Consider the following 72,089-nt stretch of genomic DNA (forward strand, 5'->3'; position numbering starts at 1 on the left):
TGCTTCAAATGTAGATGATAGATTTATAAGTCTCTTCTCTCCACATAACTAAATGTGAAGTGGAATCTGGAGTGGGGGTGGGGGCAGGGAAATCAGTTACTCAAACCATTCTGAATCTCTCAAGACTTCATTACTAAGCACTCCATATACTTTGCATACATCTCATCAAGCATGAAAAATTATTCAGGTTTGTTCAGGAACATGATATTTCCTCATTTCTACTTACAAGCAGGGTTTTGTTTTTTTTTTTGCACTCTCTAAAACATCATTAACAGAATTTCGTGGACTGCCCACAGGACCCCTAAATCCAACTTAATTTGAAGTTGTACATCCTGTTCCTTAAGCAAGGAATGTTTGGGTATTACCAATATACTGAAAGATAGATGAGATGTGCTCATGGCAATACAGCTTTTAACCTTTCCTCTCCTCTACCATGACGGGGGTGAATTACCGTAAATGATGGGTACCCTGTCTGCAGTGTGGACAATTGATTTGACCTGACTGCCTCCAAAGCTCTAATGGACTTTGTGGCCAAATCCCCTGAGATATAAAATATGTCTAAGTGAATTGGGGCAGGTTAAAGAACAGACCTGCTTTTCATTGCAAGCTCTAGCTCTAATACATCTCCCAGTTGTTCAGGGCAAAAGATTAAAAATGATCAATACCCAAATCATTTTTTTAAAGTGTTGCCCTCAGTAAATCTATTTTTGTTATTTTTCCCCCTGCCAAGCATGGTTTTACAAACCTTGAAAAGATCCTTTTCTTCAAACACTGAATTGCATACACAGCTCTATCCTCAGTTTATTTTGATTTAATTTATCCTCATCTATTCAGTTATTGATTACTCAGACTGTACAAAATTTCTTTGGATTTAGATAGTGAATTTCTCATTTTTTGAGTGTACCCTGAAGTTTCCATTTGCAGTGGAGAAGGAAGGTTATCAAAGAGGAAGGAATAGGATAGGAAATGCTTCAGGAAAACAAAAGAGAAAGTAATAAAGAGAAGGATGCCCAGATAAAGTACAAAAAATTGGATATAAAAAATTACCTTTCAGATTGAAATCATATTTTTTTCCTAATTCACATGAGAGATGAAAAAAATCGTGGCCAGGGTATAAAAACGCTATATCAATTCATAATATAGGAAATGAATGAAGATCAATAATGAAAGCAATATCTTTATTGTTTTTAATGAAAACAAAAAATGAAATCCAATCACTTATCACTCAGATGGCCTTTAGAAGGGAATATCTATGCAGAAAAGAAGAGAAGAAATAAAAAAGAAAACATTTAGTAAGCCAAAGAAAGAATACTTCAGTGAGCTACTGCTTGGATCAAGAGGACAGTTACTATCTAAATAGTAATATTTTAATCAAAATGGCACAAGATACAAAGCTTCCTTTTAAAGGACATTGCCCAACTCTGTATTCTCAGCAACAACAATGTACAAGGTAGCTTTTGTGTTATCTTGAAAGTATATCTCAAAAAGTAACTCCCTAAGAATGAATTTTCTTTAAAAATGTAATTTAAAAAAATGTAGTTAATCAGGGGGCACCTGGATGGTTCAGTTGGTTAAGTGTCCAGCTCTTATAAAGCTCGTCTCTCAGATCAAAAAAAAAAAAAAAAAGTGTCCAACTCTTGATTTCGGCTCAGGCCATGATCTCAGGGTCAGGGGATCAATCCCTGCATCAGGCTCTGTGCTCAGTGGACAGTACGCTTGCAATTATCTCTCTCCTTCCCTCTCCCCCACCACTCTACTCATAAATGTGCACTGAGTGCATGCTCATTCTCTCAAATAAATAAATTAAATAAAAAGATTTTGGCAAGAGACAGTGTGAGCAGGGGGCAGAGGGAGAAGTAGGCTCCCCACCGAGCATGAGCCCAAGGCAGAGCTGATCCCAAGACCCTAGGATCACAACCTGAGCCAAAGGCAGATGCTCAACCCAACTGAGGTACCCAGGTGCCCCTAAATAAAACCTTTTTTTTAAATGTAGTTAATCATATCACTGAGATTCATTCAACAAACACTGACCACCACTCTGGACAAAACAACATGCTAGATGACAAGGGAGAAAATAGGATGAAAAACAACCATTCTTGTTTCTCAATATTATAATCTAGCTGAGAAATTTAGATGTGCACAAGTGATAACATTAGTCAAAGCAAATACAGTGATACTATAAGAGTTAAAACGTGCTTTGAGTTTTAGAGAGAAGTGTTATTTCCTTGTCAGAGTAAAGCTTTGCAGAGGTGATTGTATTAAAGCCTAATTCAAATGCAATATGTACCTAAAACAATTTTAAAGCTTCAAACATTTTCAGAAGCTAGATATATGAAGGAAAATGATTTCCATAAGCGTGCGCTGTGTTATGTGCGTAATTATACTGCCTTCCTATGACCTGAACAATGGGCTTTAAATTAGGCACCAGTGAACTTTTTCTATAAAGGGCCAGATAGTAAATATTTTGTGCTTTGTCGGCCACATGTTCTCTGTTGTAAGCACTCCACTCTATCATAGACAGTATGTAAATGAATGAGCATGGCTACATTCCAATAAAACTTTATTTATGGGCACTGAAATCTGAATTTCATATAATTTTTCACATGAAACTAAACAGTATTCTTTTTAAATTTTTTTGACTATTTAAAAAATGTAAAAACTATTCTTAGCTCATAGACTGGGGGAAAAAAACAGATGGTAGGCTGGTTTTAGCATACAGGCTGTAGGTTGCCAGTCCCTGTTCGCTTTAGATTTTTAATATTTCATCTTAGACACATATTTCTTTGTAATTGTCTACCTGTCACATCTTGCTCAGACTTTATCTTTCCCCATCATCTCTACAGTACATCTGTAGAAGAAAAACCACTTCCCTCCCTATACATGTTTCTAGTTACATTTCTTTGAAACAATTCAACTCTCTTCCGATTTTCTTGGAATGAATCACCAGTATGCACACAGTATATTATACTGTACAGTTTCTCAAAGAGCAGGGCTACAGTATTTGTTTGGGTTTTACACTCCAATGCCCTTCCAGATGATAATCAATATTTTATTGAATTCCTTTAGCAGTAACAACATATGGGTCAAAGATGATACATGTCTGATATGTTGAAGATTTTGTTAGAAGCATAGAATGAGGTGAAACACAATGGATAGACTGATCCTAAAATGGAATTTGAAAGAACTTTTTAACGTGAATGCTCATCCTGCAGGTACATGAAGACCCCTTCTTGTGAACTGCAGGAAAGAATCTTTGTGGAATACATTCTATGAATCATAGTTCTAAATTATCTCATTTGATTCTCACTTAAACTGTGTGAGAGACAATTTATACCATTTCCACTTTTAAAATTTTAAAGAGATTAACATAGTAAAGAGTACCATTAACATAGTAAATGGTAAAAACAAAATGTAAACCTAGACTTCCTGCCTCCAAATTCCAAAACTATTTCATTTGCTGTGTCACTTCTGATCTGAAGTCAACGTGATCTTAGTCTGCATTTTTTATATAGTTAAATATTAAGAAACTGACCAAGCATATTGAACGCTCACATAAACACACACGCATACTTATTATAGTCAACCGGCCAATCACTACTGAACAAACATTTAGCACTTAGTAAATATATTGGATTACATAGCAGATAGATAGGCAACAACATCGCCTCCTGCAATCTGGAAAAGAGGGATATCTCTCTACCCTAATTCTATTTTTTTATACAAAGTACTCCTGACTAAAGAGGGAAGAGAGTTCATGGTTGATACTTTCCTACTAAATATAGCACCTTTAGCACCACAGTGATTCAAAAAAATACCCACATGCCATCATTTTGCCCTCAAGAAACATTAGGTAGAAAAAAATAAAATATTCAAGTAATACTTCAAAAAGAACATTAGATATACACAGATATGAAGAACAAATATGAGGAGTTGTCATTCCTCCTTAGTATGTGCTAGAAACCTCAGAATACACAGGTAAGATAGCTAAAAGGATTTCCAGTTTGGTCATTCTTCACGGAGAATCTATGGGTTTGAATCGGAGAATCCAGAATGGTTTAAAATTAAGTAATAATACTGTATACGTTAATGAAAACTATAATCTCCACTTTCTATCAATGTTAAAGGGACATTGAGATGCCAAATTTTTCCTATAAGCCAATAAACAAAGCCATCAAGAGACATTTCTTGAGATCACAGGATCTCAAGTGTTTGTTCCTTTTGATTTTCAGCATATTATTAAAAAAATGGTTTTTAAGGGAAAATGGATTTTCTTCAAATTTCTAATTGATTAATACCCTTATGATATATGATGACATCAAAAGTCAAAATAATGAGAAAATTTTAGCTCAGGAATAAAGAAGTTTCCAAATATTCCATTGCTCTTCTAATGAGTCTCACTGAATTCCTCCAGAAAAGTTACAGTAAGAGAAACATGGGTATTTAACTTTATAATAACAAGATTAAATTATTTAATTTTATAGAATTCTAAATGTAGGGTGGTATTTTGCTTATCTTTTCTTCACTTCCACTTGGGAACCCAGTGGGAACTGGACACAACAATGTCTCCATGATGGTAATATGCTCTCCAGTGATATAATTCATAAAAAGAGCCATTTTATTCTACATACCTGAACTTATATGATTCAATTGCTTTTATAGAATTTGTCATATATCTGCCTACAAATTAGACATCAAGTAATTGATTGTCTTCAAATAACCTAAAAGTAATCAATTAGCTGTATGTTTGATAGAATTCTAGATTATCTATGCAGATACTTAGCATAATTGTGAGAGAGCTATTTTCCATTTCGGAGTCATCTTTACCTGGAGTCCATGTGCCTTTTTATATTATTTCTCATTTCTACTTTGTATCCCAGGACCTCATGATGCAGTCCCTAGAAGTCCTTTCCAGTAGACAGGGGCAGGGATAGGAGAGTACGTAGAGATGGAGGAGACACTCTTGCTGGCCACAAATTGCATGCACATACTTGAGGGATTTTTTTTATTCTATTCCTTAACTCATCTCAGTAGACCTCTTTAACAAACCTAGATGTTGAACATGTTTTATAAAGCTGTTAATTAAATTGTAACCTCCATCCAGGAAAGGTATGAATCTTAAGTGTACAGCTTCATGAATAACAAACCATGAACACACTGATGTAACATCTTCCGATCAAGGAAAAAAAAAAAAAAAAACCAGCATCGCTAGCACGCTAGCATCCCAGAAAACTGTATTCCAGTAACCCTGTCACTACCTCATCCCTTCTGGCCACCAAACAAGTATTTGTGGGGCAGCCCGGGTGGCTCAGCGGTTTAGTGATGCCTCTGGCCCAGGGCGTGATCCTGGAGACCCGGGATTGAGTCCCACACTGGCCTCCCCGCATGGAGCCTGCTTCTCGCTCTGCCTGTGTGTGTGTGTGTGTGTGTGTGTGTGTGTTGTGAATAAATAAACAAAATCTTTTAAAAGAAAAGACAAATATTTGTTTATATTTCCATTTCCTTTTAATATTATTTAAATCTATGTATGAACACCATGTCTTTCTACTCAGCACTATCACCCCTGCTACCATGTTTTTAGAGCTTAACACGTTTTATGACACAGCCTATTCAGCTATCAGTAGCTTGGCCTCCAGTTAAAAAGACGCGGCTTACTAGTTTTGTGACCTGGACAAGTCACATCACCTCCGAATAACTTTCCGCAACTGTAAAATTTAGACAATTACACTATCCACTTTTATGGTATTAATAGGAATTAAATGAAATAATGCGTGTATGGTTGATAACACTCTTTAGTAAGAAAACCATAAACAATCATTGTCATTATTAAATCGGTTTTTGCTACTCTAACATTATTATAGACAGCCAGTAAGTAGTGGAGTCCCTATCCTGGGTGCTGTGTAACTCAGCTGGTATAAACTATATAAGCCTCTGTGTACATAACCAGATTCCCTCTCTAATTTTTTTTTAATTTTTATTTATTTATGATAGTCACAGAGAGAGAGAGAGAGAGGCAGAGACATAGGCAGAGGGAGAAGCAGGCTCCATGCACAGGGAGCCTGATGTGGGATTCGATCCCGGGTCTCCAGGATCGCGCCCTGGGCCAAAGGCAAGCGCCAAACCACTGCGCCACCCAGGGATCCCCCCTCTCTAATTTTAAATGTAATCAAAACAATCCTTAATCTTAAACAAATATCAGTAACTCTTCATTATTCCTAAAATCTAGTTCACAACACATGTGTACTTGTGTGTATGGCCCTCCTAAAATGAAATACAGTTGACTCTTGGACAACACAGGTTTAAACTGTGCAAGTCCACTTATAGACAGATTTTTTTCAGTAAATACAGTAGAGTATCATAAGTGTGTTCTCTTTTCCTTGTGATTTTCTTAATAACATTTTCTTTTCTCTGGCTTATTTAAGAATACAGCATACAATACATAGAACATACAAAATATGTATTAATCAACTATGTTATCAGTAAAGCTTGCAGTTCCAGTCAACAGTAGGCTATTAGTGAAGTATTTGGGGGAAGTCAGAAGTTATTACATGAGTTTCAACAGCGTGTGGCGAGGGGAGGTCAGAGCCTTCACACACACATTGTTCAAGGGACAGTTCTACTGTCTGCAAGATTTCATCCCAAAATCTAACTATATTTTAAGACACACCTCAAATGCCCACTTCCCACTGTAAATCTTTTCTTAATCTTTCTCTCAATCTTTCTTAATCCTGATTCCAGGAAACCTCACAGTTCTAAGACTTCTTAGAGCCTAGTACTTTCATTGTCTGTCTTGGACAAGAGAAGTACATGAGTGACCATATTACACCTGCTAGAGGATGGTCTCCTTGAACACAGGAACTATTCCCCTTGCAGCCAGCCCAGGATTATATTTTATACATCATCATCATGATATAGCAATAATCATGCTATCAAATAAGTATATGAGTTTACGATTAACTTCTTAATTCCTACAGCAGCTCTTTAGAATATGCCTATTAAGTATGCAATTATTCTCAGTTTACAATTACTTGAGCTGAAAAAACACTGATGTAGCACTTAATACACCCAACCAGTATACTAAGTGCTTTATATATAGTATCAATTCATTTAGTTCCTTTGGATGAGGTAGGTATTACTATTGTCCTATTCTACAGATGAGGAGACTAAGACACAAAGTGTCTTAAAATGTGGCCCAAGGTCACCCAGTGTTCAAGACTGAATGTTTGCATGTCCCCTAAACTCTTATGTTGAAATCCTATCTTCCAATATCAGGATATTAGGAAGTAAGGCCTCTGGGAGCTGATTAACCCATGAGGGTGGAACCCTTATAGAAGAATGGAATTAGTGCCCTTATAAAAGAGACCTCACAGAGCTCCCTCACTCTTCCACTATTGACAATCAGAGAGCCATCTCTGTGACCCAGAGATAGTGGTCTATGGCCCAGGAAACAGCCGTCACCAGACACCAAATCTTCCACACCTGATCTTGGACATTCTAGCCTCCAGAAATAGGAGAGATAAATGTTTGATGTTTATGCCACCCAGTCTATGAAATTTTTGTCATAGCAACCCAAATGGACTAAAATACCCAGGTAGTAAATCGCATCACTGGGGATCAACCCCCAGGCAGCCCAGCTCTCGTAGCAGCACACCTAACCACCAAGCTATCATACACTGCTGCCTACATGTGGGAAGGGGGTCAATAAACACGAAGAAATTGAAGATGAATAAAGCTTATTTGTATAATTCCATGTGTAAAATGGACATTTTAAATATTTGTGTAGGGGCACTGGTGTTTCTCTTTTGCCTTAACCTCATCATCCCCGGCCTCCTCCCCAGCTGGGCACAGTGTACCAGTGAGCTTGAATCATTCACAATGCTCGCAGCAGGACACAAAGGAACCACTTTGGGCTCCTCATACCCTGGAAGCAGATATAGCTAAAAATTGTTAATATATTTTTTAAAGGCTTTACAAATAATTGTTTTCAAAAATCTAAGACACTTAACTTACAGTAATAATTGCTTTCATAATCATAATTTTTGATATAATAATTTTTCAGACCTGTTACTTTTTCAAATTACCAAATACTTCCTCTAGACATTATTTAGTGCCCACGAGGCATAGCACTGTCTCAAAATCAGATACAGAACTAAGACATTATTTACAATGTTTTATCATCTAGTTTTCTCTTTAAAAATTATCTTTTTCCTTGATTCTTTAAGTGAAGCATATTTAATAATGTAAAGTATTTTTTTTAAGATTTTTATTTGTTTATTCCTGAGAGACACAGAGAGGCAGAGACACAGCCAAAGGGAGATACAGGCTCCCTGCAGGGAGCCCCATGCAGGACTCAATCCCAGGACCCCAGGATCATGCCCCCAGGCCACGCCAAAGGCAGACGCTCAACCACTGAGCCACCCAGGTGCCCCAAGTGGGCAATCTTAATTGAAATAAGATCTCAAGCATTTTATATTTCATAAAAAGATAATATAACGTTTTATACAAGCACTATGACTAACACATGGCAAATTATATGAGGCAAAGGCTATATATAGATAATTCAAACATTTTTTCACTTAGTTTACATTTGTACTGTTCTAATTGTTTTCTTACACTTCCTAAAAGAAAAAATAAATCAATATTTTTGTTCCTCAGGTAAAATTTAATAAAACACCTTGGAGAATATTTTAGATATCTGGGAAGAATATTAAATCACTATTTCTATTTGCCTCTTTCCTCTTATTGATGTGAATACATATTCTTTAAATTGCCATGTTTGTTCTATTCCATGGGTTGTATGAGGAGCAATGGGTGACCTCTCTGGGCCTCTGTTCTTGTATTTGGAAACACCGTCGGGTGTTGCTGGCCTCCTGTCCCCTCAAAGGCCAAAGTTGAACACTATATTATCTGGGCAGACGACACCTTATTCTTATTCCTCAACAATTCTAACAACTCACAGCCCCTCTCGGTCCCTTTATGAACACAGATGTCATTTTAATGGGGGGAGAGCTGAAGTGACAAGAAGGTGACCTGTGGGTGAACCCAGGAGCAGGTGAGGCCTGTCAGTTTTTAATTTGAAACTGGTGTCAGGTCTGAGGAATGGCTGGTATAATCACATTTGTAACTGATCTCCTATAAACTCTGCAAACATTGAGGGGGGATGACTGTTGTAGGCAATATGAAATTAACAATTCATGTGGAGGTCTCTGGGCACCTAACTAAATCACATGTATCTTTGGAAACTATATAAACATCATATGTTTTCCAGATGACAAGACTGGCATGGTAAAAAAAAAAAAAAAAAAAAAAAAAAAGTTCTGATTCTGCTCTTAATAAAAGAAAAAAATTTTACATCAATTTATAAAGACATAACCTTTTGAAGAAGTCAATTAATGTTTTAAGGCATAAACTTATTGTATAGTCCAAGTAATAAAGTGTATAAAATTAAACTCATCATTGCCATCACCTAATATTCATTTCTGACAGGCCCTCACGTGTACCTTCACAAAATATTTCCTGCTTTAAATGTTCTCCACATGTTAAGATTTCATTTACAAAAATTGACTCTAAATATTAGGATTGTTATTCAATGAATACACTTAAGAGACAATTCTGAAACTTTGGAAGAAAGTCATTCTAACTTGGGATTTGCTACAGAAGTCAAATTCAGATGTTCCCTAAGGCAATAGGTCTCTACCAACACAAGAAAGTATTTCAAAACTCTCCAGGATAAACTGCCCTTATACGTTGAGAGGGTGAGGTGACATTTGGCATCAAGCCAAATCAACCGACATAGAAACAAGATTGTTGAGGCACAAGAGATTTGTCACTTCACTCCCACAGATTGAGGAGGAGACAAGTAACAATAATGATTGCTGGCATTTAGTCATTATTTGCCAGGAACTGTTTGTTCTAAGTATTTCACACATGTTGACTCATTGAATCTTCAAAACCCTGGGAGAAAGCTCAGTTCATTATCCATACGGTATCGGTGAAGGAAACAGACACTCGGGGAATTTAGGTAACTTCCTAAGCTGTCAACAGGGGGACCAGGATGTGAACCCAAAACCAGCTCAAGGGCCCCTGCTCTTAACCACGCTTTACCACCCTCCGTGTTGTGTAATTTGTCACCTCAGGGCTTCTGTGGCACTGAAGAACACGTACATGTGGTCTATGCTAAAATATCTGAAATAAAGGACCCGTGAGATAGAGTGACAATTTACATATTCCCTGTTAAGGGAATGATGAACTGTTCTTACTGTACCTCCCTGGAATCATTTCAGGTGACATCTCTCCCTAAATGTTGCACATGTGGGATTCCTACACTTCCAAGTGGCCCGTCTCCCATTCCCTTTCCTTCCAAAACTGTCTGCATATCTTATAGAAGAAAGATATAAGGAAAAGAGCCTAGATTGCGGAGTCAGAGAACCTGGCTGTGATCCTTATGTCTGCAACCTTCAATCTGGGTGAATTTGTTCAAATGACTCACACATACTAAACCTTAGTTTCCTTGGCCTCAGGATGGGAAGAATATCACTTGCTGGTATTTTTCTCAGAGGGTTATTGTGACTCTCAAAAGAGACAATGGATGTAAAAGTGCTTTGTAAATACGGAAACACAAGAGGCAGGCCCAAAGAGAGAACTTGCGTGGGCTACTGATGTCACCTGGAGACCATACCAAGAAATGGTATCATCCCAGATTTCTTTCCTACCACTTCTTTCCTTTCGTATCGGGGGTACTCTATGTAACCAAGGATATAAGAATCTTCTCTTTTCCTAAGCCATGTGAGTCAAGGGTTATGGTGTTCGTTCCTTGGTTTCAAGACCACAGAAGCTGATTCAGTAACAAAGATATACACTTGCTAAAGAGTCTCCAAACCCTCAGGTCTCCAGGCTTTAATCTGGACTATTTCCTTTTCTGCATTCATCGTACACACTTTCTTCACCTGTGTAATTCCCAAATAACCTTCTAGAATAAATTTAATTCACTTTTTGTATTGTCTGCTCGCCATAAAGCCCCCATATAAATCTAAGTTCTATTTCCCTATTATCTGTTTTCTACTTCTACTGTTACATACTGTCTGTTGTATTTTAACTATTCCCCTGTCTTTCTCCCTAGCTTGAGAGCAAGGCCCTGGAAGACAGAAAACCTTGTTGAATCTGTCTGGGTACCGCTGGTATCTAACATAGTGCCTGGCATACAACAGCGGTTCAACAAATGTCTGCTGAGTGTAGACTGGGATCCATGGTTTATAGCCACGTACACATGAGAAATGAAGTTTGAAAAACAAAAGAAGGGAAACTCAAGGGAGACAATACATTAAGCCAATACATAGTATGAACAATAGACAAGTCACTTGCGGGACACTGTCCTGTTTCAGCAAGTAGAAGAAAAGATGTATTTTGAAGAGGATGGATAGAAAAGTATTTTGAAAACCAATTAAAATAATTTAGATTCAATACAGTGGGTTATTCACTGACTAATAAATTACTGTGTTCATTCAACAAGCATTTTTGAGTGCCTGCTATGTGCCACTTAGTCATAAAAATGAGTAAGATATGGTTTCCTTCCTTGAAGAGTTTATTGTAATGCAATTTCATATGGAAAGCATCACAGAACAAAACTGCAAGACCAGCTTGGTGGCTAAATGTTGATAAACCATTGGGTTAAGTGTGTATCTGGAAAGTCCTCTAGCCAAGCCAGTCAGTAGAACACATTCACTCTTCCTTCTGTCTCTACAATAATCATCAGGCAAAGGTCTAGGTCCCAAGATATTTGCTCTGTTATATTGCTTCATCACAGAAGCCCCCAGGAGACATCTCCACACAGCAGGGCAGTTCTGATCAACAAATTCCATGCAGACAATTTCATTTTCATGGGGATTTCTTCTTCTTCCTCTTCCTTCTCTTCCTCTTCTGACTCTTCTTTTTCTTCTTTCTCTGTTTAACCCCTATGATCATTTTGATCCTTGTATTTGTTTGTTAGTGTTGCCAAAATAAAGTGCCACAGATTGGGTATTTATTTGCTCACAGTTCTGGGGACTGGAAGTCTGAGATCCAGACATCAGCAGGGTGAATTTCTTCGGACACTTGTCCCCTTGGCTTATAGGTGGTCATCTTCTCCCCATGGCTTCACACTCTCTTTTCCTTTTGTGTGGGTCTGTGTCCTAATTTCCTCTTCATATATATCCATTTGTATTGGATTGGGGCCCATCCTAATTACTTCATTTTAATTTAATTAACTCTTTAAAGACCTATCTTCAAATTTAGTCACATTCTGAGGTAATGGGGGTTAGGGTTTCAACATACACATTTGGGGAGGACACAATTCAGCCTGGAACAATCCTCCTAGCATCAGCTGAGACTTTAGAGTAATGGCTTCTCTGAAGTGGCTGCACTTTGAAAAGACTCAAAGTTTAACAAAATAAAAACAAAACTCATACCCAGAGATCTAATTGGTTTAGGTCGTAGCCTGGGCATGGAGAGCATTAAAAGCTCCCCAAAGGGATTTAAATAAGTAACCAGGGGTGAGAACCAGGGAAAGGACTATTTCAGTTAAGGGGAATGGGAACTTTAGATAAAAAGGAGGGGGGCTCTGTGTGTTCAGATGAGTAGAGAGCCATTTAATTGTTTTAATTATACAATATATTTCAGAGGAATTGGGGGCCTAATTGATCTTACCAGTAGCTGCAAATATTTTCCACACCCAATGCTGACTTGATTGTTCACTAGGAATAAATTAATCAGTAACTGACCAAAGGAAAGCTGCCAGTGGAGAACACTGCCACAGCCAACACTCTTAGTGTTTGCTCTGCCTTGAGGAACCCAAAACTGGAGTGAGGTGAGGAGAGGGGGACAGAAAACCCACTGTCATGGTCCTGATTGCTTTCGAGAAGTACAAATAACAGACCCAAAATAAATTATTTTAGTGAGTTGTTTCCCCCGCCCCCCATTTTCTCATTCCTCAAATACTGTTTTTAATAAATGTTATAAAGTAAAATTAATAAATAATTGTTCGAACTCTCAGGTAATTTATCAAAAACTAGGTTTGTAACTAATCTGTTTATACTCAGGTCTCACTGTATCCTCAATTTAGCAGATACATAAGCATGGCTGGTTTCCCCCACAACATCAGCAGATCCTTGTGCAGCATGGTTCTGGTGCTACATTTGACTTCAGAAAAAGGAAAATACATAATTTAAAGGAAATTTTTTCAAATTTATAAAATTGTTAATATCTGCAAAAACTAAAGTATCTGGATTCTCTGAGTTTGAAATGGTTGCAGTTTAGCTTTGAACTCTTCCTCCACTGCCCAAATCATTGTGAGTCAAAGTGGAGGTGAGACAAGTGAAGGAAAGTTATAGAAAAGACACTCATTTTGACTTAAGCTTAGTATCAAGGAAATAGACTTTTATAAACACAAAGATATTTGGAAGTTTCTAAAAGTTTTTTTGAATAGCTTTTTAAAAACCAGCTCCAAATTTCATCACTGTAAAAATTACAAAGGCTTCAACATCATGCTTCGTTTTAATGTAATTCATTTTTAATATAATTTATTTTTTACCTTCAGAAAAATTTAGAGAAATATTCCTGGCTCTTGAATTCCATGTGCTTCTTCCTTATTTTACATATGAATTATGATTCTCAAACACTATATTCTTCACTGGGAATTTTCATCCTCTGTTCTGCATTTCTACACACATACACAAACACACACATACACACACTCAAAGTTTAATGAAATGGGAATTACTTCTGTACTCTAAGGTGGAAAAGAGGATTGCAACCTGATAAGCCAATGCAAGGAGTCTTCAACGGATAAACTAGTCTCACTCCCAAGGTCCACGTGTGATGCGGTTATAACTTAAAAAAATATTTTCCTCTAGAAATAATTTGTAAATAGTACTTATAATTTCAGGCCTACCAACAAATATCATAATTGAGGCCTGTGCTTTATGTATTATTTATTAGCATACTAGTGTGGACTTCGTTAGCATACAGTGATGTTAAGTGATGCCAGATTATATGAGAAAAAGGAAGAAGGGATCAGCTTCCTCTTTCCCAAGTTCTACAACCATTCACCTGTCCTCTCTCTCAGTCAAAACGCATGTCCTCCCAGTGTAGTTTACTATACCCAGAAAGCATAGATTATTACTTCCCTTCATCCCCACAACAGCATCATGAGAATTTATTCCCATTTTATATCAAAACTGAAACCTGAGAAGGATCAGAAACTGAGAAGCCTTAACTGTAGAGAACAAACAGATGGTCATCAGAGGGCAGGGCCTATGTCTTTGCCTCTCTCTATATGTTTCTCATAAATAAATAAAAAATAAAATCTTTTTAAGAATAAAATAAATATTAAAGACATTATTCAACAAATAAAGTACCCATTTTGTGCCAGCAGTGTGCTAGGTCCTAGAGATGTAACCTAAAAGAAGGCACAACCCAATATCTCAGAAAGCGAACAGGTTCTACCAGAAAAAAATAATAAAGTAAGAGAGTATCTTTTAAGAAGTATGAAAATAGAAGTAAGCATAGGTTTCAAGAGATCAGAGGGAAAAGATATTAACCTAGAAAGTAAACTTTCTTTCATATGTTCCCAACACTCTACACATCTCTATTTTGATTTTTTCAACAATGCCATTATTAAAAGAGCTTAGAGCTACAGCCAATAATCAGAAAAAGAATCAGACAATAAATAGCCTAGAAGAATCCAATCAAGTAGTGATAGAAAATGAGTATGAGCATTAGAATCTCACCCATGCAAGTGATTAAAGTTATAGTAGGTTAGAAAATGTTTGATAAAAGGATAAAATCTAGTGACTATGGGTTTGCAAAAGGAATCTCATCCTGAAGGCTATAGACTTAGAGTTTCCTCTTGAAATAGCAACTACAAAATTGCTCCTTGTGTCTATCTTGTGCTCAATATAAATCAGTAGCCAGATCTTCCTTCACAAACTCAAATCCCAGATCCAGAAACATTCAACCCACCAAAGGTGATAACCATGTTATAGTCATGAAATATTGACCTATCAACCCAAGCACATCTATAACAATAAATCTGTTTCTCTTAGTAGGTAAGTGTCTGGGCAGACTTAGAAATAAATAAAAAATTGTGACACAAAGGACTCCCATATTACAAATTATTTTGTGCTAAATTGAGGAAAATCTGTATATGTTGAAATATTTGTAATATTTAAAAGGTATGATCTATTAGATAATATGACAAACTAATCTAGTGTTTTTAATTTAAGTAAGTTTAAAGTAATAATTTTTAAACTAAAATATGTTCAGGAACTAGGTTAAGTTTGTTAATAGAATCAAATCAATCCTTTTAATTTTATTTTAATTTTATTTTCTTTATTTTCTAATTGACTAGATTGTGAAGAGTTGTTTAAAGTACTTTAAAGGTTTTTATTACTCAGATTATATATTTATATTAATTTTATAAATGATTTTAAAATATTTCAGGGAATTCCACAGATTCCTAAAAGAGATACATTTTTAAGGAGATTTAATCTGCTTAGCTAAGATATTCAAATAGATATAATAAAAATGTACAAGGAGATTATAAAATAGATTATCAGGCTTTGTAAGTTAAACTCTCAAGGAAACCATCTTAATTTTAATAAAAACTTAAACAGTTCTTTCTGTACATAAAAGCTAACCTCTGACATAATAAAACTTATTTTGATAATTTTATTTAAAAGATTTGTTTTATGTCTGTCTCTCCAATAGACCATAAGCTCCTTGGAGGCCAGAACTGAAGCCAGAGATCTACCCATTGCTTGGTCCAACTGATAGTCAATAAATATTCAAGAAAGGACTATGCCTTGGCCTTGTGGTATGCTCAGGCTCCATGCTTTGTCCTCCTGGCTTCCTTACTGAGTCTCCTATACTCTCAGGTCTTGCCAGTCTTCCTGCTCATGCTGCTCTATCCACCTAGACTATCATTTTTACTACTTCTCACCTCACAACTTCACCTCTATTTATATTCCATGCTCCAATGTAAATTCAATATGCCATATAGCCATATAACCAATCAAAGCAAAATAATAAATATGTGTTATAATACTCATAAATGACAAAAACAAGATTGTTTACATCTTATTTCAAGCGAAGGTTTTTTACATGTTATTTCAAGCAAAACATTCTTGTTTGCTTTTACAGAAGAAAAAATAATAATATATTATTAATTAGCCACAGGTTTTCAAGAAGTAAAAGCATTCCTAATACTACATTCCTACTGAAACAAGCACACAACTAGGAAATTTCAATTAAAATTCCACTTACAAGGTTTGCATCATATGCAACCATCCTACCTTCATTTTCTTTCCAATATACTAAATCTAAGAATCTTACAATTATAAAATGCCAAGAGATACATGAAAAGAAAGTTCATCATGAAATACCTTTGTGTCATTTTTTTCAATAAGAATGTCAAGTTTCACTGTTGTCACTTCCTGAGATTGTACATACATGTGCCAAGTATTTAGTTGTTTGGAAATTTGGAAACCTTTGCATCTCCAGTGTTTGCTTGTTTACTTCCACTGTCAAATAACAAGTAGTCACAGGAAGGCTAAAGCAAGCAATACTGAAATGGAGATACACTATTACTAAAATTCCTAGTGACGTGGACATTTCATAATTAAAAATAGTGGCTAGGAATTTCTGCTTATAGCCATGATGGAATAAGTAAGTACAGACTGGCCTTCCTGCCACAAACAACAGTGAAACTGGAGATAATACATGAAGAAACTCTTTCCAGATGCTGGACAACCAACAGCACAGAATTTCAATAGTGGAAAGAAGGAAAATATACACACAAGTTGAAGCCCACATTTGCCTTCTGCCCAAAGAAACATTCTAGAGTGTGGCACAGAGAGGTGGAGACCCACAAAAACGTGATGGTTTTGCTAAACTGAAGAGGCAGAGAGTAGTAGGGCTGCAAAAACGGGGCATTCACAGAGCCTAGTATGCAAGCAAAGGACCTAGATAAAGAAGGAGTTCCAGGAATTGGCAAGGCCCAGGAGAAAAACACCTGTGGGAGCTGTGAACTAAATGGTACGTCTGAAGCCTACACAGTACTGGGAGACAGGATTTCTAACCTGCCAGACTGGCAAGCTCTCATTCCAGGCATTCAAAGGAAACTCCAAAACTCCCAGGTATTAGGAGTAAGGCTACTCTAACCCTAGAGAAAAGACTTCTCTACACTAACTGTAACAAAGGTTAAAAACAAATCTCAAAAGGGCCGTGCTAATCTACCCATGAATTAACTACCTGCCAGAGCAGAACTCGACACTCTCTAAACGTACGCTACACTGTAAAACTCAAACTCTCAGCAACGTTATAGCCGTGCTTTTCCAGCACCACTAAAAAAATGATTGGATGTGTAAAGAAACACAGAATGACAGCCCGTGCCAGGAAAGAAAACATTCCATAGAAACTGATCCATAGATGACAGAGCTGTTGGAATTGGCAGATAAGAAATTTATCTTTATTTTTATTTTTTTTTTGGCAGATAAGAAATTGAAAAGACTGTTACTAATACTTTTCGGGACTTAAAGGGAAATACAGACACACTAAGTGAAATTACGTGATTTCTCAGTAAAGAAATGGAAATTATTTTATAAATATATAAATTAGAAGTCTACACCTGAAGAAACACCAGGTAGGAAAAATGGCAAAACAGAAACCCAGGAAGGATAAACCAGAAAACAAGGAGGTTGTTACTTACAAAAGGTGGTGGGTAGCAGGGAACAGGTGAAGTATAGGAGAGGCACTTCTGTGTTTCCAAAAATATATGTAAGCCTATTAAGGTTCTACTACATATTTGAAACAAGTATTGAACGAAAAAAAAACCCATAAAACTAAATTCAGACATAAACAATTAAATTCAACTGAACTATTTCAGTTGAACAACATAATCACACTGAAGGAAAAGAAACTAATTCCTGTCAATCCATTTACATTAAATTTCACAACAGGCAACACATGATAGAAGAAATTAAAATAGTAGTTGCCTAGGAGGCTGGGGTAAAAGAAAGGGGTGGGAGATGCAGAGTTTGCCTGGGAAGAGACTTGATGAAACTTTCTGGGGAGCTGAAAATATTGCGAATCCTGATATGAGGCGTGGATTACACAGGTGTATCCATTTGTTAAAATTCCTTTAACTGTAACACGACATGTCAATTATACTACATGTGTAAATTATATCTCAATTTTTAAAATCAGAGGGAAAAAAAGAGAAACTGACACAAGCCATAAGAGACTCTTGATGATTGAGAACAAACTGAGGGTTGACAGAGGGAGGTGGGTGGGAGGGAGATGGGCTGGATGGGTGATGGGCACTAAGGAGGACACCTGTTATGATGAGCACTGGGTGTTGTATGTCAGTGATGAGTCATTGGATTCGACCCGAGAAACCAACATTGCATTGTATATTAACTACCTAAAATTTAAATTTAAAAAAAAGAGGGAAAATAATGGCCTCATTTTGTAATTTCACTATACTAATCATCAGCTTTGTCACATCATCATCAACAAGGAAGTTTTTTTTTTGTTTTTTTTTTTTAGTAATCAACGTAGGGACGTATACAAAATACACAATTTACAAACATAGTCTTTTCCTTTCTCGTCAGTGTGAAACTGCTTGTAAAAATTCTCTGGACATTTGCCACTTCTTTACACCTGCTGGCGTAATTTCCACCATGACAGGTCCACTCTAACCATTCCTAGAGTAAACAGTGATCTAAAGGATCAGGAATAGGTCTCTCTGATCTACTTATAAAGACAAACATGGGCCATCTGCCTGCATCATGAGCAGCAGGATTTCCCCTACGAGATACCATTATATGGTACACGAGTATCCAATACAACGCCGCTTACACAGCTGGGCGGCTTTCCCTGACAAGACACCCTTTAAAACAATACTCCACCTTTGCTTGAAATTTCATACACCTTCACAGAGGGAACAGAATGAGGACGAAAGTAATTTCTTCCAAAGAAAACTTCTGCAAGGATACTTCCATTTTAAAAATCCTCAAGATTGCACATCAAAAAATATTTTATTCCTAGCAATTAAAAACTGCTTTTGCCAAGAACAGCATTCTGGACATTGTCCTACAACTACTTAAATAAGAAGGTCTAGGACTTTTTCCTAAAGATTAGGCTTTTAATCTGCATTGTATTTCTACAGTCATCTGATTCCAATACCTTAGTTATATACAAAACAGGCATGTTTCCTCTAAAACATTTTGTGCTTAAAATTTCCTATTGGCATGGTCGATTCTTTAGCATATTTTTAATAACGGCCAATAAAAATTTTTTGGTAGTCAAAAAAAAGCCCAAATGAATAACTGAAAGTCCATTCTACTTGTCAATTACCAATTTATGAGCCTTAGAACAGTAGCAAAAGTTCAACATGTTTATACAACCACAAGTGATATTTCATATCAGAATATCAGGCCTTTTTCAATGTATCTCTCATGCGGGTAAGTGAATATCGAAAAAGAAATCACAGGTAAAAAGTAATAAGCATTCCAGCTCATTGGGGATACTGACATATTTTGCAAGTTTGTACTCTCAGGTCAATGTATTTCAACCTTTTCCATCAAACTAAGTAAACCTAGATTTTGATTTGTGGTTTTATTTTCACTCCAACCTATTATATATTCTTTCAAGGCTCCATAGAGCGCGTATCCTTCATTTACAGAGTTTCCCGTTCCTAATATTTTGGTAACATCAAGTGTTAGAACTTTGGATTGAAGACACTGATTTCTTCAAAGGTGATTTTCCCCCATATAAATAATACTCCAAGGAGGGGGAGAAAAAGGAAACCTGGTTGTAAACAGCACCACTGGCGTATATCCACTAGATGTCAGTCATGCAGTTAGCATCAATTTACATTCTTAATCCTGATCGACACAAACAGAAATTCTATTAAATCTCTCCCTGATTCGGTATGAATATACCACAGAGGGGCCAAGATTTGTATAGGTTGTAGACTAAAGCCTTGTGCCCAGAAGAGCTGCTGTCTTGCTCTAGTGAGGACGTTAGCCATCAGTGCAATGCGGGCTCCTTTCTGAAGCGCCCTTGTTAGTTGAGGACAATCCTATGGGGGACGCCTGAGGTGATCCAAATCAGTTTACAAGAAAGAGTGATGTGCTAATGTTTTCAGAGAATAAGGTTTCACAAGGGCTTAGCTTGTGGAAACAAGGAATCAGAAAGCACAATATTTATATATGTGACATTTAGAATATTTCAAAGAGCACCCTCCCCACTTACCCCACCCCCCACCCCAAAAAAATGCTGATTATAATGAAAATAAAACATCCTCGGGGGAAGTGGACTTAAGAAGACAAAACACCTTGGGTTGTTGCCACCAAAAAAAAAAAAAAAAAAAAAGAAATCACAAATCAGTTCTGTTCTTTCAGACACCTGATGTCCTTGGTAAATAGTATTTGAGTGAGGTTTCTAAGTTCTTAAATATTCTCAAAGAAAAGCAGCATATAAGGTGCTTACTGTTTCTGGGAAGGTAGTAAAATGACGGCTCACCCAATTATCATATCGTCTCCGTCCAGTTCAGCACGTTCCTGGTCACCATGGACTGTGTGTGAAGTCCTCACTGTATAAGCCATCTCTCCATGATACCAAGTGTTCCACACAATTCCTAAGTAAATGTGGGAGGCAAAATAAAAGTAAGGCACATGAAGATCTTTGGGAAAGTCTTGATTTCATCAACAGTGTAATTAGACCGAATTAGGCAGTTTCAAATTTTCCTTCCAGTTCTACAGTTTTGTGACTCTATGATGCAAAAATGTTCTTTTCCTCAAAACAATGGAAAAGTCTTTCTGATGACTACCTATAACGCGTTAGCTGTTCTTGAAGACAGAAAAATGCAACTACATGTTATCAGTTACATTGCTCACCAATAACCCTGATCCCCGGCTTTTATGGTCTGGAAGTTTATCATTCTCCCCACCCTCATCTCCGATGCAAGTCAGGGACTTCTTTCCCAGAGAACTCTGGGTGTCGCCTCCACTCCCATCTCGCCTTCCCCAACTCCAACTCATCTCCACCTCCATTCCTGCACTCCCACACCACGCATGATCCTCTGTGAAAAAGTATTAGTTAGGAGATGACAAATCCCAGGGCAGATAAATTCATGGTCAGGGGCATGCGAGGGGCAGCATGCAAGGCCTTCAGGGCTATGCCGATGAACTCTCCAACGCTTGATTCCGTAACTGAGAATCCAACCAGCATACAATCTGGGCATCACACAGGCTGAGAGGAACAGGAAATGGAGCGTGGAATTCCAAGATGTGTAGATCCAAACACACACCCTCAATCTGGGTATCAGCCCATTTCCAGGCACTGCGTTAATAAAGACCATGTATTCATTCAGCTTTTCAGCAAATCTTTGTCTGCCTACCCTATGGGGAGCAGCAGGCTGTGCACTGGGGATGAAGTTAGGAAACAGGAGGATGCAGTCTGCTCTGAAAGAATGTGAAGCCTAGTAGAGGACAGTGATGAATTAAATCACATAAGGTTTTAATAGTAAACAAAATCACTGGAAGGGTTATTGTCGTCACCATACGGCAATAGTAGAGTTACTACATAAATAGGACTATAAATGAAACATAATGCTGTGCTGAGCAGGAATCCAGATTCCCCCATGTGTCCTCAATGGCAGGATGATCGTAATGTTAACTCAGAATTGCAGTTCTAGGCACATGGCGAGCACCCCTTTCTTCCATTACTATTTTAGGATTGTGGAGGCCTGAATGAACCTAAGGAATATATATATTTTTTAAGGTTTTATTTATTTATGATAGACATAGAGAGAGAGAGAAAGAGGCAGAGACACAGGCAGAGGGAGAGGCAGGCTCCATGTCGGGAGCCTGATGTGGGACTCGATCCTGGGGCTCCAGGATCACGCCCTGGGCCAAAGGCAGGCGCTAAACCGCTGAGCACCCCCCCAAGGATCCCCAAACCTAAGGAATATATTGCTCAGAAAACAGTTCCTGAGCGTTGTTAATTAATTTTATTTTTATTTCTTCAAAAACCTTATCAAAGTACGTTGCCAACTGCATAAGGAGAGAACTTAAATGAAAAGCCATCCCCTCCTTCGTTTATACGTGTGACGCTAGACTCCCCAGGAAAGATTTTAAGTAGAAAACCCTGCAAAACCTCAAAGCCCATCCTGCTGTCACTTTGCACAATTTATAGAGGAGAAACTAGCTAATAGACTGTCAGAAGGGAGAAGTTTATTAAACCAAGCAATTAGCCGTTTACTTTAAAGGGATGTGGTAAGACTAAATGAAGTCAAACACACAAGGTAATTTAAGCTTTTTGAAAGGAAGGACAAAGCATTCGGGGCTCTAGGAATAAAGGTACAGAGTTTAATGAACATTTGTCTCACACTCTCCACTTTGCGACTGGCTTTCACTTATTTTATTAACTCCTCACAGCAACCCTATTAAACAGGCAGGGCAGATACACCTCTCCCTGTGATCCCCGAGTGTGGGTCAGCTAAGGCACAATGAAACACATACTCTGGAGTTCATATAAATGCACAGTGACTGGGAGAGGGAGACCGCTGAGCAGCGAACCAGATCACAGCCGACCCAAACATTAGCAACCACGAAGGAGGTCAACGCAACTGGGAAGGACAGCGCCTGGGCAAGTGCGACTCTCAGAAGGCAGACTGGGGACACGGGAGGCACAAATTAACCACATTTCAGAGACGTTGACATGACTTGTCTAGGATCACATACCTAGATTAGACCCTCGGCCGTTAGATGCCCAGACTAGTAGTCTTTCCAATATACCCTAACTTCTCTTTAAACAGTTTTTAAAGCATGAAAACGAGTGGGGAGCATGGCCTTGGTGGAAGGTCTACTTTGTGCAAGAAACTTTCCAGGTGCGAGGCATACACGACCTCAGTTAATGCTCACAACGGCACTGTAAGATATTATGATGGCCTCAGTTCTACAGGTGAAGAAACTGAGTGTCAGAATTTAACTATTTACCCAGGGTCACCTGGGGGGTGAGATATGAAGTCTGGATTGAATTCTGACCTTTCCTTTCAAGTTTATTAAAAAAAAAATAATAACTATGTTGCTACCCATCCTACCACATGTATTTTTTTGTGCTTGTTTCATAGTACCTCTCTACTTTTTTTTTTCTCTCTCTCTACTTTTTTTGGGGGGGACACTTAATATACATTTCCTGAATGAGAACAAAGTCTGCTAGACCTCAAGATACATGAGGTTGCATCTTGCTAAGTTATCCAAAGGAACACTGAAGAAAGCATTAAAATAATTTGAAAAGCAGCAGGATACGTGGACACGAGATATTACATGAGCAGAATTAAATAGATAATTAAATACCCATATAAATCACTGAGCAACTGAACAGTGTAAACTTTTAACTACTACAAATAAACTAATGCTTTTAAGAGAGGAGGCAAATATTTGAGTATCAACTGGTTCGTAACACTTAATTTGATTAACATCCTAAGGAAATATGACATCGTATTGATAAAATCGAAAATTTTTTACAGTCCGTAAAATCTGTTCACAAAGAAAACATTTTTAGCAATATTTATTGCTTCAGGAAAAAAAAGTGTCTGGATATTAATTTTTCTTAAAACAAATGACATTTTTGGGATCCCTGGGTGGCGCAGCGGTTTGGCGCCTGCCTTTGGCCCAGGGCGCAATCTTGGAGACCCGGGATCGAATCCCACATCAGGCTCCCGGTGCATGGAGCCTGCTTCTCCCTCCGCCTGTGTCTCTGCCTCTCTCTCTCTCTCTCTGTGACTATCATAAATAAATAAAAATTAAAAAAAAATTTTAAAAAAATGACATTTTTAAGGCCCTAAAGAAAAAAAATCCTGTCAATTCTCTTAGAAAATGAAAAATTGCGTTATAAAACCGATATGTTAGGGCGCCGGGGTGGCTCAGCCAGTTGAGGTCTGACTCTGGATTTCAGCTCAGGTCATAATCTCAGGGTGGTGAGATTGAGCCCTGCATCAGGCTCTGCATCGGTGGAGTGTCTGTTTGCCTCTCCCTCTCCCCCTGCTTGTTCTCTCTCTCTAATAAATATATCTTTTTGACAAATATGTTACTCTTTATCCAAATTGCCTTAAACTGGAAGATATACTTCTCAAATACCGATCATACCCTGGTGTGAAAAATAATGAGATTGCTTTCAGACAAAGAAGATTAAAAACTGAGTTTTGCTCAGACCCCAAAAAAGGTTTCACCCTAAAGCAAACAACCAAATGATTGTTCCCCATCCGGAAGATTGTCCATCTATATCCCCTCCCATTTCCTCAATATTCTGACCTTACCCCAGCTGGTGAGCCAGCCCCACAATCCATTTAGACGGCACAAGCAGAAATAAAATGCACACATACTGTAGCTGTAATTCGATTAATCTTCTCCTTGGGTTTCCTCTGCTCCGTGCCAGGGTCATTTGTAAGGCCATCACTCACTCCAAACTGTTGCACCTGTGCCACTATTGAAACACCCCTTCCTCCCTTCCACCCCCTTCTTCATGGCGATCCTCCCAGGCAAGGTGCCCTAATCACCTTTTTCCCAGGCACAAAAGCTTTTCCTCTGCAGGCGAGGAATGCTAGAATTCCCTCAAGCATTGGCAAGGAAATATTTAAATGTAATCAGAGGATCTTCCTTTGTTTTATTATTTTTTCCTCCCCCCCCCCACCCCCCAGGGAAATTAATCTCTCCAAGGTATTGGACGTGTTCTTCGGCTCTTCCGTGAGGCAACCTCATCGTCCGGCGCTCAAGTGGCCACAGCTTGCAAAGGCTAAATATCTTCTTCTCCTGCACTGCTGACACAGATGATACGTGCCCGGTTTCCTCAAGCATCTCTAATTGAATACTTTGCTTCATTTAAATTGTTTTAAACTTGGCTGTGAGACATGTGTGTGTGGCTAGCGTCTCCCCGTGCCCCCCACCCCCGAGCGTGGATGCAGGATCACTGGCAGCTGTGGCTCCCCTAACAGCTGCCTCCTCCAACCTGTAGCTCCCCTTGCCTCTTAGCAGGCTTGAGAAACGTCTCAGCTCCACGTTCCCCTCATTACAAGTCTTGGGTCCTTCCAATCTCACAGAGTTCCCGGTAGAAAAGCTGGGCCCTGTTGCATATCTTTGTAAGGTCAAAAGTCAAACTGGGCTTTCGAGCTCTACTCTCCCTACCACCTTGGAGCTCTGTGGGGCTTGGACCAATTCCTTGACCTGCGTGAACTTCAGTTTCATTATTCACCAAGTGGTGGGATAGTACCAAGTGCAGAGAGCTGCTGGGAGCAGGAGGCGGGATGAGGGCTACAAAACGTCTAGTGCAAGCCTGGCCCAAACCACACGCTTAATGGATATCGACGTCCTCCTTCCCATATTGTTGTTTGACTCCCCATACTCCTGGGTGTCCTCGAATTGTAATTAGGTGTCACGGGCAAAAGTGCAGACAGGCCTCATTCTGCCACTATCAAAGATGCGGACAGACCTGAGGGCTTGGGGGGGGCGGGGGGCGGGTCAAAGCTCTAGGGTGGCTGTTCCCAGGCCCTGGTCTGCATCAGAATCACGAAGACAGTGTGAAAACACAGATGGCCAGACCCTACCCCCAGACTGCCCCACTCCACAGGCCTGCGTGGGCTTCTGAGGATTCACAGCACAAGGTGCCCACTGTTGCCCCCCAGGCTGAGGGGCCGTATTTGGAGAACCACCACCTCATGGGATGCAAAAATGAGCGGTTTGGGGAAAATAACTCACACGATAGGATAAACACATATCTCATGTTGGAGAGAATGACAGCTTGGGGGCTTCGAGGAAGAATTCATTACCGAAGGAGATCCTCGGCTTCACAAAAAGTGCCCACTTTTCTTAGGCAGAGCCCCTCTTTCCAATCCCAGGGAGAGGGACACTCTAGTTTGTTCTGCTTTGGTGGATGAGTTGCTATTTTTTTTTTTAGACTCATTTATTTCAGAGAGCCTGCCCGGCGCACACGCAGGCTGGCCTGAGTGGGAGGGGGCAGAAGGAGAGACCCCTCGAGCAGATGCCCCGACTGAGTGCGGGGCCCCACCAGGGGCTGCGACCCGCCACCCTGAGATCCTGACCCCAGCCGAACTCCAGAGACGGATGCTCAACCAACTGCACCACCCAGGCATCCTGGTTGTTGCTGTTTGTTTTTAGATGAACATCATTTATTTCCTCTTCCCCACATTTTTTGGCTAATAGGGCCAGCCAGCGTTAAAGCCAATCGTTTATCCCGCAGAAGCAAATTACTCTGCTCCCTACTTTGACAATAAACTGAGTCCAACAACTATCATCTCCTCACACTCAGTCCCTCTTCTGGGGCCGTGACACTGACTCGGTCGGGCCCCACTGGAACCCTGCGAGGCAGGTAGCACCACTTCCACTTTGCCCGGAGTGGGAAACTAAAGCTGCGGTAGCCTGGGTCACCTGCCCATTTCCCCCAGTTATTAAGTGAACTAACCTGCACTTTTCAGGTCTGACTTCAAGACTCTATTTCCACTGTGTCATTTCAATTCCTCTTCTGTAAAATGAGGAGGATTAAACTATGATCTAGTTCCATCTGGCTGCGTGATTCTATGATTTAGAATTTTCCTCCTCTAAATGTGCAGTGAAATTTTTTTTAAGTCCATACATTCCCAACACAGCCCCATAAATAGCGTTACTCTTTTAAGCTATCAAATACCAACTCAGAGCATTTAAGAACAACAGAGATTTTTCCACCTGCACCAGGCGTTAAGCCTATTTTCTCTGACAGGTCTGTCCTTCCTCCCCCTCCCCTGACTCCACCCTGGTCGCTAGGAATAAACTCGAGGAACTTTCTGATAACCTCTCATGAGACAAGGGGGCTATATGTGACGGTGCCAGATTTAGCAAATAAAAACACGAGACACTAGTCAAATTAACGTTTTAGATAATTCTCAGTGTGCATTTACCCCATGCAGTGTGTGAAACTCATACTGGAAAATTATTCTTCATCTCTCTGAAATTCAAATTCGACTGAGCATCCTATATTTTATCTGCAACCTTCCTCAGAGGTCATCCTCAGGCTCTGCGTTGTCAGAAAAAAAGAGCTGAGGGGAGCTTAGACACTGAACAATGTGTGAGATAGGAACTGACGACGGAGGAAAGCCCCTTCCCTCCTCTGTGAGCTGCCACTGCTGCTTCCTTCTGCACCTTTTACCGTGGTCAGGGCGACGCGTTAACTACAGCGCCAGCATCACTTTATAAATCATTACTCGCTTCCTGTCCATTAACATTGTCAAACAGCAAGGGACATTTGTGAGCTATTATCCTGAAGTCAAGCCCCTGCTTAGAGGTGCATCAGGAATAGTAGTTCCCCAAGTTATGTTCATACACTTTCACACAGGATTGCTCTTTCCTAAGCCAAATTCTAAATCCTTTCTCCACCGTTACCATCTTTTAAAATATCTGCCCATAAAGGCCCTAATTTATTCTTCTTTTTCACTACATGGTTCTCAAATAACCAAAATTTCCCATTTTTTTAAAGATTTATTTATTTATTTATTTATTTATTTATTTATTTATTTGAAAGAGAAAGAAAGAGCACGTGCCTGCATAAGCAGGAAGAGGGGCAGAGGCAGAGGCAGAGAGAGAGAGAGAGAGAGAGAGAGAAGCAGACTCCTCGCTGAGCGTGGAGCCTGCTGCAGGACTCAATCTCAGGACCCGGAGCCAAAGTTAGACATGCCTGGAGCCAAAGTTAGACATTTAACTGACTGAGCCACCCAACACCCCCAAAATTTCTATTTTTACCATTTGCCCATCACCAATGGAACAAAGGCTTTAAGGCACCTAAGACCATTAGACAACGCATTAAGATAATTCAAACCATAAGATTCGCTCCTGAGAACTTTGCTACATGCTGAGGTTACAAAGATTAATAAAACACCTGCTATGGACTGAATAGTGCCCCCCAAATTCACTTTTGAAGCCCTAATGCCTAATGTGAGAGTATTTGGCCTTTTTTTTAGTTTGAGAGAGAGAGAGCATGCAAGCATGTGTGCACACGTGTGGGGGAAGGGCAGAAGAAGAGGGACAAGCAGACTCCCCGCTGAGCAGAGTCCTATCTGGGTTGGATCCCAGGACCCCGAGATCATGATGTAAGCCAAAGTCAGACGATTAACCGATGGAGCCACCCAGGTACCCCAATTTGACCTTTGGGGGACAACTAGGTTTAGGCAGGTCATGTGAGTGGGCCCTCAGGTTAAGTGCCCCTTACCAGAGAGCTGGCTCTGCGTCTCCATCTCCCTCTGCCATGTGCAGAGAGGCGGTCATCTGCAAGCCAGCAAGAGCTCTCATTAGAACCCAACCATCCTGGCACCCTGAACTCAGACTTCCAGCCTCCAGAACTGTGAGAAAATAGATTTCTGTTGTTTAAGCCACCCAGTCTATGGTATTTTATTACGGCAGGTGGAGCTCGTACAATACCCTTTTGCAAACTCATTTAAAATATTTAGGAAATTTTAAATGTTTTGAGAAGCATTCATCAGAATTTGTGAATCACTGAAATACCTGCTACCCATTCAATGCACAGTTATTTTTTTTTCTTGGAATTTCCTTTCCTTCCCAGAAAAGTGGATCCTAGAAACAATCTTAGCAGCTTCTTTATGTCCCTAACAGCTTGTCCATGACCAGTTGGACCAGGGCACATTCCTGATGCAAGCAGCATCAATTTTATCTCTTCGCCTGGGAATTTAGGATAGACACTGGGAAACAGCAGTAACTCAGACTGGGAATGTGTTTGAGGCTATGATGTGGAAACTGGATTGGTGCATTTGTGCCCTGAAAACATAAGACAAAAAACAAACAAACAAAAAAAAAAAAAAAGCCAGTCCATGGAGAAAAGAAGAAAGCAGACAGAGAATGAAAAAGAGAGTGGCTGTGTTTTTACTCATTCATTTATTCAGGATACATTTGTTAAGTGTCTGCTACATGTCAAACACAGTTCTAGACTCAAGGAACAGAAGAGTGAAAAGACAAACCCTCAGTCCAAGGCTAACAATAAATAAATGAATTTAATAAGTGGAAAAAAAGAAAGAATATGGTATGTCAGATGAGCGTGAAAAAGAAATACAAACAAAATGGAACAGAAATAGGATGTTTTTAGAAAAGACCTGAGAATGTGAAGCCAGGATCATCTTAAAGGGGTGGGTTTTGGCACTTTGGAGGGATTCTGAACTCACGCAATGGAGACAGCTGACCTCACCACCTGAAGTCTACAGTACATCTGCACACACCTTCTAATAGCATAGCCATCTCCTCTGAAGGTATTCGGCAAAAACCATTGTGCATCTACCGTGTGGAGTTAAGACAGACAGATGGACGGAGTGATGTCGAGCAGTGACACAGAGGTGCTGGTATCAGGGACAAGAGGAGGCAGGGTACAGGGTCTCAGATGACAGGAGGAAGGCCTTCTGTGTACCCAGTGCTGTGCACCATACAGAATGCTGGTGGCCCCTCCATGCCCCAGGCCGGAACTACGCAAGGCGCGAGAGAAGGAGCTGCCACCAAGCCTACCTTTAGAAAATGCATACTCTGGGGAAATGACTATGTCCACTTAAAAGATGCAAGTGTGGTCTAGAACCCAGGTCAGGAGAAGCTACTATGTTTAAAGACTTTGCATGAAGAGAGAAGGTTTTGTGCTTCTTGGTGATCTAAAGATAAAATATATTCTATGCCCTTGTTATATTTAAATAAAATGTTTTAAAAGAAAGGGTGTCTGTATTTGTGGGACATCAGACTATATCCCAACATCAAATATATGTTTCTAGGATGTCATGAAGTCAAAATAATTTGCACAAGCCACAAGTGACATTTCCTTCGGATGGAAAGATAAGGCATGACAAACTTGTCCTCACGGGTTAATAAGCAAATTATTCTCATGGCAAGATAACTGAGAGCAAAGACAAAGAAAAGAAGAGTACAGTAAAGGAACACAAATAATGAGGAAAAAAGCAAATCATTTAATCGAGGGGAGGCCTGCAATTGAGGCACTAGAGCGGCTGCAAGCAGCCCAACTGCCAGGTCATGACTAGAGATGCTGAAGACTGGAACAGTTAGTTCTCTTTCCTCTGGGAGCCTGCTGGGCTTCAGGCACCCCCGCAAACAGGTGATCTGTCTGAATGATTATGCAGCAGGCCGTATTTCGAATCACTTCAGGCTTCATTAGGTTGCAGTAGCACATAAGTCATAGTATACTGCGCTCAAGAGAAGGGGCACATATTTATTCTTCTCCAGGAGTTAAAATACGTTTTTGTTATTTTTTTTTTCTTTCCCTGCTTCTTTTCAATCTGTTAATACAAAAGCTCAGAAGACTTCACTTGACCCAACATATCAAAATAAACTTCGGGCATGACAATCATTATACCACAGCAAGGTCAATATGAACCGATGATATCATCTTTCAAAATCATGATCAAATCTCACCGAATCATCTCAGGTTTAGGACTGAGCGGTACAGGTGGGGGCACAGAGCAGCTGCACATCATTTGGATGAAGCAGAGCACATTATTCAAATGAATGAGAACCAAGACTAAAGTTGACAGAATTGGGGCAAAGGCCGAGGAGATCGCCATTCTGGCCAGGGCACAGCCCCAACGTGGCCCTTCCAATGCAACCTTGCCCCATCTCATCACTCCCTGAGCTCCAGGCACGGTGATCCTCTTGCAGGTGCCATCACACTGGGCCCCTATATTTGGAAGGAAGTTTTAAACAGGATAAAATTTTAAAGTAAAATTATTAAGGAATATGATATGCATAGTTTGAATGTTGACGGATATTTCCACATTTCAATGAGAGTGGCTGTGTTTTGACCCATTCATTTATTCACTCACTCTTCTGTTCCTGGAGTCTAGAACTGTTTGACATGTAGCAGACACTTAACAAATGTATCCTGAATAAATTTTTGAACCGTGGATTCAAAAATCTCCCATCCACACAATCGACAGAAGATCCATACTCTCTTCCCTAAGTGTCCTGCCTTGTACACCCACAAACACTATCTTTCAAGTCACAGCTCAATCAACATCCCCCTAGATTCTGAAATATTTGCCTTCCTCCCCCTGGGATGTAGAATTGACTACTCCCTTCTTTGCCTCTCCTTCCTCCACTGTGTCAATACACAAACCTAACAAGACACCAGCGATATTTTTATTAAATTTAGACATCAATCCTCTTCCTATCAGATTTAAGCTTGCTGAGGACAAAAGTGGTATCGTTTTCATTATTACTGACTGGGGGTCTCTCACCTAAAAGGCAAGCAATTCCATTATATTTAGATTTAATTCTCATGACATCAGTTAGTATCTTTTCTATAATCCTCTCCTCAATGGAGAAGTCATGCTAAAACAGACGATGCCTTTTTCCAAGCATACGAACTTGAGTTTTAGCCTCCAAACATGATCCCAAGCACAATATGTTTGAAAGATCCTACTAACAAGCCAGATTCCAATTAACACGAGATCACCATAGGCCACTTCAGCCCTTTCTGGAAGAAGAGGGACCCAGTGAAGGATGTTCAACCTATTAGTTATGTGCAGCCAAAAACTGGGAGGAGGAACTGTGTGGTCAGAGAGCCAACCTCTAGTCCTTCTCAGAGGAAATTCATTTCAACTCTTTATCTCCTTTCCCCCCCCCCTTTTTTTTTTTAAGATTTCATTTATTTATTCATGAGAGACACGGGGGTGGGGCAGAGACACAGGCAGAGAGAGAAGCAGACTCCTTGCAGGGACCCCGATGTGGGACTTGATCCCAGGACCCCTGGATCATACCCTGAGCCCCTCAGTGCCCCTCAAATCTTTATCTCCTTAATCCTAATTCAGTTGTACCCACTAACTTGGCTATTTGAATGCGGAAGCTCTGTAGTTACCCCAAACACAACAGTTCCAAATCTGACCCTTTCAATCATCTCCTTCCACCAGTGTCTCTTCACTTCTTGGACCATCTGGCTGAAATACGGGAACTATTATTCAATCTTTCCTCTCCTTCACATCACATCTCACATGTTTTTACATTTATCTGACATTTCCATCAGATATTAAAGTTTTTAAAACTATCATATAAATTCCCTTGCTTAATCCTTGCAGTAAACCTGCTAGAGATAAGGAAAATGAAATGGAAAAATTAATCAAGGTCACTAAGTTGGTAACAATGGAATCTCTGAGACTCAAATCCTAGTCTTCTGAATCCAAAATCGGTCCTTACATTCAAGCACTAGTAAGTCCCATTTCAGTTTCTTTGAAACGTTAATCCCTTCTCTACACTCCTACTGCAATCCAACTAGCTTGGTGCTGGCTCTCAAATCCTCAAGGCTGGATTATGACATTTGTCTCCATGCATCAAAATTCACTCATCTCCATCCATTCTCTTAATGCTAATGCCAAGCTGTTATGCCCAAACACTGAATTCATCATATCCATAACAATATACAAAGTCTTAGCAGCATCCTATTGCTCAGAGAATACACTCCAGGGGGGAACAGTATTTGGAAATGGTATGGAGTAAAAACAGGCACTCCCATACACTCCCAGGGGTAATGGACACTAGTATGACCTTTCTGGGGAGATACGTGGAAATATCCGTCAACATTCAAACTATGCATACCCTATTCCTTAATAATTTTACTTTAAAATTTTATCCTGTTTAAAACTTCCTTCCAAATATAGGGGCGCCTGGGTAGCTCAGTCAGTTACACATCCAACACATGATTTCAGCTCAGGGTGGTGAGATAGAGTCCCGTGTTGTGCCCCACGCTGAGCATGGAGCCTGCTTAAGATTCTCCCTCTTTCTCTCCTGCAGCTCCTCCCCACCCCACTTGTGTGCACCCACGTTCTTTCTTTCTCTCTTTAAAAAAATAAACAATTAAAGGAATACAAATATGTATTAAATATGTATTATAATTCAAGATTGCTGCAGCATAATTGTTAATAGTTGAAAACTGAACACCTTAAATTCCATCAACAGTGGATTCAATATTTAAATAAGGTCTTCTCTATACAATAGAATACAATGTAGTTACTTAACAGACTGATAGAGATCTCTACGCATCTCCATGACAACGGATATATTATGACCCACCCTGTTGTGTAAAAAATATATGTATGTGTGTACATATAGGGTGTGTACACACACACACATATATATGGGCGCACACACACACACACACACACACAAATATATATATACATGAAATAAACTAAAACTCAATAACAGAAAGAAAACTAGAAAACCCTAAAGTTTTGGAAAATAAATAACACACTTCTAAATAACCCATGCATCAAAGATGCCTCAAGAGAAACAACATATTTTACCTGAATAAAAATAAAAATGCAACAAATAAAAATGTGTAGTGTGCAGCTAAGAGATTAGAAACGATTTTATTTATCCATCAATTTTTTTTAATTTTTTTTTTAATTTTTATTTATTTATGATAGTCACACAGAGAGAGAGAGAGAATGGCAGAGACATAGGCAGAGGGAGAAGCAGGCTCCATGCACCGGGAGCCTGATGTGGGATTCGATCCCGGGTCTCCAGGATCGCGCCCTGGGCCAAAGGCAAGCGCCAAACCACTGCGCCACCCAGGGATCCCTATCCATCAAATTTTATTTAGCCATCCAATACCTATGTGGAAAAAAAGTCCCCAAATTAGTAATTAATTTTCTCCCTTAAGAAACTAGAGAAAGAAAAGCAAATTCATTCCAAGGAAAGCAGAAGGAAGCAAATAATATAGAAACAAGTAGAAATTAATTAAATTGAAAACAGAAAAACAATACAAGAGGCCAATAAAACCAAAGTTTGTCCTTTAAAAAGAGTAATAAAATTGAGAAACTTCTGGACGAACTACAAAGAAAAACCAGAGAATACCAAATGACCAAATCAGGAATGAAAAAAAAAAGGGGGGGCATCACTACAGATCTTGACATATCCCAAGGTTAATGAGGAAATATTACAAAAAAAAATTTATATTAAAAAATTCAATGATTTAGGTGGAAACGATCAATTCCTTGAAAGTCAAAAACTACCAAGATTACTCCAGAAGACATAGATAATCTGAATATATACATACAAATAATATATATGAAATTTAATTCATAGTTTAACACTTTCCATTACAGAAATTTCCAAGTCCAGACAATTCCACTGGTAGATTGTACCAAATATTTAAGGGAAAAAAAATAGGAACAATTCTGCATAACATTTACCACAACCAAACCAAAGCATTTTATATATATATATATATATATATATATATATATATATATAATTTATATATACACACACACATACACACACACACACACACACACACATACACTATAGGCTAATATCCCTTGTGAGCATACATGCAAAATGGTCAACCAAATATTGCCAAATCAAAACCAGCAATATAGAAAAAGGACAATAAGTAGCAACTAAGCAAGTTCATCCCAGGAATTCAAGGTATCATCAACATTCAAAAATTAATCTATGTAATTCATATTACATAGATTACTGTATACTGCGTTATACAGTAAAGAAAAAAAGATGTGTGATAATCTCAATACAGAAAAAGCATTTGACAAAATTTAATACCCATGTATTATAAAAATTCTCAGCAAATTAGGAATAGAAGAGAATTTCCTTAACTTGATACAGGAATTTTTATAAAAAATCTACAACTAACGTCAAAAGACTAAATGCTCCCCATCCCCAAGATAGGGACAAGGGGTGCTCTTTCTCACAACTCCTATTAAATCTAATAGTAGAAATTCCAACCAAGTTTAAAAAAAAAAAAAAAGGAAAAGAGAGAAAAAGGCATTCAAGTGATTCATTTAAAGTGACACTTTAAAAAATAAATTTGTATTCTAATTATTCATTGTTATTATGCAGAAATGCAGTTAATTTTTGTATGTTGACCTTGTGTTTTGTGACTTAGATAAACTCTCTAATTAGTTCAAGAAGGTCTTATAGATTATTTGGAATTTTCTTTATTGACAGTCATGTTGTCTACTAATAGAAACAGTTTTATTTCTTCTTTTAAGTGTCATTTACAAGAGCACCAAAAAACAAAAAAGAAAGAAATGAAATACTAATATACAAATCTAACAGAATATATACAGGATCTGTATGCTGCATATTACAAAACACTGATAAAATAAACCAAGAAGATGTAAACAGATACAGAGACATGTATCTCTTCATGGACTGGAAGAACCAATATTGTAATGAAATACTATATAGCACTGTAATATTGTACAATATTGTAATTGTTAATTGTGTTGCATTATACAGCAAGTGTGTTGTAATCGTATTTTAACTACATAATACTATAATATTACATAATATTGTATCATAAATTTGGATGCTATTGTAAAGACAATATTGTAAAGGCTCGAAATTGATCTATAAATTTGTTACATTCACAAATAAAATGTAAGCAAGCTGGGCTTGCTTGTTTGTTCATTTGTTGGGGGGAGGAGGGGACTAAAGATTGTCACACTGATTTTTAAATGTATTATGGAAAGACAAAGGAACCAGAGTGGTCAAAACAACTTTGAGAAAGAGCAAAGTTGGGACGCCTGGGTGGTTCAGAGGTTTGGCCTGTGCCTTTGGCCCAGGGCGTGACCCCAGGGTCCCAGGAGTCCCATGTCAGGCTCCCTGCATGGAGCCTGTCTCTGCCTCTCTCTCTCTCTCTTTCTCTCTCTCTCTCTCTCTCACCCCCTCTCTCTCTCATGAATAAATAAATAAAATCTTTTAAAAAGAGAGAGAGAGAGAGAGAGAAAGAGCAAAGTTGAGACTCCCACTACCCAAATTCAATACTTAGCATAAAGTGATAGTGAAAAAAACCATGTGGTATCATTGAAAAGACAGACACAGTGATGGATAGGAGTCCAGAAACAGGCCCGTACAGGTAGAGTCAACTGAATTTTTAGAGAAGGGCAAAGGGAATTCTACAGTTCTGAAAAAATTGGGCATCCTTATGAGAAAGAAATAAACCTTGATATATACCTAACATGCAGATGTTTATAGCAGCTTTATTCACAATTATCAAAAATAGATGTTCTTCAACTGAATGTATAAGCCAACTGCGTTACCTCTATACAGTGGAATGTTATTCAGCAATAAAGTGTAGCAACCTTGATTCATGAACAAAAAAAGAACGAATCTTAAAAGCATTTTACTAAGGCAAAAGTATAGGAAAACTAAAAACAAATCGGTGGTTGGCGGTGAAATGTGGGGAGGGATTCACTGCAAAGAGGCAAAATGAGAGATAGGGAAAATAAAAATGTTCTGTATCATCACTATAGTGATGGAAACATAACTCTGAATTTGTCAAAAAACACAGAAGTGTACGATACAAACAGTGACTTTTTTACTGTATGTAAATTAGAAAATAACCAGGAAATGGGAGAAATCCAAAATGGAATACAAACTATAACAAATGAACATCACCAGTAATAAGACATATCAACATCGTGTACTTCCTGAGAGATTCACTGAGAAGGGCACATCACATTTTGGTATTCTTACCAAAAATGCATAACCTTAATCTAATTATGGGTAACACCAGGAACACCCAAATTGAGATATATTGTACATAATAACTAAGCAGTACTTTTCAAAAGTGTCAAGGTCATGAAACACAAAGACTGAGAAGTTGTTATAGATTGTAGGAGATAAGGAAGCACAACTTAAAGCGTTGGAGATCCTACATTGGATCCTGGCACAGACAAAAGTGGAAAATTTAAATAAAATCTGTAGTTTAGTATTGTGTGAAGGGTAATTTTCTGTAACCTCACTCTACTTACATGAGATGATAATATTATAAGAGTCTGGATGAAAGATATACATAAACTCTATGCTATTTTTCAACCTTCCTATAACATTAAAATTATTTTAAAATAAAAAGTGAAAACAGACCCATATCGAATCTGCCCTTAGTTTTACCATAATATTCACTAGACTTCAGAACCAGCACAATTGGCACAGTGATGCATACAGCTGTGCTGAGGAAAGCTTGTTTGATTTGGTAATCAAGTTTTTCTATTATTTTTTTTCCTGAAAAATAAGGGAAATATTTCCATCTCAGTGAATTGGTACAGTGGCCAAAATCAAAGAAAATGATACAGACTCTCTCCCAGAAACCTCCAGCACCTCAAGAAGAGTGGACAAAACCTTGGGAAATCCTTCAAGAGTTTCCTAAAATCAGACTTTTCTAACGGTATAAATACTTTGGATGGGGATTCTTTGTATTTCTTCTCAAAGGGCTTTTTGCTCCTTACATTAGGGAATCGAGGGCAAGCTTGTGTTTGGAGAAGTCACACTGCACTTCTGCAAGGCAGCTTTCAACATCATTGTTGAGATCTTATGATCTTGATAAATGCGTGGAAGTCTCAAGACATCTGATAAAGGTCCTTAAGAGACAATATAATGAAATTATTAACATATTACAATCAGTGTCTATCTTGTACTTATATGAGCAAATACAAGTACTACTGCAAATATTTTGGTATCCTGGGTATCTTTAGTTAAATCCTCAGAATATTATATAATTCCCAGGATTCAATTTCCTGTGAATGTTCAAGATCACCTAGTAGCGAGGATGTGAACTGCTATGACAGACAGTTAATAAAAATTATGCTAATGACTTTGTGGTCCAGCTCTCTGGGTGGTCTTTATTCTAGTAGGATCTTTACCTCACTTTCTTAAACATTTAAATCAGTCTCTGCTGTAGTTCAACAAAACCTCCTTAGGAAGTGGCATCTCTGAGCTGATCTGCAGATATCCTGGAGCTCGCTCTTCTGGTATTTACACTGTTATGTAATGTATGAAATGACCAGTACGTCTCCTCACTTCCCCTTCAATTACTCCCCCAGGTATTGATGAGGGTCACTAACCAAAACTTCCTCTGGCTCCTCAAAATGTGACACAGGTCCCCCTCAGCTATCTGAAAGTAGAGCATCCCTACAAAACCATTTTTGGTAAGCTGAAAAAGTCTAGGGAGTAGAAGTGTAGTTTCCGGGGCAGAAACGTGGGGAGGCTAGTCTTACAGGCTCATCCCTACAAGATCTCCCTGTAAAACAGACCCTGAACTATTTTCTGCTTTTCACCTTTTTTTTTTTTTTTTTTTTTTTTGGTAAAAGTAAAAAACCTCTCAGGATTCCTTTTGGTAACCAAAACCAAATGCTAACACAGGTCGTTCATAAAAATGGAGTGGTCTGATAATGAACTTTCAAAAAGTGGAAGATACCTGTATTTGGTTCAGTGAAGAGATATCATTGAAAAATACCCATTCCAAATTCACATTATTATAATTGGGCAAAGCAGCATTTTTCAAATCTCCAAAACTAGAACTGTCTAGCTCTTACGAGCTGCAGCATTCCCACAAGGTTCTTAATAGCGATTATGAGAAAGGCACAGTGCGAGGTGATGTTGGTGACATTTATCATTTCGATGATATCACAAATGTTTTAATGCCTTAGCTTTGACAGTTCCCCATCAGTGAGCATCACAAAGTACCTCTTTTTTTTAGTGACTCCTATTTCGTCTCCTTTGGAAAGAAAGGATGTCTACATAAGAATCTAGAAAGCAGGACAGTGCACCCTTCAAGAGCTCAGCTGGTAGAGCAGAGGACAGTTGACTGGAAAATAAACTCCAATCGGGGAATACTGAGCAAGACTTTACTATAAACTCAACTCAAAGTGTATTCAATGCAAGAGTCCATTTTATATCAGTTGCCACCTGCTTGTCTTTCACCTAAGTAAGAGCTTCTGTTCCCTGGGCTGATGGTTATACCCTCAGTGGCCCCATATCTCTAAATGGCTATCCCTGAACCTCTTCGTTTCGCTGAGCATCTTGAACGCTCGAATGATCTATCTTCGACAAACACATGACACGTGCTAAGAAGACCTTTTCCTTCTAATTTTTAAAGTCACATTTATTGGAAGGAGAAATTTACTCTACAGATGTTTAAATCCTTACACTTCAATCACCAGAAGTAAAACTGGTGGTGGTTATTTGACTTTTAAGCCACTGATACATTTTCAGAAAACTTATAAAGATCTTTTTAATATAAGAAATTGTTTCTTTTTTTTCCTGACAGTAGCTAAGATAGAACTCAAATCTCAGCTCATACGTATCTGCCCTGTGATTGAAACAACCTCTTAACTTGGAGACAAGCATTTAGTTAGCCCACAAGGCTATCTCTTTCCTCCATATTTTGTAATCAAATTCTAAAATGTTTTTGCAGAAATACACTGGAAATAGCTGCTATATCAAGAGCAGCCTGATTCAGAAATCTGCAGACCTACAATGCTCCTTCAGTATGCACTTTTAATGTAGACATATCTGACCCCTGAACCACTACCACTTCCAGTCAGAATTCTGAGATAAACAATCCTAATCCCTTGTCTTTAAAAAGTAATTGTAGGGCAGCCCCAGTGGCTTAGCGGTTTGGCGCCGCCTTGGGCCCAGGGCATGATCCTGGAGACCCAGGATCCAGTCCCACATCGTGGAGCCTGCTTCTCCCTCTGCCTGTGTCTCTGCCTCTGTGTGTCTCTAATAAATAAATAAAATCTTGGAAAAAAAAAAAAAAGTAATTGTAGGTAAACTTAGTACTTAGGAAATGTGAGTGAATTCATGGAATTAACTCAAACTCATGTAAAGGCAGCTGAAACACACTGATGGAGCCACCTTCAGGAGAACGTATCTAGGCCCCCCATTCCTGAGCCTCCTGAAATAATCTACTCTTTTACTAGAACTGGGACCTTCTACCTTTAAAATAATAGCAAAATAACAATTCAGCATGTTCCCAGAGTAGAAACAAGGATGGTGCTGATATTATATTTACAACCAGGTCTTCCCTGTGTTATTCTTTTATCTCTTCCTCTGCTCTGGGTCTTTTATCAGAGTCAGTCAGCTAAGGTCAGACTCACCTCAATGGCTCAGCACACCAGTCTTGTTTCCATTACATTTGGAAGCAGAAAATCTGAATCTTTACAATGCTGACCTTATTGTTTTACAAGCTATTGATTATGGCTATCAAGTTCCAACAGTTCACGAGGGTCAGTCTCTGGAAAGGAAAAGGCAGAAAGAGAAGCCACATTCCTCTTTCTCTTCCAACTGCACTGACTTCTCCATTAGTTAGATTTTGGTGTAATTAGAATGAATCACTGCAAGACACGGCTGCTGTCTACTCTATACCGCCACTCTTGATTCACCTAGATTTTTGGCCATACATCAGAGTACACATCTGGTATGTAATGAGGAATGTACGAGAGTGGAAAGAGGAGGTCAGCGAGAAGTGAATGGGTCCTCTATAGGAATGAATATAGAGTTACTGACACGCAAATAAATGGCACGTATCACAATCCACAACACTTAGGAAGTGTAAATCTCATATTTGACATACCCTTTGGCAAGAGATAGACTATATGAATCTTTTTCACATCACTAGAGCAGTTTTATACAAGGATACCCTGTCCTGACATAACTCTCAACCTCAAAATGCTTTCCTTATCTATCAGGCATATATATTTTTTTCACTGCAATTGTTTTCCCTGCATTATACTTTTAAAACAATAATCATTAAACCACAGCATTTTTGCTTCACATGTGATTCTCTCCCTGGATTGCTTTCTTTCTAATCTTACGATTCCTTTAAGAATACTTTTATTTACTGCATCCTTACTTACCCCGTTCTAGGCCTGGTGCGAGGTAGTTTACATAATTATCTCATTTAAGTCTTAACAATCCTAGGAGGTAAAATTCTAGTCTCTCATTCATTGAGGGGATGGCTGAGGCAAAATGAGATTAAATACTTTGCTCAGAGCCACACAAACACTCAGTGCTAGAAACCAGAGTTCTCACCCAGGAAATACGTCTCAGAGCCGGCGTTTAACCGCTGTGCCATTTCCCCTTCTTTTCATTAAATGAACACGTATTCAAATGAACTAACCAACTACCCACCCATCAACTCTGTGCCGTGCCAGGGATACAAAGGTGACACTGTCACTGTCCCATAAATATATTGCAGAAAAGTAGCACGCGCCAAATAGTTTCATTACGAGGGCATAAGTATCATAAAACAGCTAATATTTATTGCTCATTATGTGCCAGACACTAATTGAAATGCCTTGCCTACCTTATCGAATACAAACCTAGTAACTCACCAGGGTAGGCACTATTGTTATTCCCACCTTATAGATAAGAAAAACAAAACAGAGGAAAACATAGTTGCTTGCTCAAGGACAGCCAGCGCTCAAAGGAATGAATGTGAGGAATAAAGTAAAGCGGAAAGCGCCAAAGACATAGGGATCATGAGCTAGATTTCATCAAAACTGATGAGAAAAATCAGGGAAAACATGCCAGGGGGCATTTGATCTAGACCTTAAATGATTGTCTTAAAAGATTTATTCCTTGCTTCCGTCCTCCCTTCCTTCTTTCCCTTCTTTCTTTCTTTCGGAGGGAGAGCAAGTGTGGATGGAGAGAGGGGCAGTGGGAGAGAATCTTCAAGCAGACTCCCCGCTCAGCACAGAGCCCAAAGCATGAAGCTCCACCCCAGGCTCAAACCCACGACCCAGGAGATCATGACCTGAGGCGAAACCAAGAGTTGGACGCTCACCTGACTGAGCCACCCAGGTGTCCTTGATCTAGACCTTGAATTCCAAGAGGAGGTAAGAGAGCGTGCTAAGAGATGGATGGAGAAAAATACAGGGCAAATACTAGGAATAGCAAATACTCCAGAGGGAACTGTAACCGAGAGAAGTAATAAATAAAAGCCATGCCATGTAGATTTTGATACTCATGGATCTTTACATTAATGATCTTAGACGATAAAATAATAAATGGGCCGCAGAAGTTAACTTGTAATTCACCAGTAAGAACTGAGGCAAACATGCCCTTAAAAACTGTTACACGTACTTCCACATCAGACCTGGGCTCTAGTGTCTGGTAGAATGACGCAACACTCCAGGGTCTTCTGGTTACTGCCTCTGTCACTGGCATGACCTCCAGGCAGATTTTCTCACCTCGGTATTTATCAAGCACCTTAACCAAGGTCCCAGTGAAACAAACAGCACAGTCATAACAGGATGATTTGAGTCGAATTTGTTTTCATAGAGATCATATAAAGTTGTGGGTGGAGTAGAGAGTAAGCACCAGGGATAATGCAGGAGGAACCTGGGACCAGGAGCCATGGAGTCTTTTGCCCCTCAGCTTAGAGGCATGAGGAGAGGACCCCAAATGATAGAACCAGTAGAGAAGGTGACCCTGTAGGCAGCAATGATGTTCAGTGGAAGGAAACAGCCAGTTTGAGAAAACCTTGAATGGAGCCAAACGAAGAGCTGTCTCATTTTCCTTCAAATCTTAGAGTGGGTGGATGGGATTTCCCACTGGTCTAAGCCAACTGGAAGACAGAGGGCATGGGCACCATGGAAGTAGTCCATGTAAGTCAGCAGGGTGAAGGAGGGTGAAAGGGCATCTGGAGGGCAAAAGGATGATAACTAATACATGTGTATAAAAATGTGCTCTGCACATATATAAGGAAGGCAAAGTTTTCAGGAATAGTGGTTTGAATAATTATTTAAAGTCTGAGGAGACGTTCCTGGTTTATACTGAATCTTTTAGATCATTACGTAGGATCTCTTGAACTTAGGGAATACCTTAGCAAATGACTTCTTACACTTTCATAGTAAATATACACTTCGACACCAAAATATTCAAGTAATTGTGCTGTGACTCTTGATTCAGACACAAGAAACTCCAAGAAAATCATTTGATGTTTATTGTAATGGCTGAAGGATTTTTGAAAGAGGTATAGAATTTTCCAAGAAAGCACCCATTTAGGTCAGTGGTTTGCAAGCGTGGTTATACCTTGAGCTTACCTGAAGAGACTGAGGAGACTGATGCCTGGTACCCACCCCAAAGCTTCTGTTCCATCTGGCCTGGCTTCCAGCCTGGGCAACCGGAGTCCTAGGGATTCCCCAGGAAAGTCTGATTTGCAATCAAAGTTGAGCACCTCTGTTTTCTCCTATGATTTGAATATTCCTATCAACTCAATATGACATTAGTCCTCTTGAAAATCATCCATAACTCAACTAACTACTCAACTGAATCACTGAATAAACTGAAATTAATATGTGAACACTGCCATCTTCCCTTTAGTTTCACTCCATGCCAACCTCACCCGCATCAAACAATTATGTTTTACGTGAAGAATCTACATTGTATCCTGAAGTTGCTAAGGAGACAGGTCATGAAGGCATTGATATAATTATCTTATGGTCATGAGAGTTTGGACATATGGAGGAATTATAAATGGGAAAATATTAAAGGAGGCTGCAGACCTAAAGGAAGGAGCATGGGTTTTGGTATCTGAAAACCCCAGGTACTAATTCTGATACTATCTCTTACGACCTTACTAATCCAAGTGTAGCTCATGGACCAGCAAGCAGCATTAGCATCACCTGGGATCTTACTAGAAATGCAAAATCTGAATTCAAAGGGATACAGGCATCCCTGTATTTTTTTAAGATTTTATTTGTTTATTCATGAGAGACAGAGAGAGAGAGAGGGAGAGACACAAGCGGAGGGAGAAGCAGGCTCCATGCAGGGAGCCCGACATGGGACTCGATCCTGGGTCCCCAGGATCATGCCCTGGGCTGAAGGCAGAGCTAAACCACTGAGCCACCCAGTCTGCCTGCATCCCTTTATTTTATAGCAGCATTATTTATGATGGCCAAATAGGGAAGAAGCACAAGTGCCAATCCATAGGTAAATAGATAAATATATGTGTGTGTGTGTGTGTGTATATGTCACATTATGACATCTTCTTTATCCATCTGTATTTCCACACACACACACACACACACACACACACACACTGGAATATTACTCAGCAATAAAAAAGAATGAAATCTTGCCATTTGCAACAACATGGATGGATCTAGAGAGTATAATGCTAAGCAAAACAAGTCAGTCAGATTTCTCTGACAAATATATGATTTCACTCCAATGTGAAATTTAAGATACAAAACAAATGAGCAAAGGAAAAAAAGAGAGAGAGAGACAAATCAAGAAACAGACTCTTAACCATAGAGAACAAACTGATGGTTCCCAGAGAGGAGGTGGATGGGGGATGGATTAAATAGGTGGTGGGGATTAAGGAGGGCACTTGTTATGATGAGCACCCGGTGATGTATGGAAGTGTGGAATCACTACACTGCAACTGATGTAACAATGTATGTTATCAACACTAGAATTAAAATAAAAAACTAATTTTAAAAAAGCAATGCAAAAAAAAAAAAAAAGCAATGCAAATTCTGAGGCCCCACCCCAGACATACTGAATCAGACTCTACATTTTAATAAGACCCCTACATGATCTGGATGCACAGGAGAGTTTGAGAAGCACTGATGTAGCAGTGGTCCAGAGTAGAATCAACAGTGTCAGGACATTTCAATTCTTAGCAACGATTTCTCCTCACAATCTAAAAAGGCTGTTGGAGCACCAGCCATCATATCTATGTTCCTGCCAGCAGAAAGTAGTAGTATAGGGGCAGGAGTAGAGGACACTTTTAAGGACACTTTTCAAAAGACACACATAATTGCCCACATCTTACTGGCCAGAATTTAATTATATGCTAACACTGAGCTGCAAGAAACACTTAAAAATACTCTTCATTCCAGGTATTCTTTTAACATCTAATAGTCAGGAGGATTTATTCCTGGTGAGGTGGGAAAGAGTGAATATTGAGAAACAGCCAGCCCTTTACTCGCCTCCCTGAAACTCATATTCTTTGATGCCGAAATATAAATAATAATTTATTGTATAAGTTATCCTATAAGTTATTTCAAAGGTATTATGCATTTATAATATCTCACACATGGTAGGGACTCAACAACATGTAAGAGCCCTGATTATGTTAGAAGGAGTGCCTCGGGAGCTCAGTCTTTATATAATATATAATGCCAGTTAAACATAGCAGGTAAATGTTGTTGAAAATATTACAGTTTATTTCGTAATTTTACCTTTTAAAAAACAGCCGTAGGTAGATCCTGTGGAAGGTTTTATTGGCTACATGACATTTTCCCTTCACTGCACAAGGCAGTCCTACCCCACATACTCTATCACTCCTCCGTGGAGGCTCTACGTAGGAGGAAAAGCAGCATAGCATCGGAGGTAGGAGATGGACTCTCAGCCAGACCTTCCAGGTTTGAATTGGACTCCATTACCTTATCGTGGTGCAACTTTTGTCATCATTTTTCTACTTCTATAAGCTAAAATAATAGTGCCCACCTCACACGGTTATTATGAGGGTTACTCAAGTAAATATAAGTAAAAACACTTAGAAAAGTGCCTTGCCCACAATAAGAGTTAAATTCCGCGTTAGCTGTTGTTATCAGTCATGCGGCTTGGGGTGAATTACGTGCTAGGAAAAGTCTTTTTTGCCAACAGGGCTTTTCTCTTAATAATGCATCAGTTTACCCACTAGGATTTAGTTAACATGCAAAAGGTCACTAACATAGCTAATTCTTGGCTTTAGAAAATATAGGGGGAAAAAATCAATGAATACACAATTAAAAAGAAAAGGAATTAAAGTTTTCATATTCACATTGCCGCCTCTCTTAGGAGCCTTCTTGATAAATACTCACTGATATCGCGATCGATAAAGGGAAAGATTTGAAGACTTGCCTCTCTCGTGAAATAGGCAGCAAATGGAGAGAAAGTTCATTTAAATCCTCTAGGATATAAAAGAATAGTTAGTCTCTGATCAAATATTTACTCGGATGGGAGTGATTCCAAAAATGCCTCGGTTTTAACAAGTTGAAGGTTTTTCCCTTCGACAGGGGACAAGTTCCCGCCCCATCTGCATGCATGTGGTTTATATTGTTCTTACCTAATGAGATATAGAATATCTCCTAAACACTGACACATTAGAAGCATGCTTCACTCGGCATGAAGGTTCGAGACATCAAGGATACCTTGAGCATCCTCAGATTCCAACAACTTGTCAGACAAATTAGCACCTTCTCAACCAAGGGTAAAATTGAGTTTCACATTTCTCCCTGGTGCAGGCGGGGGTGGGGGTGGGGTGGGGTGGAGAATGAAGAAGAAAATCGCTCTGGTTTAATACTTCTCTTGCTAAGACAAATACAGAGAGCCTTATCATCTCCGCACGGCTCTCCCTGACCTCTTGATTTTTAATTCATTGGTTTTAAATGATCCTTGACAGTTGAGATCCTTTTGTCAACCCCGATGTGCTTACTGCAGGAGACAGACACTCTGGCCTTTATTAGTCAAGTCTGCTTGCATGCATTTAAGATGCCAATCTTTAAAAAAATTAAGCTGTGCTAGAACATGATGGAAAAAATATATAATACACCATAAATGAGATCACACTTTAAATGTCCTATACGGTCCACTTAAAAAATAAAAATAAAAAAACACTTATTTGCATTTTAAAAATTCAGTTGAGTCCAGTTTCTGAGCCACGTTAGCCACTTCGGGAGTAAGAAGATCCCACTAGCAACTTTAAAATTCCTTCAGAGGGGAACCCTGGGTGGTGCAGAGGTTTGGCGCCTGCCTTTGGCCCAGGGCACGATCCTGGAGACCCGGGATCGAATCCCACGTCAGGCTCCCGGTGCATGGAGCCTGCTTCTCCCTCTGCCTGTGTCTCTGCCTCTCTCTCTCTCTCTCTCTCTGTGACTATCATAAAATAAAAAAATAAAAATTAAAAAAAAATAAAATAAATTTCCTCCAGAGAAGCTTGAGAAAAATACCTTTGTAATTCTGTACAGAATGTATTGTGTTCATCCTTTTTTCTTTTTTTCCTGCGAGTAACCTTTCATTTTGTAAAGTAGAATGAAATATATGAAAAATGTTTTGAAAAGTATTGTTTGTTGTTGTCATTATAGTGAAGCCATATTCCTTCTAGAGACCCCTAGGCTTCAGAAAAACAGAAAATTGTCCAACACCCAAAAAAGAACCTCTCTGTGGCTAATCAAACTACACACCTAGCAATAGTGGACGTTGAAAAGCAAAGCTTCCACAAATAGGGAGGACCTGACCAGGGAAGGAGGATGTTCTCTAACGCGCAGATGGGCCCGCTTGCTCTGGGAGAAGAAGGAAAAGCTGTTACCAACCCAGTTCCTAGTCTTATGAAAGCACTTTTTCTCCCCAGCGGAGCTTAGAGCAGGTAGGAGAATGAACAAAATGCACGAGGCAAGAAGAAGATATGAGAGAAGGTGAATCATTGAAGAGTACTGGGGAAAATCGGAGGAAATCATCTTCTCTAATCTTGTTTTTTCAGAAAATAAGAATCTGGAGGCAGTAAGTAATGTTCCCAAGGTCACATGGTTATTCTGACTCCCAGAATGATGTTTTTGCATTTTTCAGCAACGCTTCAGGGATGGGCAGTAACAGCGACCACGGTAGTCGTTGGGGCAAAGGCACCATATAAATATCAGTGGGGGCAGGTGCTGTGGCAGAGAAGACAGTCAGCAAAGGGGGAACAGAAGGTTCTGGAGGGAGGCTCCTGGGTGGGGGAGGGGGATGGGGGCCCATTTGGCAAACAACAGCCTCAGGTCCATCCAAGAGCCACTGTAAGGACATAGATCACTTAGGAGACAGCTACCCCATTGCCTTGGGAAGCTGAATCAATCTCTCTAACATTTTCACCATCTCCCCACCCTCCCGCTGAGTTCCTTCATTGATTCAACCTGTAAACTCAGGAGTTATTCCAAAAATAAAATACGACGAGAGTACCTGCAAAATTTGATTCATCATACAGACGCTGGAAATAATTCACTTTATTATACCCTTAAAAAGGAATCTTAAATATGGTGGGAAAGAATTAGAATATTCTTTTTACTTGTGATGCAGACGAAACTAACATTTGCTGGACGTCTACTTTGTGCCACGAGCTGTGCTAAGGGTTTTCATCTAGAATATTTTATTTCCTCTTCACGATAACGCTGCCAGTCAGAGTCTCGCTACTACCTAGCTGGGGGAACTGAGATTCAGAGATGTCTGCGAAATACAGCCAAAGCCATACTGAGCTGAGTTACTCACCTGGAATTTACCCTCATGTCTTCTATCCTTCAATCCCAAGCTTCTCCACAATGTCATACTAATAAGGAGGTACATGGAACCACAAAAGTATATATTAGCTATGGAGGAAGATAGTTGCACCCAAATCTCAGTTTGAAACTCATAACCATGAGATCATGAATGAGTGACTTCACCTCTCTATGCTTCTTTATTTTCTATGTAAAACAAGGAAAATAAGACCCATCTTGAAGAGCTGTTGTAAGGATCACGTGACTCCTATTATAGGACTCAAACCAACCCGTACTACAAAATACGTGACATGTGTACCTTTTTGTCCATTTTTTTTTTTACTACACTAAAACACCCTGGCTCTCCAAGCAGTATTTGGCATATGGTACATGCTCAATAAAAATTTGTGAAATAAATAAAAATGAAATCACCTGACATGCCGTAGGAGTTCAATAAATAGCAACTATTATGCCAAGGATGGAGAAAATTTGCTCCGATGTCATTTTTGCAAAATTACCATCTCCTTATAATAATTTAGAGATTTTAAACTAAGCTCTTCCCTAGCAAAGTCTTCAAATGATAATAAATCCTCAATCTTCAATGCCCGCTAAAAGATGGAAACAGGAAGAAGAATCTGTCTAGGTTGACAGTGGGGTGGCAACATGTAAGCTATTTTGTCAATTATTCTTTTTTTTTTAAGATTTTAACTTATTTATTCATGAGAGACACACAGAGAGAGGCAGAGACACAGGCAGAGGGAGAAGCAGGCTCCATGCAGGGAGCCCGATGTGGGACTCGATCCCAGGACTCCAGGATCACGCCTTGAGCAGATGGCAGAGGCTCAACCACTGAGCCACCCAGGTGTCCTGTCAACTATTCTAGATAGCATATGCTAAGAAGAGAAGAAAGGTAACAAAAAGGAAGATGCTTTCTAGATGCTGGAAAAAGCAATTGGGAGAAAGTATGTTAAGCAATCAACTCATTAAACCATTTAACTCATCATTTACATTAGTGGTATAATAGTCATCATTCACTCAATCATTCATTCATCAACAATATTCATTTATTTTTTTCTCTTCCAGTCCCAGCCCCTTCAGGAGCCATGGACTTCAGTGCCAAATCCAAGAACCTCGCCACACACAACCAGTCCCCAAAATGACACAGAAATGGTGTCAAGAAACCCCAATCACAAAGATAGGAGTCTTTTAAAGGGGTACACCCCAAGTTCCTCAGAAACATCCACACTGTCAAGAAGTACAAGAGGAAGGCCCTAAAGAAGACGCAGGCCAGCATCTCCAGGTTCCCCTGGAGTACCCTAATATACACACCTTCATAAATTTTTAGAAAAATGTGTACTTTTTCTATAAGAGTTAAGCTCTTTGAGGCTGGAACCATTCATCCACTTCCCAAAATATTAATTACCCAGTATTATTCACAAAAATTGGCATCAAAAAATTCCAACTACATTGATTGAAGGTGAGAATTTCAACAGTTGATATGTCGAAACACAAAATGATTAAAAGGCTCTTTGGATAAATTCTGGCTAAATGTGGCTAAAGATGGAAATCAGGTCATGATATTGGAACTCATATCAGAATGGATTAAAAATAAGAGACAATTCTAATTTGGCTTCTGACCCAGATGACCATGGGAAGTGCTGGCCTGCCAAAATGCTTCTAAGACTATAATAACACTTCCCATTTAAAATGGGTGAGAAGTAAATGTGCTTGGGAAATTTTTGACTTTTTACTTTCCATTCTACCTGGAATAAGTACATCAGAGCAATTATTCCAATTCATAATCAATGGGCTTGGACATTTTTACTGAGCTAGTCTTATAATTATGACATCATTATACTAAAGGTTCCTAATTGCTTTTTAAAAAAAAAAAAGTGTAGGTGGTACAGCAATCTTTAAAAGTCATTAGCCAGCAACTACATGTGAAGTACAATCCTGGACTGGATGCTGGACCTGAGACAATCAGCAAATCTCAATAAAATCTGAAGATGACTAACTAAAATGAAATCAATATGAATTATGTGATTTTGAGAAGACAAGCGAAGGACATACAGGAATTCTTTGTACCATTTTTGCCACATTCTTGTACATCTAAAATTATTCCAAAATAAAAAGCTAAACATTTTTTAATTAAATCACAAAGTCTTAGGTGTTTGCACTAATCTCGTTAGGCACTCCATAACTTGGACAACTCTCTCCAGAGCGAGGCTTACAGCCGAATAAATTCATTATCATCAGGATTTATTTTTCTTAATTTACCACTTCCCGCTTGCGGTGGCCGAAGTATTCAATTCGGGTTCCTTTCCAATCCTGTGGAAGGGAAAAAGAAGCTGTTTAAAGTGGGATGTGACGGTGACGCCACAATAGTCACAGCGCTCTGACTGGCTGCCCGGGAGGTGCTACCATCAGGAGACAGAGGGACCCGCTCCTGTCTGATGTTTGCACATCCTAAGTAATTGCAAAACAAACAAAACAAAAAACACAACGGTATGAAATTTCCCAAGGAACCTCAAAATGTCATTCTCAAGCAGAAAGCAAACCAGGCAAGTCATAACAAAAAGATACAAGTGGTTTCTTTATCTATCGCCCCCTTAGATGCCAGCACTATTTGGCCCTGCCATCTCTGGCTCGGAACCCACACCAAAAACCAGACTGACCATCTACGCTTGACTTCAGGTAACACAGATCCTAAATCTCAAGCCATTCTGTCAGTTATATCCTATGAACCAACAATCAAATAGCTAGAATGTGTGTGTATCATTTACAGCAGAAAAGGTTTTCTTTTCTTTTTTTTTTCTTTATTTTTTGGGGGGAGGGGGCACATCTCTAGAGGAAAATGAATTAGTGATCAGAGGTGGTATGAAAGAAATATTTGGGGGGCACCTGGGAGGCTGCACTGGATCAGCCTCTGACTCAGGTCATAATCTCCGGGTGACGAGATCAAGCCCCACATCGGGGCATGTGCTCAGCGGGGAGCCTGCTGGAGACTCTCACTCTCTCCTTCTGCCTCTGTTTCCCCTCTCACTCTGTCTCTCACTCTCTTGCTCTCCCTCTAAAATGAATAAATCTTAAAAAAAAAAAAAATACTTCAGCCTCTTCCCACCCCCACAAGCAAATCATAAAACAAGGGTTTCGTCTTCAATAACCAGTCTTAGCTTTTTTTGTCCCAGTCCCCTGGAACAACACTTGCACTTTTCCTTCTCAGAAAGCCTTGCTTCTCTCAAAACCAGAAAGGATCTGATACCCACACTTACCTTCCCGCCCATATCCCTTTATACCGAGATGTTAACTCTTCCAAGTGGGTTAAGACTTGTAATTTTATGGTACGAAAGCTTTGTGTTCTCTTAAAAGGATCTGGGATGCGGGAGGGCGATGCTGGGAGAGACTAGCTCCACTGAGAAGCGAGGCATTCTTTCCTGACTCCACAAACCAAAAGCATTTGCACTTTGCTTCTTCGGGAGAACCAAAGAAGCTGAATCATAAAATGAGTCTCCCTAAATCCCTTCCTGGAACAAACCTGAACTCCTTGCTCCCATCTCGTGGTCAGGCCCCACTTTGCCCAGCAACCCTGTTTCGTGTTGGCTCCCTGCTCTGCTGGTTTCATCCATGCCTGGGGTCTTTCTTCTTCCCCTGCTTCAGAGTCTCTCGGAGGTAACCTCCCACCTGCATGACTTCACACCGCACCATGCCACTCTTCCTCTACTTCAAATACATCAGCATCCTGAAAAATCTATAGATCAAGGTGAGAGAAGGTGCCTGGGTGACACAGTCAGTTAAGCCACCAGCTCCTGATTTAGGCTCAGGTCATGATCTCGGGGTCCTGGGACTGAGCCCCACATAGGGCCCCACACTCAGTGGGGCGTCTGCTTAGCACTTTTGGTCCTTCTCCCTCTGTCCCTCCCCTCATGTACTGGCACACACTTGCTCTCTCTCTCTCTCTCTCTCTCTCTCTCTCTCAAATAAATAAATCTCTTCTAAGAAAAGATTAAGGTAAAGAGAAAAAAGGGGAGCATGAGATCTGTTCAAAAAACTTCTCATTTGGAGCTGAGGCTCGCATGAGGAGATTTCTAAGATAGAGTTTGAACACTGAAAGAAAAAAAGAATTTACATCTTAAGTTGTTAAAAAAAAAGGGGGGGGGAGAAAGGTTGAGGTGAAAGTAACCAGTGAAACTTGTTCACTGCAGTAAACAAGGAATAAAAATATTTTACCAAAATAAAATACATTTGAGTGTACCTGAGTGGTAGTAATGGTAAAAGTGAGGATACACGGACACCTGGGTAGCTCGGCAGTTGAGCATCTGCCTTCGGGCCAGGGTGGGACTCCAAGGTCCCAGGATCAAGTCCCATATTGGGGACTTCTCCCTCTGCCTGTGTCTCTGCCTCCCTCTCTGTGTCTCATTAATTAATAAATAAAATCTTTTTTTAAAAAGTGAGGATGAAACAAAACAGGTTATTTGGAGAATTTTGTTGATTATGAAGGGAAAGTTGCTCAATAAAAATTTATATAAAACTACTATAATTTTATTGTTAGACTTTAGAAGAATTATAGAAATTCTCTTTCAATATCCCAACCAAAGAGGAAAAGTCTTATATACTAATTAAAAACGTTTATTTCCAAACTCAAGAAAAGAAGTGTGAATCTTTACTAGTTGTATGTTCTCAGGCAAAAAGGTTATCTTCTCTGGGCCTAAGAGAAGGCTGGATTATCTGAACACAGCCAGCCTCTCAGATTCTAAGGTGGGATGCACAAAGCTTTCAATCTATGCTTATTTATAAGGTGTTTATACATTTCATTAAATATGTTAGGCTTCATGTAAACTTTAGTTCAACATAAGAACAAAATCTTTGGTTTACAGCTCATTACTTTTCATTACTTTGAGTATCATTCTCTACGCTTGTAGCAAAACTCACAATTAAAACAGAATTTCTACCTTGTGGGTATGCTGTCTTATTGACGCATGTTAGTGACACTGTGCCTGTGACAATAAATGACCAAGTTCATATTTCTGGGTCAGACCAAGGAACTCTTGGAGGCCACTCCTATGAGTCTGTGAGTTTTCCCACTACTTTGAGATCACCAACGTTGGGTCTTTTCTATTACCGCTCTACCAAGGCCGTCAAATGAAGAGCCATCGATCACCCAAAAAAAGAAAAGCCACTCTTTAGACTAAGGATTATGTATCCTTCACTGAAGAATGTAGGACAGCAAGTGCTCAGGCAGGTGAAAAGAAAGAAATACAAAAAAAATTCCATGTGTATGATACATACCTCCACTTTCACTGGATATTGATTGTGATTGACTTACAAAAATACTCTCTTCAATTCTAACTGAGCAAGGCTACTTAAATATGACATTTTTAAAGCTTTTTAAGGAGCTAATTAATTCATTTGTTGGTTAAATACAAATAAGATCCATTTTTATTTTCTTAGCCTCAGGCCTAGACTCTCAGAAGGCTGTTAGGGCTGCATAATGACTTCATCTGAATTTCATTTTATTTTCAGGCTACTTTGGAACAATTACATGACCGATTAATATTAGTCATCTATAAGGAATCTCAGACCATGTTGCCACCTGAAAATAGGTACCTGTGCCTGTCCTACTTTCCTCACCATCTACATGAAGGAGTTGAGAATTCCACACTTATGGGTTGACGACGTTATTGACATTTTGAATCTTTTTTGTGGATCTGTTCCTGGTGAATTAAGACAAGTAATTGTACAAACAAAGTGTAGGAAATCTTAGTGCACTTAAAAATTTTAAATTAAATGGAGTCCATAAAGAAAAATAAGGCTTGATTTGACTCACAACATTTAGAAATTGCCTAATATCCTAGCTGCCCCCTGATTATCCTCATTTCGCCTGATGTGGCCTGAGTTAACTCCAATTAGGAAGTAACAATTAGTGGCCTTTCACACTAGTCCTTCTTAATGAACAATTCTCTCCAGGTACATTGGGAAACTCAAAGAAGTCATGTTATTTGGTAAGTCCCCTTTGTCAATGAATAATACTATGAGCCTCCCAGACAACAGAACAAAACAGCTTAGATATTAACGGAGCATTTGCCTGACTCAGCATAATCAGTGTACTTTTTGAAAGGGGGAAATTGCTTTTACAAGCTCTCTTGTATTGAGAAAATTAGTCTTAGGGATTTCCTTCACTCTATCTTAAGCCAATCTTTCTCTCTTATTTTCCCTTTTCTTCATTGCCTTTCTTTCAGTTCATCCACTATCCAGCCCTACCTCCATTAATTGCGAAGCACTAAATTGGTAGAGAACAATGAATGTACTTTGTAGGTCAGTAAACTGGCAAACTGGAAAGTAACTTTATTCATTAGGTAAAACCACTACCTTTCCCCTCTTCTATTTTGCTATGATTCTTTTTATGATTCCACCCTGCATTTCTAAAAAAAACAAAAACAAAAACAAAAGGTCCATGTTTAAAACCCTGTGAGTTCTGTGAATGAAAATAACCATTTTTTTAAATTACAACTAAAAAGTCTAGGGGTTCAGCTGCAAATCACCCAGAGGGCTCAATGTTTTACTGATACATGAGAGGAGGACTTATATGATTTGTTTGCATCAAGTCAATACTATACAGTGTAGGATGCAAGTAGGAAGTTTCATCCCATGCTTCTGGAGGACCACTCTGAAACTGGAACCATTCCTTCAAGCACCTTAAAATGATAAACACCATATACATCTATGCATCTCAGAGATGGAGAGTGGGAGCCGATGTGTTCCCACTTGTGGCTCTAATTCTAAAAAAATAGTGACCTTTCTAGGGCATATATATCACTTCACTCATCAAGGTGCAACTGACCTAGACGAAAGAGTCAAAGAAAGCTTCCCTGAGGAAACTACTCTTGACCTGAAGAATGAGTAGAGGTTAAAAGTGAACAATGGCAAAGGAATGGTGGGGATTCTCAACAGAGGGAACAATGTGAGCAGGGACGTAGCATGTTCTTGGAGTCTGAGAGGAGTCCAGAACATAAAGAACAAAAAGGAAAGTTGCAAAAAGACGCTGGAGATATAAATGGCGGACAAGGCTTGGAGGTTTGAGTCATCCACTCCCCAGAAGTAAGAACACGCTTAATTTCATATCTTACCTCCCCCTTGTTTTATGCCACTTAAACCAAGGAACCCAGCCATGATTTTTTTTTCTTCATATTTAATTAGAAATTCCAAAGAAAGCTGCGCTGGTATTGCCTTAGGTACCAAAGGTGGCAGTTGAGGCTAAAACACGCCATATATCTGCTTCCAGATAAGCTGATGGATGCCTCCAACTCTTGGCCTTTGGCTCCATTGAAAGAGGAGAGGTAGATGCCAGCTAATGGAGGATAAGATTTCTAAGATATTAGTCTATCTTCTAAAAAAAATCCTAACATTTTGCTTTTTTACTTTCAAGCAGTTGGGGATTCCATGATCTTTGCTATAGTGAAGGGCTATAGCAGGCAGAAGAAAAAAATAAAACCTGGAAAGATATGCCTTCTAAAAGCACATACCCATTTAGAGAAACAAAGAACTAGGGTTAGGCTGTTTAATTTTAAATAAATTAATTTAAATTAGATTTCAAATTCTATTCTTCAGTCATGCTAGCCACATTTCAAGTGTTTGGTAGCCACATGTGACTGTCAGCTATCTTAGAGGACAGCACATATACAGAACATTTCCATCATCACACAAGATGTATTGAACACTGCTGAACTAGAGCGAAGACAACATATCTGTGAGACAGAGAGGGACAAGACTAGCAGACTCTATCCTCTAAGAAACTATCAGTTTCTGTCTTTGAAATAGCAGAAAAAAAGACATCTATGCTCCCTCTTCCTTTCGTAATCACCCTAAAACAATAACAAAAATAAGAAACTGCAATGTTAATGCCATCATTGGTGAAATGATGAGATGCTGCAACCTCAAACCACAATATCTGAGGAAAGTCAGCAAAGACTTAACAGACATGTGGGAAGATACCAGGAAAAGATATCTGTGGCTGCAGATTCTGGAGAAAGCCTACAGAGCATAGTTGTCAAAGCAAGTGATCAAGGCTAAACAGTGACTCCAACAAGCCCTGTCCTTGAATGAGAATTTGGGGGGACTGGTGGAAGCAACTTCCCAGGATCACATCTGACAAGGCGGGGAAGCAAAACTCTGGAGCTGAGCAAAGAATGGTCACTGCTGAAGGCCATCTGCCAGGAAGTGAGCTATGAAGAGTGGGGCTCTGGATGGCGAGCAACCATGTAGCTGCAGATCTACCTTCAGTGGGGGAAAATTGAGGGGCACCTGGGTGGCTCGGCGGTTGAGCATCTGCCTTCGGCTCAGGGTGTGATCCCGGGGTCCTGGGATAGAGTCCCGCATCGGGCTTCCCACAGAGTCTGCTTCTCCCTCTGCCTGTGTCTCTGCTTCTCTCTGCATCTCTCATGAGTAAATAAATACAACCTTTACCAAAAAAAATGGGGGGGGAGGAGTGAGTTTAATTTTTTTAAAGATTTGTTTATTCGTTGGGCCTTTCGATGTCTTCTCACTGACATCCCCAGTACCAATACTATTCCATGCCTCCAGGTGGTCCCTCCAACTATGGAAGACTCCTCTGCCCACGTATGAGGTGAGCCAAAAGGGCCAGAGGAGTCAGTAATTATTAATAATTTGATTATACTGAACAATGTCTGCATCGTAATGAAAGTGAAAGGGAATGATTATAAAATTTGAGTAGCAAGCTCAAGCCAGCTACACCAGGTAAGGGCACGATTAATAGGAGTACAGGTCCCAAGGAGAGGATACGTGGAAAGGCTCTCTGGTGCAGCCCAAGAGAAACCTGTGGGCAAGGCTGTAAGATCTGGGAAGAAAGGACTTCAGCACATTCAGGGGCTCCTGCAAAGGTGTAGCATGGGCCAAGAACCAGACATGCAGCAAGAGTCCAGAGGGAGGGAGGCAGATATTTCCCCTTTCTCAGTTTATCATGGCCAACTTCCAATTGTCAGAAGGGTAGGTCATAACAGAGTGGGCAGCGAAATGAGTGCGACAGTTTATCTAGGTTGCAGGAATGGAACACAAGGTCGAGATGACATGTCCTACCAGGTCGCGAGAAAGTGAGACTTACAATGCAGTAGTACGCAGGCAGCATGGTACGGGGGCAAGGACAAAAAGACCAATGGAACAACCAAGAAACCAGACACGGACCACCCCCACTCACATATATAAATGAATACTTATAAAATTAATATTGCAGAGCAGTGTGGAAAGAGTGATGTCTTCAATTAGTGGTGCCGGGTCAATTAAATTTCACATGGAGAACAATTAAAACTTGACAGCTAACTTAACAGCTAAGCACATATGTTTTAAAACACAATTTCAAATGGATTATAGACATAAATTCCAAGAGTAAAACAAGTGTTTAGTATGGGGAGATTTTGGACTCAGCAAAGATTTCTTTTCAATGGGATTCAAAAATACCAGTGTTAGGGATCCCTGGGTGGCGCAGCGGTTTGGCGCCTGCCTTTGGCCCGGGGCGCGATCCTGGAGACCTGGGATCGAATCCCACGTCGGGCTCCCGGTGCATGGAGCCTGCTTCTCCCTCTGCCTGTGTCTCTGCCTCTCTCTCTCTCTCTGTGTGACTATCATAAATAAATAAAATCTTTAAAAAAAAAAAAATACCAGTGTTAAAGGAAATTTGACAAATGACATCAATTGAGTAAAGAATATGTATTCATTTTTTAAAATTTTATTCTATTAAAAGAGAGTAAAAACCCACTATGAGGTGGGGCAGGCATTTATAATACAAATAAATTTTTTAAAGGCCCATTCCAGAATTATTTACATAAGTTTTGCAAATCAAAAAGAAACAATAGCCAAACTGTGGAAGGAGCCTCGGTGTCCATCGAAAGATGAATGGATAAAGAAGCTGTGGTTTATGTATACAATGGAATATTCCTCAGCCATTAGAAATGACAAATACCCACCATTTGCTTCAACGTGGATGGAACTGGAGGGTATGATGCTGAGTGAAGTAAGTCAATCGGAGAAGGACAAACATTATATGGTCTCATTCATTTGGGGAATATAAATAATAGTGAAAGGGAATATAAGGGAAGGGAGAAGAAATGTGTGGGAAATATCAGAAAGGGAGACAGAACATAAAGACTCCTAACTCTGGGAAACAAACTAGGGGTGGTGGAAGGGGAGGAGGGCGGGGGGTGGGGGTGACTGGGTGACGGGCACTGAGGGGGGCACTTGATGGGATGAGCACTGGGTGTTATTCTGCATGTTGGTAAATTGAACACCAATAAAATAAATTAATTTATTTAAAAAAAAACAAATCAAAAAGAAAATTATAGAAACTCTGAATAAGACAGGGGGTGAATCCCTGGTGTCTTAGTTTGTTTGTGCTGCTATACAAAATACCAGACATTTGAGTGTTGATTATAAACAACAGGAGTGTATTGCTCACTTGTTCTGGAGCCTGAAAGTCCAAGCTCAAGGTGTCAGCATGGTCTCGTCCTGGTGAGGACTGACTTCCTGGTTCACAGCCTACACATTCTTGGTGTGTCCTCTCTGTGTCTAGAGCTAAAGAGCTCTGTGGGTTTCTCTCTCTCTCTCTCTCTCTCTCTCTCTATTTTATTGAAATATAGCTAGCATAGGAATGCCTGGGTGGCTCAGTGGTTGAGCGTCTGCCTTTGGCTCAGGTCATGATTCAGGGGTCCTGGGATCAAGTCCCTCATTGGGCTCCCTGCATGAAGCCTGCTTCTCCCTCTACCTGTGTCTCTGCCTCTCTCTCTGTGTGTAAAATAAATAAAATCTTAAAAAAAAAAAGAAATATAACTGGCATAAAATATCCTACTCCTTTCAGGTGTACATCACAGTAATTCAATATTTTTATACATTATGAAACGATCTCCACAATGTCTAGTTACCATCTAGTCAGCATACAAAGTTATGACAATTATTGACTGTATTTTCTTTCTTTCTTTTTTTTTAAAGATTTTATTTATCTTATATCCTTATATCCTTATATCCTCCAGGATCAGGCCCTGGGCTGAAGGCGGTGCTAAACTGCTGAGCCACCCTGTGCTGTACACTACATAGGATCTCTTTTATAAAAGCATTCATCGCATTCATAGGGGCTCCACTCTCATGATCGAACCACCTCTCAAAGGCCCCATCTACTAATACCATCCCCTTTGGAGGTTAGGATTTCAAAATATGAGTTTGAAGGGAACACAAACATTCAGACCATAGCAGTCAAGCACTTCCCAAAAGGAAAAACGAAAACCAACCATTCAATTGACATGAAAACTTCAAAACAGATCAGGGAATCTAGACTTAAAGTCATACTGAATGACCACCAACAAGTCCACCATAATGGCCAAAACCGACATGTCTGACAATACTAGGACTTGAAGTATAAAATGTTGAGCAATGATTACTTTCATACTTCGCTTGTGGGAACATAAATTGAGGCAACTACTCCGAAAACCAGCTTGATGTTATTTAAGCTAAAGATACGTTTACCTTATAACCAGCAACTCTACTCCTAGTATATACCCTAAAATGGGGATCCCTGGGTGGCGCAGCGGTTAGGCACCTGCCTTTGGCCCAGGGCGCGATCCTGGAGACCCGGGATCGAATCCCACATCGGGCTCCAAGTTCATGGAGCCTGCTTCTCCCTCTGCCTGTGTCTCTGCCTCTCTCTCTCTCTGTGTGACTATCATAAATAAATAAAAATTTAAAAAAAAATTTAAAAAAAAACCCTAAAATGAAGGTCAGCGCTATAAGGCTCTATAAAAATAAAGGTTTATTGGAACACAGTGTACATATTCATTTACGTATTATGTTCATAGGTGATTTCTCACAGATTTTGGTAGTTGTGACAGAGATCATATGACCTAAAAAAAAAAGAAAGAAAAAAAAACTAAAATATTTACTATCTGACCCTTTATAGAAAAAGTTTGCTAGCCCTTTCTCTAAGGAAATGCATATGCATACATAGCCGAAGACTGCATAGGAATATAACAGCAACATAATATTCATAGTAGTTTCAAACTAGAAACAACCTTAGCACCCATCCATCCACAGCATAATAGATAAATTCTGGTATATTGATATATATTAGGATACTACGCAGAAATAATAATGAACAAACCTAGCAACATTCATGAATGAATCTCACACTAAAGCCAAACACAAAATAATATATACTCTATAGTTCCATTTATACAAAGCTCAGTAAAGGGAACATTATATCATGGTGTTTAAAGATCCATATTCAGTTGGTTGAAGAAAAAAAGGCAAATAAGCTCTTACCATAAAAGGCAGAGTTGTGGTTACCTTTAGCAGAAAGGAGTGTAGTAGGATTAGGAAGAAACCATGAGGGAGCTTTAGGATGCAGACAATGCGTTGGGGAGTGTTTGTTTTATCATAATTATTTCAGCTGTTTGTATGTTTTATAGCTTCTACTATGTATGTGCTAATTTTCACAATAAAGTCTAAAACAAAATGTAGAGGATCAGTAAGCCCTGTGTAGAGGTGCTGCTTGTAATCTAGAAGCCTGGCTCGAGGGTGACCAGCTGGACCCTTTCCGGGGCATCTTCTGATGGAGAGTCTTTAGGGCTCCCCTCTCTCGCCACTCTGATTCCCCACGGAAGCCTGTCTCAACTTCCTGCCTGGTGTTCTGGAATCCAAAACAGGGCTGGGGAGGGTCAGTATTCAGATGTGTAGGTTCACCGGACCCCTTGGGATGAGGAGCACAGTAAGCACCCCCTCAGCTGTCGCCAGGGTCCCCCGAGTACATGTGATCTCACCCTCTCCATTAGCTAGGCCTCAACGCAAAGAAGTTGAAAATCAACAGGCACCCAGCAGAAGCGTATCTGAGCATCTAGCTGTTTCCTGAAGATTTTCAGTAAATTCTTACATTAGTTCCCTATGCCCTTTTACTCTCGCTTCTTGAAGTACCTCGTACTGAACATTTCTGACCTTTTAAGGATTCTACATCGCATCGGGTCTGACTGTTCCACATTTTGAGTAGGGTTTGGCATTTTCAGGTCTGTCAAGTCAGTTATCACTCAACCATCTGCTTTCTAGCATTGACATGTCGACTTTGTCCCATTTTCTCCATCCTGGTTATAGTTAAATACATGTATTTGTTAAATTTCTATACTGTATTTTCACTGCAGTTTCAAAAGAAATAAAATTAGATGCACCTATTTAGTCTGTCACCTTTCCACAGACTGGGTTTGTGTCTCTTAATCTCTAAAATGAACATCAGGGGATCCCTGGGGGGCTCAGCGGTTTAGCACCTGCCTTTGGTCCAGGGCCTGATCCTGGAGACCCGGGATCGAGTCCCACGTCAGGCTCCCTTCATGGAGCCTGCTTCTCCCTCTGCCTGTGTCTCTGCCTCTCTCTGTGTCTCTCATGAATAAATAAATAAACTCTTAAAAAAATAAAATGAACATCAGAATATCTACTTCACAGGGTTGGATTAACTATTAAAAGAGATTAATATATTTACAGCAACTAGCATCTTTCCTTGTGGCTACTAAAATAGAAGGATTAAAATGCAGATGAAACCACACCATACACACACATACACACACACACACACACACATCCTCATCTCCCCCTCCTCCCGCCCTGGGAAGATCATGTAAATTCAATCAAGGGTAGAATTCAGATGTGGATTATTCAGATATGGCGCATTTTCCGAGTGTGGGGCATTCTTAGTCCATAATGAGAAAATATAATTGACTACAGGAACCCTGAGGATATTGAGATAAGAAGCATCAAACTTTCTCTTGAAAGATACTATTAAAACAAGACGCACATTTATAATCAGTTGTATATCTGGGGAGATATTGGGATTTGAATAGGACAATATTAGTAAGCATTAATAGAATGTAGTAATATTGCCTGACTTGTGAAATCTAGCAGTAAGAGAAGATCACAGTTCCCTGTTAATTAGGGCCACCTACAGTGTTGGAAACCTTTTTGGATGATCAAAGAAGAGGCACACTTAACCCAGGAGATGTTGACAAGCTCTTCAGCTTGTTAGCATAATATAACTTTCGACTAAGTGCTTGATGTACAAGCTCTTTTATGCTGTGCCATAGTTTTGGTTTAACAGTTTTTGAAGCGATTATTCCTTACATCAACAATGAAACTTAAATGGGAACGTGACGGTGCTAGCGCCTATTCAAGTATATCGTTCAATACTGAATGTCTTTTTGTAATATTTCTTCTTACTACAGGAATTATAAAATACTTTAAGATATTAAGAATATTTTCCTTTTTGAATCTGCAAATGAACCCATAAAGGCCTAAGAGCAATGGGCTCAGATTACATAGGAGATCATCTATTTCCCCCCTGCCTACTTCACAACTGAAATACCGGTCCTTAAAGTTACACTTCAGGGAATTGAGAAAAATGCATTTTTGGTAAGGGGTCTCAGATCAATGACTTCCTGAACCGGAGAGGAATTTTTTTTAAGCCTCTGGTCTCTATAAATAGTCTGTGTAGTGTAGTAGATCATTTCCTTTGAATCGGATAAATATTGCATTCAACTTCAGGCTTGTTATCTGAGAGCTTTGGGCTAGGTTGCTTGGTCCTTCAGTGTAAAAACAAGGGTCATAATACCAATTTTTTAAAAGATTTTATTTATTTATTCACAAGACACACACAGAGAGAGAGAGAGAGAGAGAGAGAGAGGCAGAGACACAGGCAAAGAGAGAAGCAGGCTCCATGCAGGGAGCCCGACACGGGACTCGATTCCAGGACCCCAGGATCACGCCCTGAGCTGAAGGCAGACGCTCAACCACGAAGCCACCCAGGTGACCTGTACCAACTTTTGAGGTTGTGTGGAAACAGGTAAAAGAAGAGGTCGATAAACCACCTTGTACAATTGGGCCCTTACTAATTTGCAGCTCTTACTAATAAACAAGCACTCGGCCTGCATTCTTTTTTCCCTTAAACCAAAAAAAAAAAAAAACAATTCCTTGTCATGACAGGTGTTAACACATCGGTAGAAAAAGAAATATTTCATAGTATTCGAAACAAATTTATGTGTAGTTTCATTAAAGTGATTTTGCTTCCTTCAACCTACTGACTACTGAAATGTAACTGTCGATTAAATCCATTCTGTTAACAAATGTGCACTGAGGCCATGCATGCCAAACTCACTATGAACAACTGGGGATATTCTGTGCCCGGGAACCTGGGACAATCCTGACTCAGCAGGTCAAGGGGCTTTCTGGCCATTCTCCTTGTGGCAATGCGTCCTTCCTCTGTGAGCATATGGAATTGGTGACTGTCACTTTCCACACCCGGGAGGGAATTTATAGCAAGGGAAGGAAGCAAACGTCTATTTTCACTTTATATTTGCACTATGTTGTAAGAATTTTCGACTGCTTGTTGCTTTCTAATATCTCCATCAGAGAAAAGAGAATAGGTGAAATGAAAAAAAAAAAAAAGTAAACGGCGTAAAAGCGGTGGATGATAGAACTGCCCATCATCCTGGATAGAAAAGAGGTGACAAGTCATCTGGAGCGGAGAAGCACAGGTCAGGTGGTGTCCACGAGGCTTCTTTCCTGCCCCAGAGGCTCCAGTGCAACCTCCGAGGCCCCCACCTCTACAGTTCAGGGACCAGAGGTTAAGGTGTGTGGGGGAGGCTGCCAGGAAATGAGGCTGGAGGAGCAGGCTGGGGCCAGGCTAGGGAGATTAGCCTTCATCCTCCAGGCACCAGGAAGCCAACAGAGGTCTTTAAACAGGGAAGCCATGTGATCAGATTAGCCTTTCAGGATGATAACTCTTTATTGTGGAAAATGGACTGTGGGGGGAGAGACGTGTTAAGGGAACCAATTAGGAGACTGTTCTCTTATTGGACTTTCGTATACAATAACTATACGTTATTCTATAAAATATCTCCAAGGACCTCATGGCGCTGTAATTTTTGGTATTCATTTAATATTCAACACAGTTAAACTCCCTAAGCATTTTCCTTTACTCCTCATTAGTATATGTTTAAACGCTGTCCTAACAGAAAATAAAAATGCAATCTAACATGGACTTTAAGATATTCACAGGAATCACAAGTCTTTCAAAAGAATTAAAAGGATAAAAATATGCTTGTTCACTCTGCATATGTATACGAGAGCCTTAATTTTGAATTTAAAGCAGTTTCATTTGCAAATATTTGTTTGCTTTGTGTTGCATGCTACTAATTTGTTTATTTCCAACATAAGCTAATATCGTAGGTTTAGAAATTAACTAGACATTACACTGTACCGCATGAAACTGTACTACACTAGCCTCCTCCATTTATAACACTCTAAAATAAGTTTAAATATATGTGCGTATATATGGACACATCTTCAAGGTTTCCACTGAGCCTCAACAGCATAATATAAAATTACTCATAGAATTTGCTCAAGTTGCACTCTGGAAATTCACTCTTTTTAGAAGTTGTAAAGTATTCATAAAAGCTGAAAAAATGTGCAAAAATTTGCATTGATGGATGTTTTCTTATCCTCCATCAGGAAATGATGTACTTGAAACTCATTATAGATCTTCATAGAAACTCGACTGAACGTGCCTTGGGCTTTGTGCTCATCAGCACATACCGAGTTGCCTGCATAATTCATATCTCTTGTGTCACATTTAATGTATAACATGTATTTCCTGTTAATTATAAAAATAAAAACACATCATATATTCTAAGAGCATAATTACAAAAATGCTGCAAAAAGTTATGTTTGAAGTCTATTCTCAAATTTCTCTTTTAAACATATAAAGTGGAAGAGTTCTTTTTCTCTTGCTTTTTTTAAAGTCAGTTTAACAATGCTTCCTTTTTCCCTTCCACCTGACTCTACAGAATGATATAGAGGCTCCATAACATAGGAAACAGGAAATAATAGAGACAGAGGAGTTACCAACTCTATCATCTCGAAACATTTAGACAAATAAATAAAATGAACTCAGGACTTTCCAGGACAGAACCGAGATTGTTCTCTGGATATGAAGACCAAAGCAATTCAATGATTGGTGATTAATTATTTTTTTCTCTTTCAAAGACATGATTTTTTTTTTATATGTTTGTAGTTCATGGAAAAACAAAATTCCATAAAGGGACTGATCCTATTAGCCTCCAGCACTCAAAAATCTCTTAGATAACATCTCTCTTTATAAAAGGAAATATATCATGTAATTAAAATTTTAACTGCTTAATAATTATAATTTGGCTTGAGAGGACTGTTTAAAGTATCATGTAAGGTTCATAAATCTTCAACTGCATGTGAGGTTATAACCCCTATTGCAGTATAAGCTTTCACACCTACATCATATGCAAGCTCCAGCTGTATGAGGCAGCCACCACTCTTCAGTAACTAATTAAACTGGCATGGTATTAAAAATTAATTAACTACACAATTAATATTGCATACTTGTCATAGGTAGTTATTGTGCATCTTTTCCCTTGACTCACAGGAGAGAAACTTTTTGGCATTAAACTTTGGTTAATTGATTCAGTGCTGAAGAAATGGGCTGAATTGTTAGGCTGGCTGTCATCAATTATGAACTCTTCCATGTAGAAGCTAGAGGCCAATTTTGAGTTCCCTAAAGTAACTGTTTTGCCACCAAAACCTTATGCAAGAAAATGGTGTGACTCGTTTATTAATATATATGATTTTGTAAATGCATTCACTCATCGATTCATAATTTACCTACCAGTGCCATCAGAAACTAACATAACATGTTTCTAAAAATGACATAAACATTTATATTTGCAGGAGTCGCAAATAGGTTTTCTATGACCAATCATTTCCCATATCTTGGCACTAGTTGCCTAACCATATGCACAGAAGTTCAGAAAGTATTAATAATAATAGCTATTATGAATATAATAAGATTCCATAAAAAAAAGGGCTGGTGATCTGTGTGCCGAATATTTGTAAACCTTGAATAAACATCATAGACAGTGTTCCAGAAGTTTATACAAAGTTACAGTGGAGGTACCAAAAAGAGAATAATCCACTCACTGTTCTTATGGGGTCATTTAAAAAGTATCTCATGGTGAGTGGAGATGACCCAGAAAAACTCAAATAGAGATGACCGGTGACCAACGTAATATCTGAAATGAGAACTGAAGACAGAGTGCTGGCCTTCAGATAAAAATGTATGGGTCACCAGCTGAATTTTTTTAAATATGGAAACGTTTTTTAAGTGGACTATGCTGGAAAGACATCGCAGGCAAGCTTGAGCAAAAGCACATCCTTCTCAACTTTATAGTTCATCACAATAGAAGCACTGGATGTATTTCCTGGGTGGTGAGAGGCGAATAATAAACCATTAGAAACCTGACAGCCTAAAAGAAAACATTAGATTAGGATTTTATTCTTTATTAATTTGTATTTCTCAGAGATGAAATGTGCTACCAAACCTGCATATTTGCATATTCGTATTATATATTTACATAATTTATACTCCTAGTTGTTAAACAGATATGACACTCTATTACTTAGTAAACTATCTGAAGTAAATATTTTCTTTATTCAACTGTAACTGCTTTTTTGTGATCCTTGTAAATTTAATATGCATTTGAGGTAATAACTTCAATGTATCGCTTTTGTTAGATAATTAAAAATCTTGACTGACATTTTATTCAACATTTTCAAATATACTTACATAGTTATGGTTTTCTAACTAATGGAATTCTTGCATAGATGCGGGACAGGTAGACATGATCTTAGGTTTTGAGTAAATGTGTCGAGGCGTAGTTAAAGAAAAAGTTTAGGCTTTTTTATTGGACAAAGTTGGTTGCTAAGCCTGGGCAAATTGCTTAAAGTTCCATAATGTCTGCTTCTTGTCAACTGATGAAATAGGATCCAGTAAGGATGAGATGAGATAAAGCACATGCAGCTTGAAAATGCCAATAAATCATGACTGTACTCTTATTGGAACACATTACTATGGAACGGCGTGTATGTTCTACAAAGAAGCCAAGAATGTGTTGAAATCATGCAATTCCATTCCCAAATTTCAACGTAGCATGCATTAGGACATACAGCAACATGAAGTTCCCACTCTTAAGGAATTTCAATTGAGTGACGTAATAGATAAAAGATGTCAAAGCCATTTTGCATCAGAAAGCAACCACCATTTGCTTCGACCCTGGATGGACCTGGAGGGTATGATGCTGAGTGAAGTCAGTCAATCAGAGAAGGACTAACATTATATGGTCTCATTCATTTGGGGAATATAAAAAATAGTGAAAGGGAATAAAGGGGAAAGGAGAAAAAATGAGTGGGAAATATCAGGGAGGGAGACAGGACATGAGAGACTCCTAACTCTGGGAAACGAACTAGGGGTGGTGGAAGGGGAGGAGGGGGTGGGTGGGGGTGACTGGGTGACGGGCACTGAGGGGGGCACTTGACGGGATGAGCACTGGGTGCTAGTCTATATGTTGGCAAATTGAACACCAATAAAAAATGAATTTATAAAAAAATAATACATTAAAAATTAAAAAATAAATAAATAAAAAGGCTCACTTTTGAAATTTCATGAAAAAAAAAAAAGAAAGCAACCAGTGTACACGATATTATCCAACCAACATCTAGTCTATCTGCAGTTTACAGATGACGGCTTTTGTAAAGTAGGTACTAACAGAATCGAAGTTTTTAAGATTTCTTTGTAAAGAGCAACTCTTTCAAAACGATTTCAAAATTATGAAATTCGTTATTTGATTGGGTTAGTGAATTTTAAAGAACTCACAAGGTTTGTTTAAAAAAAATTAATTACCTCTTTGACTCAAACAGCTTTATATTTGTAAGTTATTTTCAAGCCCCCCGTCGAGACTATCAATTCCTTTAGTCAGGAGACTCACTCTCATTAGTCAAATGAGAGATGGATTGCAGTTAGGAAGATTCCAGTTTGTCCTCGGAATAGAACCACCCCCCTCTTTCCCCTTTTCCCCTTTTCCTCCTCCTTCCTACAAAGATTTATTTTCCTATTTGTTTCCTCTTTTCTATCGATCGATCACTAAAGGTCTGTTATTTCACATTCATTAAGATCGTGCTGGGCACAGAACACTGTGTAAGACGTGGAAGGACTTGGCTCAGTAGTTTCTGACTGAATTGGGGCTTGATTTTGCTTTTGTTCTGCTGCAGTGGGATCAAGAGATTTAGCTCACTCGCCACTTTTCTCTTACCTTTTCTTTTAGTCTTTTGGTTCATTTTCACAAATACTTTGAGTATTCTCTGTAGCAAGAATCGGGCAAATGGTAAGAGACAATAATTATAATGCAATGGGCTAAGAAAATTAATTATTTCCAACACAGGACGAGGGGGCACTCTGTAGCAAGAATCGGGCAAATGGTAAGAGACAATAATTATAATGCAATGGGCTAAGAAAATTAATTATTTCCAACACAGGACGAGGGGGCACATCATCTGGGGATGGGCTGAGGCGAAGACTTTGCGGAGGACGTGGTACTTCGTCAAAGTTTTACAAATGAGTAAAATCACCCAGAAGTGGGTATTGGGGGGGAGTTACGTGTGTGTACGTGTGTAAGAGACAGAGACAGACACGCAGGCAGACGACAACAGGCAGAGACAGAGAAGCCGGGATTGGGAGCAGAGTGGGCATTTCACAAAGAAATGCACGAGCAAAAATACACACAAAGGCACCAAACTGCGGGTTACTTTTGCCATTTGCTGCAAGTAAAACTGGGGAAGTGAGCAGCTACGAGTCAGATTGTGGAAAGCCTTGTAGGAAACATTGACGTGGGTGAGTCACATGTCATAGATATTTATACGGAGAGGAAAACGCCCAACCTCACCTCTAGAAGTTCAATGACAATTACAAGCAAAGGTTCAGGGAAAGATGCATCATATGTATTTTTTTTCTCTATTATATGTATTCCCTAGGTTTTTGTGTCTAATCTCACAGCTTTAAGTACCATCCGTATGCTCCCCGACTGCCAAATATTTATCTCTAGCCTCAACCACTGCCCTGAATTCCAAATTTGCATCCAGTTGCCCACTTTTATTCCCAAATTCCCAATTCAAGGTCTGTTGGAGACGTCAAGCTGCCGCTCAGTACAAACATCCCACCACCTCCTCCCAAGCTGTTCCTCCTGCATTGCTCTCTCCATCTCATCACATGAGCAACTTCTAGTTGCTCGGTCTGAAACGTTGCCTCTGGTGGCATTATCCATTCTGCAAGGATATTCTGCTAGCTTCTTCCTGGATGAGTCATCGGAAACCAACCACGTCAGGGGCGCCTCAGTGGCTCAGTCGGGTTCTCATGAGTCCTGGGATTGAGCCTCGTGTCGGGCTCTGCACTCAGTGGTGAATCTGCTTGAGATTCTCTCCTTTTGCCTCTACCCCCTCTGCTCTCTCTCCCGTTCTCTTAAATAAATAAATCTTAGAAAGAAAGAAGAAAGAAAGAAGAAAGAAAGAAAGAAAGTAAGAAAGAAAGAAAGAAAGAAGAAAAGAAAGAAAAAGAAAGAAAGAAAGAAAGAAAGAAAGAAAGAAAGAAAGAAAGAAAGACGAAACCACTTCCCACCTCCCAGAGCTGCCGACCTACTGCAATTGTCACCTCCCACCCAGATAACTCCAGCAGGCTCCCAACTGAACTCTTGGCTTCCAGGCTTGCCCTTCTAAAGAAGAGTCTTCACACAGCAGAGTGAAGCTTTCAGAGCAGAAGCCAGATCACAGGACTCCCTCCAGTGGCTCCCCACCCCACTTAGAGAAAAGACCCGAGCATCTACCATGACCTCCAGGCATTCTTGGATTGGCTCCTGCAACCCCTCTGACCTTATCTCCTCCTCTCTCTTCCCCACTGCGTACTTCACTTCAACCCCACTGACCTCCCTCCTGTTTCTCAGACATACCAAGCACCCTTCTGCCTCAGGATGTGTGCACTTGCTATTCCCTCTGCCTACAAGGTTCTTCCCATCGTTCTCTCTTCCTCACTTCTAATTCCTTTTCAAATCCCATCTTATCATGGCCCTCTTTCTTGGCCATTCTACATAGGAGAGCCAATAGCTCCCTACACATACACACAAACACACACACACACACCCCTGACTATTCCCCCACAACCTATTTTACTTTACTCCGTAGCCCTTACCAACATTTGCCCGTATATGTAAACATCTGTATCTATCCATATCTGTGTCTCTATCTATCGTTTATACTTGTCTACTGCCCTTTTCTCTCCACTAGAATAAAAATACCATGTGACTGGGCTTTGGGGCTGTTTTCTTTGTTGCTGAATCCCGAGCTCCTACAACAATACAACAGCCGATAAATGTTTATTAAATGGATGAATTTGTGGTTTCCTGCCTTGTTAATTTTCCCCATTCTCACTGGTGTGAGGTGGGATCTCATTGTGGTTTTGATGTGTATTTCCCTGATGGCAAGTGATGCGGAGCATTTTCTCATGTGCGTGTTGGCCATGTCTGTGTCTTCCTCTGTGAGATTTCTCTTCATGTCCTTTGCCCATTTTATGATTGGATTGTTTGTTTATTTGGTGTTGAGTTTAATAAGTTCTTTATAGATCTTGGAAACTAGCCCTTTATCTGATACGTCATTTGCAAATATCTTCTCCCATTCTGTAGGTTGTTGGAGAGGATGCGGAGAAAAGGGAACCCTCCTGCACTGTTGGTGCGAATGTGACCTGGTGCAGCCACTCTGGAAAACTGTGTGGAGGTTCCTCAAAGAGTTAAAAATAGACCTGCCCTACGACCCAGCAATTGCACTCCTGGGGATTTACCCCAAAGATACAGATGCAGTGAAATGCCGGGACACCTGCACCCCGATGTTTCTAGCAGCAGTGTCCACAATAGCCAAACTGTGGAAGGAGCCTCGGTGTCCATCGAAAGATGAATGGATCAAGAATCTGTGGTTTATGTATACAATGGAATATTACTCAGCCATTAGAAATGACAAATACCCACCATTTGCTTCAACATGGATGGAACTGGAGGGTATTACGCTGAGTGAAGTTAGTCAATTGGAGAAGGACAATCATTATATGTTTTCATTCATTTGGGGAATATAAATAATAGTGAAAGGGAATAGAAAGGAAGGGAGAAGAAATGGGTAGGAAATATCAGAAAGGGAGACAGAACTTAAAGACTCCTAACTCTGGGAAACGAACTAGGGGTGGTAGAAGGGGAGGAGGGTGGGGGGTGGGGGTGACTGGGTGACGGGCACTGAGGGGGGCACTTGACAGGATGAGCACTGGGTGTTATTCTGTATGTTGGCAAATTGAACACCAATAAAAAATAAGTTTATTATTAAATAAATAAATAAATAAATAAATAAATAAATAAATAAAATGGATGAATTTAAGGCTCCATCCCTCCTGGGGTGGGGTACTCTAGGTTCCTTCTGGCTCTCGCCTCCCAGTGTCCCACCCCTTCCATCCCCAAAACCAAGTCTCATTCAGTATTTATTCTACTTTGTATCCCAAGTACCCAGCACACTCTCTAGTACATCTGGCCACTCAAATGAGACAAAGGAGGGGCTTCACTGATCCCTGCGCACTTCTGAAATACAATAATCACTACTTCCACCAGAAATAACTCCTTTATCTTCTAAGCCCACTCCAGGTTCACAGCTCTCTCTCTTGTTTACCATTCTAATGCTGAGGATACACTGACCCAAGTCACCTCATGCAAGAAGATGAATCATAGGCCACCTGCCCCATGCCGCAGCCCAAAGTCCACCTTATCTTCCCGGTCACATAGGGTACCAGTCTCCAAAGGGGACCAGAGACAGATGTACTGTGAGGTTAATGAAGCTTACATAACAGGGCTCCTTAATGTCAAGGACAACATCTAACGTCCTGTGCTTAATTTTCTATTTATAATATTTGAATTTTTCCTCTTAAAGAAAGCTGCACTAAATCTTTAATCTTTTTTTAAGATTTTACTTATTCATGAGAGACACAGAGAGAGGCAGTAACATAGGCAGAGGG

General features: G+C 39.5%; 1 long non-coding RNA gene across 1 annotated transcript; it reads right to left on the reverse strand.

Annotated features, from left to right (window-relative positions):
• Nucleotides 1–20,602: 20,602 nt before the first annotated feature.
• On the reverse strand, nt 20,603–51,464 carry LOC140595091 (uncharacterized). Its single transcript, XR_011996477.1, has 3 exons — nt 51,379–51,464; nt 50,384–50,434; nt 20,603–20,671 (listed from the first exon to the last, which is right to left on the reverse strand). It is a non-coding gene; the product is annotated as an uncharacterized lncRNA (long non-coding RNA).
• Nucleotides 51,465–72,089: the final 20,625 nt, after the last annotated feature.

The sequence above is a fragment of the Vulpes vulpes genome, chromosome 13, assembly GCF_048418805.1.
Source record: "Vulpes vulpes isolate BD-2025 chromosome 13, VulVul3, whole genome shotgun sequence".
Taxonomy (NCBI): domain Eukaryota; kingdom Metazoa; phylum Chordata; class Mammalia; order Carnivora; family Canidae; genus Vulpes; species Vulpes vulpes.